Genomic DNA, 63,539 nt, shown 5'->3' with positions numbered 1-63,539 from the left:
ACTATGCTTCACTGTAAGGATTGGTATTAGCCAGGTGATGAGCGGTGCCTAGTTTCCTCCAGACGTGATGCTTCATTAGACCAGAGAATCTTGTTTCTCGTAGTCAGACTCCTTTAGGTGCCTTTTGGCAAACTCCAAGCGGACTGTCATGCCTTTTACTGAGGAGTGTCTTCTGTCTGGCCACTCTAGTTTGATTGGTGGAGTGCTGCAGAAATGGTTGTCCTTCTGGAAGTGGTTGTCCTTCCTCTCCACAGAGGAACTCTGGAGCTCTATCAGAGTCACCATCGGGTTCTTGGTCACCTCCCTGAACAAGGCCCTTCTCCCCTGATTGCTCAGTTTGGTCTGGCGGCTGGCTCTAGAAAGAGTCTTGGTGGTTCCAAACTTCTTCCATTTAAGAATGATAGATGCCACTGTGTTCTTGGGGGACCTTCAGTGCTGCAGAAATCTTTTGGTACCCTTCCCCAGATCTGTGTATCGACACAATCTTGTCTCGGAAACTCTAGGGACAATTCCTTCAACCTCATGGCTTGGTGTTTGCTCTGACATATTTATTTTTTATTTTTTTAACCTTTATTTAACTAGGCAAGTCAGTGAAGAACAAATTCTTATTTTCAATGACTGCCTAGGAACAGTGGGTTATAACTGCCTGTTCAGGGGCAGAACGACAGATTTGTACCTTGTCAGCTCAGGGATTTGAACTTGCAATCTTTCAGTTACTAGTCCAACTCTCTAACCACTAGGCATGCCGACATGCACTGTCATCTGTGGGACATTTATATAGACAGGTGTGTGTGTGTGTGTGTGTGCCTTTCCAAATCATGTCCAATTAATTGAATTTACAGTACCACAGGTGGACTCCAAGTTGTAGAAACATCTAAAGGATGATTAATGGAAATAGGATGCACCTGAGCTCAATGTTGAGTCTCATAGCAAAGGGTCTAAATACTTGTGTAATTAAGGTATTTGTTTTTTATTTTTATTACATTTGCAAAAATGTCTACAAAACTGTTATCGCTTTGTCATTATGGATTAAAAAATGTAATCAATTTTAGAATAAGTCTAACAAAATGTGGAAAAAATTAAGGGATCTGAATGCACTGTAACTTATAAATGCCTCAGAAAAATAAGAGGTCAAATCATGACGTCCGTGATCTTCAGATCGGGAAGTTGGTGCTCTAGAAAGAGGCCCTATTTCCCGAGTTGGAATTCCGAGTTGGATGACCTTTCAAATCGATATTTCCCCGTTGGAGCCCATTTTTCCCCCCCGGAGTTCCCTGTTGTTTTGAATGTTGCATTCATCATTTTATTATTTTAAATGTTTTACTTTTAAATATATCCATTGAGTCTTGAAGAATATAACTTATAAATACTTTGAGCTTAGTTAACCTGACGTTCCCCATCCAAACCCAAAAGCTTATTTTATTCCTTAGTAAACAATTTAAATGTAACCATGTTATAGCCTCAAAACATGGTAAAACTATTATTTTGATGTCATGGGTGGTCAGTACTGGTATCATTGCTCTCTCCATTTGAGTGGTAACATTTATCCAGCCCCACCCCCTCAGTGGCAGGTGTCCGCTTTGTTATTGTTGGAGCTGCAGATTGCCACTTTAAAAGGAAGCAGCAGTCGGTGTTGAGTCCCTCTTCTAGTGACTACATCTGGTTCCCCTTATCAATACTAAATAGGCTTCTCTGCACAAACTCAGATTTAAGTGTTCAGATATTTCAGATGACTATTCAGTTTGGTTTGTGCTTCTATGGAAATCGTGTGCGCAATGATTTGAAAGCTCATTTACTATTCAAAGTTATTGTTTTTGGTACACAGTACACACACGTTTGGTGTTGATGATAAGAAACCCTTTAAAATAAAGCCCAATCACCCCCACCCCCTATATTATAAACTGGTTGGTTTGAGCCCTGAATGCTGATTTGTCTGAAAGCCATGGTATACCACAGGTATGACACCACTTTTATTTTTACATCTAATTACGTTGGTCGCCAGTTAATAATAGCAATAAGGCACCTCGGGGTTTTGTGGTACATAGCCGTGGTATATTGGATAAGGGCCGTATCCAGGCACTCTGCGTGGCCATGTAGCGTTTATATTAGGGGTCGACTGATTATGATTTTTCAACGCCATACCGATTTATTGGAGGACCAAAAAAAGCCGATGCCGATTTTTATATATATTTTTGTAATAATGACAATTACAACAATACTGTATTAACACTTATTTTAACTTAATATAATACGTAAATAAAATCTATTTAGTCTCAAATAATAAAACATGCTCAATTTGGTTTAAATATTCAATATTCCCAGTAAAGACGTTTTAGGTTGTAGTTAATATAGGAATTATGACGCGTCGACTTTCTCTCTATACCATTTGTATTTCCTATCTTTGATTATTAGATGTTCTAATAGGCACTTGAGTATTACCAGCCTAATCTCAGGAGTTGATAGGCTTGAAGTCATACACCGCGCTGTCAAGCATTGCAAAGAGCTGCTGACAAACGCAGTGAGTTTGAACGTTTACGAGCCTGCTGCTGCCTACCACCGCTCAGTCAGACCGCTCTATCAAATCATAGACTTAATTATAATACAATAAACACAGAAATACGAGCTTTTGGGCATTAATATGGTCAAATCCGGAAACTATCATTTAGTGAAATACGGAACCGTTCCGTATTTTATCGAACGGGTTTGCAACCCTAAGTCTAAATATTGCTGTTACATTACACAACCTTCAATGTTATGTCATAATTATGTCGAATTATGGCAAATTAGTTCGCAACGAGCCAGGCGGCCCAAACTGTTCCGTATACCCTGACTCTGCATGCAATAAACGCAAGAGAAGTGACACAATTTCCCTAGTTAATATTGCCTGCTAACATTCATTTATTTTAACTAAATATGCAGGTTTAAAAATATATACTTCTGTGTATTGATTTTAAAGGCATTGATGTTTATGGTTAAGTACATTCCTGCAATGATTGTGCTTTTTTTGCGAATGCGCTTTTGTTAAAACATCACCTGTTTGGCAAAGTAGGCTGTGATTCGATGATAAATTAACAGGCGTCGTATTGATTATATGCAACGCAGGACAAACTAGTTAATCTAGTAATATCATCAACCATGTGTAGTTAACTAGTGATTGTGAAGATTGATTGTTTTTTTTATAAGGTAAGTTTAATGCTTGCTAGCAATTTACCTTGGCTCCTTGCTGCACTCGCGTAACAGGTGCTCAGCCTGCCACGCAGTTTCCTCGTGGAATGCAATGTAATTCCATAATCGGCATCCAAAAATGCAGATTAATCGGTTAACCTCTTTCATATTACAACCAGTGGCCATGTACCACACCCCCCTCGGGCCTTATTGCTTTAATATACTTCAACCTGGTAGACTAGAGGCCAAAAAGACAGTTGTGCCATGCAGGATGCAGACAATGTTTTACAAACATTTTAAAGAACTGGGATCGACTCCTTTTCATTCTCAGTCATTTAAAATCATTTAAAACTGAATTTCAACATTACTTTCAAAAATATACAATTCAACATCAGAGTGCTGACATGTAGTAATGGCAACAAGCTATTAAATGGAATTGGATGTGTCATAGTGCAGGTGCTATGACCATTTACTTAACCTTTTCCTTTATCACCTTTCACCCTCGCATCCCAGTCTTCCAGGCCTCTGTCTGCTTCTATGCAAAGAGTTGTCAAATGTCAAGAGTTTGACTGTCAAATGTGTCAGTGTTTCCAAGGAGGAAAAAGCAAGACAGAGTCTAACTAGAGTCAGTTAACTGAGGGAAGGTGAAGAGAGTGTATCTGCCCCAAGGTAAGAGGATACGGACTGTCTTTAAGCTTCTACAAATGTAGCATATCAATGTTTGATAGTTTTTTTAAATAACTTACTTGTTAAATAATTATTCTGTATAAATCTGTAATAATGCTTAAATAAAAACAAACAATTAAAGGTAATACATGGAAAGTAATGAACAAGAGTGGTGTTTATGAAAAATGTATTTCTGAAGAGATCCCCAGGGCCGGCTCTAGGCATAAGCAACATAAGCGGGTGCTTAGGGGCCCTGAATTCAGTCGGGGTCTCAACTTACTGTTGAGAGTTAGAATCGTAGAATACACAAGGTGCAAACTTGAAATTTGGTTGTGCATCAGTAGTTTATCACTTGTTTTGTCATTCACTGACAGTCACTCAATTAGCCATGTCAGGTAACAATTTTAGATTGGAAAGTTGGTCTAGCCAGTTATCTAAACTTGTAGTAATCATGGCCGAATACCAACCGGGCACACAGGGCAAATTCTCAGGGGTCCTGACCACCAGGGGGCCCCATTGATTTTGTTAGTCACTCTCACTCAGATATCATTAACATGGCATAAGTCATGGGAAAATGTGTAGAATTGCATGAAATTAGCTTTAAAACTGAAAACAATTTTATCTCCACCCTAAGGTAAAATGGAAAGAATTGCAGGAAATGTGCTTTAAAACTACAAAATGTTTCTCATCCCCATGGCAAAATGTGTAGAATTGCAGGAAATGTACTTTCAAGCGTACATGTTTCTCTCCGCCATCAAAAGGGGGGCCACAAACTATTTAGCTCAATTGGAGATACCCAAATATACACAGTGTACAAGTATTAGGACATGCAGCCAAATTGACATCATTGTGGGAAGTGTTGTAATCAACATAGTCCAGCATCCCTGTGGAATGCTTTTGACATCTTGTAGAGTCCATGCCCGTCGACGTGAGGCTGTTCTGAGGGCAAAGGGGGTGCAACTCAATATAAGGAAGGTGTTCCTAATGTTTTGTACACTCAGTGTATTTACTGTATTAACTTTAGTAAAAATCTGTATAATCGTCTGAGGAGTAAGGCTGGAATTCACAGATTTAGGCTCAATTGTTTTCACTCAAAGTATTTATGCTATTGCCTATTTATGTTGAAACTAGCCTTATCCATCAACTTTGGCTACACACCTTTCTCAAATGACAGGACCTGTCAGAGATGCAAATGACTTCCTGTCCTCAAAGACCTGCCATGGCAACAACAGGAGTTGGCCTGTAGGCCTCCTGTTTCCAATGTTATCTTTGCCAAATGGTCAAATTTGGGCAAAGGGAAATTGGTTGATATGTAAACAACCCACAGTGCCTAACCAAAGCTGCTACCTAAACAACCACAACCAACGGCCACATAAATATTAGATGACAGGACTGTTTTGCTATGTTTCTGAAATTGTAACAAATTAAACTAATATTTTCCTTTAAAGCCCAGTTACCTGCCAACCTCGACGACCCATCTGACACCACCCCTGCTCCCTTCTGGCTTTAGTGGCCATGGCCCTCGTCACAACCATGGGAGTGGTGCCAGTCGTTCTCCTGGTCCTGGCAGCCTTTGACTCAGGTGAACCAATCCCATACACTATCTCTCTACATGACTGTGACCTGTTTTATGACCTTTTACAAAGTTACTCTGTCATTAGAGATGCTGTAAATGCTGAAGAAGATACAAACTGGGTTCATCTCAATAAATACATCTCATCATCTCCTTTGAAAAACTGACTGAACAGGGTGGAAGCAAATTCATCCACCATATAGCTTTCAGCTATCCTGTCAATATACAGTACCAGTCCAAAGTTTAGACATACCTGCTCATTCAAGGGTTTTTCTTCATTTTTACTATTTTCTACATTGTAGAATAATAGTGAAGACATTAAACTATTAAATAACACATGGCATTATGTAGTAACCAAAAATGTGTTAAACAAATCAAAATATATTTTATATTTGAGATTCTTCAAAGTAGCCATCCTTTGCCTTGATGACAGCTTTGCACACTCTTGGCATTCTCTCAATCAGCTTCACTTGGAATGCTTTTCCCACATATGCTGAGCACTTGTTGGCTGCTTTTCCTTCACTCTGTGGTCCAACTCATCCCAAACCATCTCAATTGGGTTGAGGTTGGGTGATTGTGGAGGCCAGGTCATCTGATGCAGCACTCCATCATTCTGCTTCTTGGTCAAATAGCCCTTACACAGCCTGGAGGTGTGTTGGGTCATTGTTCTGTTGAAAAACAAATGATAGTCCCTCTAAGCGCAAACCAGATGGGATGGTATATCCTTGCAGAATGATGTGGTAGCCATGCTCGTTAAGTGTGCCTTGAATTCTAAATGAATCACTGACCGTGTCAGCAGCAAAGCACCCCAACACCATGTCGTGGAAATTTCCTCTATTTCCCAAATCATGGGAGCAAACCACACACAAGTCAGAGTTAGTTATCAAAGTCCATCTTTAATTATATCAGCTCTATCGCAATCCTGTGACTCTCAGACAATTCAGTGTGTCTAACAATGAATTCTCTGAGAGCCCCCCTTCATTGCAGCTGAGTTCCTTTAATAGCAAAAAACACACATAGTCAGACAGCATAGACATAATAAATCGTTCAGCTTTGTCTCCTTACTCAAACCCCAGAACCATAAACCAATCCTCCATATCAACAGGCATATATCAAATTGTCATTTAGATTACAACCAACTCTAAATACAACCAATCCTATCTTGACAAGATCACAGAGACACACTGACTGGCACACAGACATTGTGGAGCCAAGAGATATGCATACAACTTCCAAGATGGCGTAGCAGTAAGTCGTCCTGTCGCGTCGTATCCCTTGTATATATCGTTTCTTTTTCGTTTTTTTACATATTTTTCTTCGCATATCTCTTTAAAAACATTTTGCTAAACCTAAGCTTCCAAATACTCTCCTGCAACCCGCCTCACCCAATGTAGCCATTTTTCCTAAAGTATTTATATTTACTTCGGAACCGGAACCCCTCAACTGAAGCTAGCCAGCTAACCACCAGCTATGCTAGCGGTCTTCAGCTAACCTGTCATCAGCTAAGCTAACCTTTAGCTCGGAAAGCTCTCGCCAGTTCGAACAACGCGGCTCTAACCAGAGCATAACAGACCTATTTATTTTTCATCCCCGGATTCATCCCCGGATTCCCACCGCAAACTGAACATTTTTCAGCTGGATCTTCACAACTAGCTATCTAGCTAAACCGCAACCCCGGATGATTACTCCTGGCTAGCGTTTCCACCCACTTAGCGTGAAGCTAGCCCGGCCAGCGCACCTGTACTACCACCGTAGCATACTCCTGGGCTACAATACCCGGGCCCACGACCGGTCTATCGATGTCACCGCATGAAGAGGAATAAACAGACTCACCCCATCGCGACGTCCCCCAAAGGCTAACTCTCTAGCCCTCGCTATCTCCCTGCTTGCTAAACTCGGTCCGCTAACTGCTACCTTGTTTAGCCCGGGCCTACGAACTGTTAGCTTGTTAGCACAGGCCTGCTAACTGTCTGAATCGCCGCGTCCCAAACACTCACCGGACCCATATTTACTTTCTATCTCTTCTTGATTTTTAATCTGTTTATACCTTTCCGGAAACCTGCCTCACCCAATGTGATACGGAATCGCTATTATTTTTTATTTTTAGAACACACTCAAGAACCTCCAGAAGCTAACTAGCTACAAGCTATTTAGTCATTGTTAACTTTTTTCAACCTGGATAACACTCGCCAGTCCAGCTTCCCTGCCCCATCCACCGCTGCCCCTGGACACTGATCTCTTGGCTACATAGCTGATGCACTCTGGACTGTCCATTAATCACGGTACTCCATTCTGCTTGTTTATGTTTTATCTGTCAGCCCCGTTGCCTAGTCAACGCCATTTTACCTGCTGTTGTTGTGCTAGCTGATTAGCTGTTGTCTCACCTACTGTTTTAGCTAGCTTTCCCAATTCAACACCTGTGATTACTGTATGCCTCGCTGTATGTCTCTCTCAAATGTCAATATGCCTTGTATACTGTTGCTCAGGTTAGTTATCATTGTTCTAGTTCACAATGGAGCCCCTAGTTCTACTCTTCATACCCCTGATAACTCCTTTGTCCCACCTCCCACACATGCGGTGACCTCACCCATTACAACCAGCATGTCCAGAGATACAACCTCTCTCATCATCACCCAGTGCCTGGGCTTACCTCTGCTGTACCCGCACCCCACCATACCCCTGTCTGCGCATTATGCCCTGAATATATTCTACCATGCCCAGAAACCTGCTCCTCTTATTCTCTGTCCCCAACGCTCTAGGCGACCAGTTTTGATAGCCTTTAGCCGCACCCTCATACTACTCCTTCTCTGTTCCGCGGGTGATGTGGAGGTAAACCCAGGCCCTGCATGTCCCCAGGCACCCTCATTTGTTGACTTCTGTGATCGAAAAGCCTTGGTTTCATGCATGTCAACATCAGAAGCCTCCTCCCTAAGTTTGTTTTACTCACTGCTCTAGCACACTCTGCTAACCCTGATGTCCTTGCTGTGTCTGAATCCTGGCTCAGGAAGGCCACCAAAAATTCAGAGATTTCCATACCCAACTATAACATCTTCCGTCAAGATAGAACTGCTAAAGGGGGAGGAGTTGCAGTCTACTGCAGAGATAGCCTGCAAAGTAATGTCATACTTTCCAGGTCCATACCCAAACAGTTCGAACTACTAATTTTGAAAATTACTCTCTCCAGAAATAAGTCTCTCACTGTTGCCGCCTGCTACCGACCCCCCTCAGCTCCCAGCTGTGCCCTGGACACCATTTGTGAATTGATCGCCCCCCATCTTACCTCAGAGTTTGTTCTGTTAGGTGACCTAAACTGGGATATGCCAGTCCTACAATCTAAGCTAGATGCCCTCAATCTCACACAAATCATCAAGGAACCCACCAGGTACAACCCTAACTCTGTAAACAAGGGCACCCTCATAGACGTCATCCTGACCAACTGGCCCTCCAAATACACCTCCGCTGTCTTCAACCAGGATCTCAGCGATCACTGCCTCATTGCCTGTATCCGCTACGGAGCCGCAGTCAAACGACCACCCTCATCACTGTCAAACGCTCCCTAAAACACTTCTGTGAGCAGGCCTTTCTAATCGACCTGGCCCGGGTTTCCTGGAAGGACATTGACCTCATCCCGTCAGTTGAGGATGCCTGGTCATTCTTTAAAAGTAACTTCCTCACCATTTTAGATAAGCATGCTCCGTTCAAAAATGCAGAACTAAGAACAGATACAGTCCTTGGTTCACCCCAGACCTGACTGCCCTCGACCAGCACAAAAACATCCTGTGGCGGACTGCAATAGCATCGAATAGTCCCCGTGATATGCAACTGTTCAGGGAAGTCCGGAACCAATACACGCAGTCAGTCAGGAAAGCTAAGGCCAGCTTCTTCAGGCAGAAGTTTGCATCCTGTAGCTCCAACTCCAAAAAGTTCTGGGACACTGTGAAGTCCATGGAGAACAAGAGCATCTCCTTCCAGCTGCCCACTGCACTGAGGCTAGGTAACACAGTCACCACCGATAAATCCATGATTATCGAAAACTTTAATAAGCATTTCTCAACAGCTGGCCATGCCTTCCGCCTGGCTACTCCAACCTCGGCCAACAGCTCCGCCCCCCCCCGGCAGCTCCTCGCCCAAGCCTCTCCAGGTTCTCCTTTACCCAAATCCAGATAGCAGATGTTCTGAAAGAGCTGCAAAACCTGGACCCGTACAAATCAGCTGGGCTTGACAATCTGGACCCCCTATTTCTGAAACTATCCGCCGCCATTGTCGCAACCCCTATTACCAGCCTGTTCAACCTCTCTTTCATATCGTCTGAGATCTCCAAGGATTGGAAAGCTGCCGCAGTCATCCCCCTCTTCAAAGGGGGAGACACCCTGGACCCAAACTGTTACAGACCTATATCCATCCTGCCCTGCCTATCTAAAGTCTTCGAAAGCCAAGTCAACAAACAGGTCACTGACCATCTCGAATCCCACCGTACCTTCTCCGCTGTGCAATCTGGTTTCCGAGCCGGTCACGGGTGCACCTCAGCCACACTCAAGGTACTAAACGATATCATAACCGCCATCGATAATAGACAGTACTGTGCAGCCGTCTTCATTGACATTGCCAAGGCTTTCGACTCTGTCAATCACCATATTCTTATCGGCAGACTCAGTAGCCTCGGTTTTTCGGATGACTGCCTTGCCTGGTTCACCAATTACTTTGCAGACAGAGTTCAGTGTGTCAAATCGGAGGGCATGCTGTCCGGTCCTCTGGCAGTCTCTATGGGGGTGCCACAGGGTTCAATTCTCGGGCCGACTCTTTTCTCTGTGTATATCAATGATGTTGCTCTTGCTGCGGGCGATTCCCTGATCCACCTCTACGCAGACGACACCATTCTATATACTTTCGGCCCGTCATTGGACACTGTGCTATCTAACCTCCAAACAAGCTTCAATGCCATACAACACTCCTTCCGTGGCCTCCAATTGCTCTTAAACGCTAGTAAAACCAAATGCATGCTTTTCAACCGATCGCTGCCTGCACCCGCATGCCCGACTAGCATCACCACCCTGGATGGTTCCGACCTTGAATATGTGGACATCTATAAGTACCTAGGTGTCTGGCTAGACTGCAAACTCTCCTTCCAGACTCATATCAAACATCTCCAATCGAAAATCAAATCAAGAGTCGGCTTTCTATTCCGCAACAAAGCCTCCTTCACTCACGCCGCCAAGCTTACCCTAGTAAAACTGACTATCCTACCGATCCTCGACTTCGGCGATGTCATCTACAAAATGGCTTCCAACACTCTACTCAGCAAACTGGATGCAGTCTATCACAGTGCCATCCGTTTTGTCACTAAAGCACCTTATACCTTATATGATCATCCCTAAAGCCAACACCTCATTTGGCCGCCTTTCGTTCCAGTACTCTGCTGCCTGTGACTGGAACGAATTGCAAAAATCGCTGAAGTTGGAGACTTATCTCCCTCACCAACTTCAAACATCAGCTATCTGAGCAGCTAACCGATCGCTGCAGCTGTACATAGTCTATTGGTAAATAGCCCACCCATTTTCACCTACCTCATCCCCATACTGTTTTTATTTATTTACTTTTCTGCTCTTTTGCACACCAATATCTCTACCTGTACATGACCATCTGATCATTTATCACTCCAGTGTTAATCTGCAAAATTGTAATTATTCGCCTACCTCCTCATGCCTTTTGCACACATTGTATATAGACTCCCCCCTTTGTTTTCTACTGTGTTATTGACTTGTTAATTGTTTATTCCATGTGTAACTCTGTGTTGTCTGCTCACACTGCTATGCTTTATCTTGGCCAGGTCGCAGTTGCAAATGAGAACTTGTTCTCAACTATCCTCCCTGGTTAAATAAAGGTGAAATTTAAAAATTAAAAAAAATACACATGATGATACTTTGACCTCTCCCCTCTCTGCGGCCCATGCAACTTAGTCTTGACATAGAACAGATAACTGCAACCCTGCCACAGTATTCTACAAAAATAACATTCTTGATGAGAAGTAACTTACAAACATATGATGAATATAAAACATCTTACCTATGTTACCAACAAATTCTGATTATTTCCACAACAACCATCACACCTCCTCAATGCTTCATGGTGGGAACTACACATGCAGAGATCATCTGTTCACCTACTCTGCATCTCACAAAGACATGGCAGTTGGAACCAAAAATCTCACATTTGGACTCATCAGACCAAAGGACCCTGGGACTAAACACCTCCCTATGCAACTGGATCCTGGACGTCCTGATGGGCTGCCCCCAGATGGTAAGGGTAAGCAACAACACGTCTGCCACACTGATCCTCAACACTGGAGCCCCTCAGGGGTGCGCGCTTAGTCCCCTCCTGTACTCCCTGTTCACCCACAACTGCATGGCCAAACACGACTCCAACACCATCATTACGTTTGCTGACGACACAACAGTGGTAGGCCTGATTACCAACAGAATGAGACTGCCTATAGGGAGGAGGTCAGAGACGTGGCAGTGTGGTACCAGGACAACAACCTCTCCCTCAATGTGAGCAAGACAAAGGAGCTGGTCGTGGACTACAGGAAACGAGGGCCGAACAGGCTCCTATTAACATTGATGGGGCTGAAGTGGAGCGGGTCGAGAGTTAAGTTACTTGGTGTCCACATCACCAACAAACTATCAAGGTCCAAACACACCAAGACAGTTGTGAAGAGGTCATGACAACACCTTTTCCGCCTCAGGAGACTGAAAATATTTGCCATGGGTCCCCAGATCCTCAAACCGTTCTACAGCTGCACCATCGAGAGCATCCTGACCAGTTGCATCACCGCCTGGTATGGCTACTGCTCGGCATTTGACCATAAGGCGCTACAGAGGGTATTGCGTACGGCCCAGTACATCACTGGGGCCAAGCTTCCTTCCATCCAGGACCTATATACTAGGCGGTGTCAGAGGAAAGCCCCCCAAAAATGTCAGACTCCAGTCACCCAAGTCATAGACTGTTCGCACGGCAAGTGGTACCGGAGCGCCAAGTCTAGGACCAAAAGGCTCATTAACAGCTTCTACCCCTCAAGCCATAAGACTGCTGAACAATTAATCAAATGGCCACCCGGACTATTTACATTGACACTCCCCTTGGTACCGGTACCCCCTGTAAATAGCCTCATTATTGTTATTTTTTACTTTAGTTTATTTGGTAAATATTTTCTTAACTATTTCTTGAACTGCATTGTTGGTTAAGGGCTTGTAAGTAAGTATTTCACAGTTCCTGTTGTATTCGGCACATATGACAAAATAAAGTTTATTTTCCACCGGTCTAATGTCCATTGTTCATGTTTCTTTCCCCAAGCAAGTCTCTTCTTATTATTGGTGTCCTTTAGTAGTGGTTTCTTTGCAGCAATTCGACCATGAAGGCCTGATTCACGCAGTCTCTTCTGAACAGTTGATGTTGAGATGTGTCTGTTACTTGAACTCTGATGTGTTTATTTGGGCTGCAATTTCTGAGGCTGGTAAATCTAATAAACGTATCCTCTGCAGCAGAGGTAACTCTGGGTCTTACTTTCCTGTGCCGGTCCTCACGAGAGCCAGTTTCATCATAGCGGTTGATGGTTTTTACGACTGCTCTTGAAGAAACTCTCAAAGTTATTGACATTTTCCGTATTGACTGACCCTCATGTCTTAAAGTAATGATGGACTGTCGTTTCTCTTTGATTATTTGAGCTGTTCTTGCCATAATATGGACTTGGTCTTTTACCAAATAGGGCAATCTTCTGTATACCAACCCTACCTTCGCACAACACAACTGATTGGCTAAAACGCATTAAGAAGGAAAGAAATTTCATGAAGCACACCTGTTAATTGAAATGTATTCCAGGTGACTGCCTCATGAAGCTGGTTGAGAGAATGCCAAGAGTGTGCAAAGCTGTCATCAAGGCAAATGGTTGCTACTTTGAAGAATCTCAAATAATATGAAATATATTTTGATTTGTTTAACACTTTTTTTTGGTTATTACATTATTCCATATGTTATTTCATAGTTTTGATGTCTTCACTATTAGAAAATAAACCCTTGAATGAGTACAGTATGTGTGTCAACTTTTGACTGGTGCTGTAGCTTTCACCCATCCTGTCCTTTCAGATTACTGGAGAAGTAGGAAAGGAGAATAGGAAAGGAAGCCACTTTACACTATTGAGATGAGCCTGTTGTGTTGAATGAAAGGAAAACAGGCTGATCAGGCCTGTATGTCCCCCTCTGCTGGTCTGACACTAGTAGTATTGGAGCGTTCTCCACCTCTATCATCAACAGCACATAGTCACCGAAAATACAAGTTCCTTTATTAGTTCAACAATATGGAACACAGACTCTTAAGTCTGTCGACATGTTTGGGGATTTTTGTTGATTAAATCATCTTATCCTGGAGCAGAATTGTTTTGTTTGCATATGAAAATGGATGTTTTAGCAGTTTCTACCCCTCTTTAGTGTCCACAGCACACTCTTTTCCTAATAGTTTTGGCAAAGAGTTCATCACTGCATTCCCGGAGAACATCGCCTTTTACCATCCCACTCAGCCTTACAACAGAATTGTAATCACAGCACTACACAGTGACACCACGGTAATTATGAAAATGAGGGAACTGGGTTCCACAGATACCAGGAACCTGAATGCAGCACAGGAAGTTGTGATTCAGACAAGTTGGATAAGTGCAGAACTCAAGAGGTCAAAGTTCTCTAACAACACAATCCATGTGACCAGCAACAAAGACATCAGTGTCCTTGCCATCAGCCAAAGAGGTGAAAGCATCCAGGCCACGGTAGTCCCACCGGTGGAGAGCTTGGGTACAGAGTACCATGTCCCCCCTATACCTGAGATGAAGCATCCTCAGCCTCAAATAGACCCAGGGAACCATTTGTTTAGGCTCATCATCATAAACAATAAAGAAACTAACAAGGTCACCATCTCAGGGCCAGCAGGTGAGAACGAGACTGTCTCACTCCAGCCGTTCCAACTGGTTCAACTCGGGCTCAATAGATCACTGCCAGAGCCACACGTATTGGCCGACCACCCCGTGGCGGTCCTGTACAGCCACCCATGTGCTGCCACAACTAACTGCACCTGTAGTTTTCTGTTCAGCCCTCTGTACCCCGTCACAGCTTGGGGGTCAGAATACCTTGTGCACCCCTCTTTGGAGAATGGAGCTTTGAATGAAACTACCTTCCTGCTGACGACCAACCAAAGTGTGAGTTTACTCAGCGAACCCCCCACAGAGCCCCTCCAACTGCAGTCTTCCAACGAGCTTCCCTTCCTCCCTGGTGGCTCCTCCCTGGTCAAGACCTCCAGTCTTGTCTCCCTGACCCTCCACAGGCCAGGCCTACTCCTCAGCCTCATCCCAACGCATAGCTTCTCCACCTGCTACCTCCTCCACTCCCTCAACGCCATGAGGAACCAGGCCCTGTTAGTAGCCCCCACAGCCCAGACAGAGGGGGTGCATCAGGGGAACACAGCCCTGGATGTCACATGGACTCCCATGATGGGGACCGAGTACTCCTGGGCACTCATTGACTTTGGGACAGAATACAGGAGGCATGTCATCTGGCATAGTTCCTCCAAAATGGCTGCTTACTACTTGGGAGAGACAAACGGCATGGTTTTTGGGAATCCGGCTGCCAGCATCAGCACAGATCCAGGTATGGTGTTGTAGAGGTTTCATAGTGTTGTATTGCTGTGAATTATGCATATTATGCATATCATTCATGTCTGTTTTTTATAGGAATATATTGATTGCTCTCTCTCGTGTGTGTGTGTGTGTGTGTGTGTGTGTGTGTGTGCTCGTTTGTATGCACAGATTCTAAGGGCTGTTTGCTGAGGCCAGAGGTTGTGACACTTGGGGACAAGCAGGGTGGCTGGCCCGAGTCTCTGAAGTACTGCCAAGATCAGGGCTACAGTCTGGTCAGCCTGAACACAGAAGAGTTTCTACTTCAAGTGACCAATAAACTGAGGGAGATGCAGGGTCAGGTGTGGATAGGCCTCCGTCGGAGCTCACTGACAGGGCAGTGGTACTGGCTGAGCAAGGCTGCTGTGTCCTTCAGTCACTGGGCCCAGGGTGAGCCAGGGAACCCCATACAGGGCCAGTGTGCCATGATGACACTGGACCCCCAGGGAAACTATACCTGGAGCGACCAGAGCTGCTGTGAAGCTCTCCCAGCCGTCTGCTACAGAGAGCCACTACACTTCCCCCTTCAGTAGAGCTCTATACATGACCATGTCCCTTTCTGTAGTAACCTTCATACATTATAAGCACTAGATTCAAGCCCCTTTGTGAAGGGCATTTCATAAGATATATTCTCTAAACAGCTGTACTGTATGTCTCAATCCAGAATGATTGAAACCGACTGGTGTCTCTGATCTAGGTCTTCTTGACAAATAAGACTGTTTTTACTTGTTATTCATATTACAGGTCCAAACCTGATTGTATCAAATCAATGAAATATTATCTACTGTAGTCTTGTGTAAAGTCTTAGATAAGGTGTAACATATGAATTGAAATACTGAGGAGTTAACTAGATAAATGTTTTCCTTTTGCAAATGATATAGACTGGTTGGTTGATTAGCTGCAAAACCGACACTTGCGCAATAATGGGGCGAAACACCTGGTTGGCTTAGACTATTGACAACATGTAAACTATATTTAATCTCAATGTTTATTTTTTTTTAAATAGATTTGCACAATGAGCACTTGTGTCTCAAATACATTGTTACAGTTATTGGTTAGCTAGATAGCTAATTTTAGCCATATTAGCATAGATGTGAAATCAGTCAAAATGCCTCAACAAGACAAGGTATCAAGAACAAGATAAAAACCTGCTGAAACGAGACACCTGGAGTACTATTCCCCACATGGCAGCGTCTTGTTAAATTACCTTAAATTACATTAAATGTGGCATATTTGTAGAACAAGCTATGCTTGTGCTGTATTCTTTAAACCACCACAATAAATATACCATCTTCACCTTTTAAATGTACAGAGGTTTTGTGTGTAGCCCCCATTTTGAGGCTTGACAAATAGTTAGATGATCACAACATTTCAACCAATGAGTTAGATTCATAAACAATAAACTAAGGATTTACACTCTATTCATTACATATAAACCCTTGGTAGGGAATGAGGTGGGATCGAATTATATACAAATAGGTCCATAATGTATTATTTATTGAAGACAAATGGAAAAATGTATGAAAAGTTAAAACATTTGGATTAGTGTGTATGCGTATGCAAACAGTGTATCATTTGAACCAGCATCTGAGCCATGCTGGGCCTCCTCCCTGCGGCAGCCAGACTACCACCCCGAGCAGCAGGAGCACCTTGAACCCCAGGGAGAGGGAGAGCAGGAGCAGCAGCGGAGGGGCCTCCCCAGAGACCTGCACCTGCCTGGGGGGCAGCATGTACAGGGTGGCCTGGTCCTTCCCCAGGGGGTTGGAGGCACTACATGTGTACTGCTGCCCAGGGAGGACATCCCGGAGCTGACTGGTGGTGTAATGTTGCTCGAGGGACTCCTGGGAGAGGGGAGAGATGTCGGAGCCTTCCATGAGCTGGTCAGGCCCCAGCCACTGGACGTCAGGTAGGGGAGAGCCCTGGACACGACACTGAGCCCTGTAGCCAGCTTCCTCACTGCCTTCCACTGACAGTCCCAGGATTCGTGGGGCAGCTAACCATGAAAGGCAAACACAGACACCCCAAATCATTACAATCATGTCCATGAAATATGCATAAATCCATCTACAATTAGACAAAGAGACAAACCCATACAGAGTTGACATTAGATCGCTTTCAAGGTCTAAAACAAACTGTAGTACTACATTCTACAGTGTACTCATCATATACAGAATCCCCCTACCCTCCACTCTAAGCCGTGTGCCCATCTTATCCTCGTAGCTGGCGTGTGCGTGTCCGGGGACCTCCACACGGCAGTAGTAGCGTCCGTTGTCCTGCAGGGCGGCGCTGTTGATGCGCAAGGAGAGGTCGTGCTCTCGGGGATTCCCCTCCAGGCGATAACGCTGGTCCTGCTGAGGGCCTGGCTGGCAGGTCCTGGCCCCAGTGGAAGAGGAGCAGTGGTAGAGCACCGTAGAGCCCTGGCCGTGGCCCAGCCGCCACACCACCTGCAGGGAGGAGTGCAGCGTGTGGTGGGGGTGGGTGAAGGAGCAAGGCAGCACCACTGGGTAGCCCTCCATGGCACGCACCTCCGCCTGAACCTTCATAGACCAGCCGTCATCGTTCGAAGCAGCGCCCAGGACTGGATGTGTCATAATATATGCTATTAATGCTCAGGACAGATGGAGAACTGGAGCTGATTTATGATACTTTAAATTGCACAGTGATACAAACTTTATCACTGTGCAATTTTAAAGTATGTTTAATCAAACTTCAACTATGGTATAAAAACACATTTTGAAAACAGGAATCGTTCTGTAATCCTGTAAGCAAAATGTCAATCTGATAGTGGTGTCCAAATCGGTCATGCTTTGAAAATGAGGAAGGATTAACAGACTTTAGAAAAAGTTCACTTTGATCTAACTTTCCTTTCTGTTTTCCATTTGCTTCTGAAAAAAGCAGTGCAAAATGATATCTCTGAATAGTGTGACCCCACTGTTTGGCTGACAAATATTTGATCCACATATGGTGTAGTCGTGAGTCCATCTGTAGCTTACTTACCTTCCATGAAGCACAATAGGAGATTCACCATTCTGCAGAGTGACCGGGTGTCCATGCTGAGACTGCTGTGTTAAGGATAGAGTATGGAGGGAGGATTCTATGTTTGTCTCCTCACCTGACTCACTGTTTCTCAGACACTGTCCCGTGACTGCCAGTCATTCCAGTACAGATCATATGAGATTCTATAGCGTATTTCCCTCATCTAACACACTGTCCTACACACAAAGTATTCACAACACTTGACTTTTTCACCATTTTGTTGTGTTACAAAGTGGGATTTAATTGTTGGTCAACGATCGACACAAAATACTTGTCATAACGTTGGCTTGGGGGTAGGTTTATGACAGTCATAAATACCTCTTCCCCCCACCCCCCTTTTTCCTCTCTCTACCCTGCTGATGTTACATTTGCAAACACCTTGGTTAACATAGAGGGAACATCAGAAGTTGGGAGGAAATTAACTATATTCTGGTAATCCGACCAATTGAACATATGCGGTGGTACTTTAATGAATATGATGTCAGTTCGGTTGTCATCTGAGACATTCTCATCAATGATAAGATGACATAAACTCTACAGTGGAAAGTCTACACATCAGAGTTATCGGATTCACATGGAATTGTTGTTAAATTTAAATGTTTGAATATGAAATTATTCATGATGGGATGAAATGTGGTTGTAGCTTCTAAAATGTGAGATTTGGGTTTTCATAAGGTAGGGCTCTGCTCAATCAGTGGCCCGCCCCTGTGAAGGGACATGGGCTATAAAACTTTTCAAACACGCCCTCCCCATATAAAAACTTGACGACAATGTAACCTGTTCCGAGGATGACGATCCGATGTCAGAATGGTTCAGATAATAACTACAGAACGAAGCCAACATCGGTGTGAGCTTTGGTTGAGAATGGTATGAACTTTGAACTCTTATTCACTACAGCCTTTTTTTAAATCTTTATTTAACTAGGCAAGTCAGTTAAGAACAAATTCTTATTTTCAATGACTGCCTATGAACAGTGGGTTAACTGCCTGTTCAGGGGCAGAATGACAGAGTCTTACCTTGTCAGCTCCGGGGTTTGAACTTGCAACATTCCGGTTACTAGTCCAACGCTGTAACCACTAGGCTACCCTGCCGCCTTCCATCTACCACCAACCTACCGAAGCTCAGCTCAGAGTAAATATTTATTGCATTTTCCTTTTCCAAATGGGTGGTAATTTAGAATGCATAAGATACTGTATTTACGATAGCACAGCTTCTCCCTGTGTCCCTCAGTCTTCCCGCTCTTTCACTCAAACCCAGACCCTTTTCTTTTGTGTAACCAGCTGTCATATCTGTTCCGCCCGCTAGGGCCTTTTTCCTTTATGACGTAATTTGTAATCAAGTTATGATTAATTATGTGTATATGTAATTTTGTGTGGTTAGTTAGGTATTTAGTAAATAAATAATTAAACCCAATTTTGTATTGCTGATTCAACTTGTTAGCCAGGGTTCGTGCAGATAACCAAGAATTTACAACTTTCAGATGAGACTGAATTAAGGTGATGCTTAATATTGACTGCTATTGATATAAAATATTACTAGGTCTTTAAGAGTTTATTCGGAAGATAACAGTTCTATAAATATTATTTTGTGGTGATTTACATGATTAGCTCAATCAGGTAATATTAATTACGGAGAAATTATTTCATAGAATAGCATGTCATATCACTTAATCCGGCATAGCCAAAGACACGACATAATCTATGTCAAAGTGGAAGAATAATGTATGAAAAAAAATGTATTCATAAAAATAAATAAACACTAATATATCTTGATCTGATAAGTATTCAAGCTATTACAGCTGTGAGTTTTTCTGGGTTTGAGTCTTTCTAAGAGCTTTGCACCCCTGGATTGAACAATATGTGCACATTTTTGTATTTAAAAAAAAATCTTTAAGTTATGTCAAGTTGGTTGTTGATCATTGCTAGACAGCCATTTTCAAGTCGCCATACATTTTCAAGACGAATTCAGTCCAAACTTTAACTAGGCCACTCAGTAACATTCAATGTCGTCTTGGTAAGCAACTCCAGTGTATATTTTGTCTTGTTTGAGTTTATTGTCCTGCTGAAAGGTGACTTTGTCTCCCAGTGTCTGGTGGAAAGGAGTTTAGAAAGGATTTTGCCTGTGTTTAACTCTCTTCATTTTTTTTTATCATAAAAACTTCCTTGTCCTCATAACGTGATGCAGCCACCACCATGATTGAAAATATGAGGAGTGGTACTCCGTAATGTGTTGTGTTGGATTTTCCCCAAACATAATAATTTGTATTCAGGACAAAGTCAATTTCTTTGGCACATTTTTTTGCTGTTTTACTTTAGTGCCTTACTGCAAACCGGATGCAGGTTTTTGAAATAGTTTTAATGTGTACAGGCTTCACTCTGTCAATTAGGTTAGTATTGAGGAGTAACTACAATGTTGTTGATCCATCCTCAGTGTTCTCCTATTTTATTATTATCTATTTGTTTACCTTTATTTAACTAGGCAAGTCCGTTAAGAACAAATTCTTATTTACAATGACGGCCTACACCGGCCAAACCTGGACGACGCTGGGACAATTGTGTGCCGCCCTATGGGACTCCCAATTATGGGCCACTTTAATAATGGAACACTAGTCACTTTAATAATGTATACATACTTCTTTACTAATTTCACGTGTATATACTGTATTCTATTCTACTCTATTTTAGTCTATGCCACTCTGACATTGCTCGTCTTAATATTTATATATTTCTTAATTCCATTATTTTACTTTTAGATTTGTAGTTGTAAATGAGAACTTGTTCTAAACTGGTCTACCTGGTGAAATAAAAATAAAACAATTTGTGTGTATTGTTGTGAATTCTTAGATACTACTGCATTGTTGGAGCACAAGCATTTCACTACACCCACAATAACATCGGCTAAATATGTGCATGTGACCAATACAATTTTATTTTATTTGATGTAAAATCCCCATTGGCCTCATGGTGAAATCCATGAGCGGTTTCCTTCCTCTCTGGCGACTGAGTTAGGAAGGACATCTGTATCTTTTGTAGTACCTGGGTGTATTGGTATACCATCCAAAGTGTAATTAATAACTTCACCATGCTTTTTATTTATACCCATCTACCAATAGGTGCCCTTCTTTGCAAGGCATTGGAAAACCTCCCTGGTCATTGTGGTTGAATCTGTTTGAAATTCACTGCTCAACTGAGTGAACTTAGAGTATGTGTGGGGTACAGAGATCAGGTAGTCATTCAGAAATCACATTTTTACTCCTGAATTTATTTAGGCTTGTCATAACAAAGGAATTGAACACTTATTGACTCAAGATATTTCAGCTTTTCATTCAAAAAAATACTGAACAAAAATTTAAACGCAACATGCTGCAATTTCAAAGATTTTACAGAATTCCAGTTCATATAAGGGAATTGGTCAATTGAAATAAATTCTTTAAACACTAATCTATGGATTTCACATGACTGGGAATACAGATACTGTATGCATCTGTTGGTCACAGATACCTTAAATAAAAACTAGGGGCGTGGATCACAAAACCAGTCAGTATCTGGTGTGACCACCACTTGCCTCATGCAGCACGACACATCTCCTTCACGTAGAGTTGTTCAGGTTGTTGATTGTGGCCTGTGGAATGATGTCCCACTCCTCTTCCATGGCTGTGCGAAGTTACTGGATATTGGCGGGAACTGGAACATGCTGTCTAACATGTCGATCCAGAGCATCCCAAACATGGTCCATGGATGACATGTCAGGTGAGTATGGAAGAACTGGGAAATGTTCAGCTTTCAGGAATTGTGTACAGATCCTTGCAACATGGGGCAGTGCATTATCATGCTGGAACATGAGACGATGGCAGATTATGAATGGCACAACAATGAGCCTCAGGATCTCATCACGGTATCGCTGTGCATTCAAATTGTCATCAATAAAATACAATTGTATTCTCCGTCCATAGCTTATACCTGCCCATACCATAACCCCCACCACCACCACGGGGCACTCTGTTCACTAACAGGGATGTAAACAAATTTGTGCGTATGGAACATTTCTGTGATCTTTGATTGCGTCTCATGAAACATGGGAACAACACATTATATATTACATTTTATATTGTTGTTCAGTGTAATTTGTTAAAATCTAAAAACAACACTTTGACATCATGGAGTATTGTGTATTCAATTTAATCCATTTTAAATTCAGGCTGTAACACAAAATGTGGAACAAGTAAAATGGTGTGAATACTGTCTGAAGGTGCTGTAGGACTGTTATCTCACTAGACTAAACGGAGGTCCTCTATTGTTCCAGTCTTAATGCTTTCTATAATAGATACCAAGTAAAGAGGCTCAGGAAACACATCTTAAATTCACATGATAGGCCTAAAGAAATAATACACTTCCATTGTTAATGCACTTATGCTCAGACAAGCCCTCACTTGTTTCACAGTAAGCACTAAACGGGAAATGGCTATTCTCATGTGGTACATTTCACAACTGTTTCCTGATTTGAGGCATTGTGTTGGTAGAACTTCCTCTCCGTGACTTGACTTTCTTTCTCCTCAGTGCTAAAGGGATACGTATATATTTGATTACATTTAGGATGGTGCAGACTCAACTCTTCTCTCTCTTCTCTGTCATTACAGGTAGGCCAAATTCCAGTTTTAGCTATTTCTATTCAGATTCAGTTTTGGTGAAACATTCCTATTTAAGCTTTAGCGTTCTTGAATAATTTGGGAATAAAGGAATTATCCCTCTTTTTAGTGTTGTAATATTCATGAGTATGTGTTTATACAGTATCATAAGAGATGATTTGTTGATCCTTTTTAAAATGTTTTTTAACCTTTATTTAACTAGTTAAGAACAAATTCTTATTTTCAATGACAGCCTGGGAACAGTGGGTTAACTGCCTAGGAACAGTGGGTTAACTGCCTGTTCAGGGGCAGAACGACAGATTTGTACCTTGTCAGCTCAGGGATATGAACTTGCATCCTTGCGGTTACTAGTCCAATGCTTTAACCACTAGGCTACCCTGCCACCCCATCCTTTAGGTAGTGACGTGTGTGTTTAAATAAAGTACAATAGAGTACAATAGATAAAGTACAATAGATTGCCAGTTGAACCAATTAGAATACAAGTTTTAAAAAATTGTTGAGACCATCAGAAAAAACAAACATGAAATATCCTTAATATGATTGATTTCTCCAATTTCTCCTATTGTGAACTAATATTCCTCCCACTAGGCACCTTCTCACAACCATGGTCCATGACAGTTCCCCCTGTAGTGAACAGCACCATAGGAGGAGATGTGGTCCTACCCTGCTCCTTCACCCACCCCAAGCAACAAGACTACTCCAAAGGCATCACAGTTCAGTGGATCACCAGACAATTCCATGATACGCCCTTCTTCCAATGCAAGGTGAAAAATGTTACTACGGGTGGAATGAATGAATGCTCCGTTCCAGAGTCATACCAACGCTTCTCAGTCAAAGGAGACCCTAAGCAGAGGGATCTCTCTCTCCTCATCAGAGATCTGACGGTCACAGACAATGGAGTTTACTTCTGCAGAGTAGAGCTGGACTATTACTGGGGTGATGGGAAGTGGCAGACTGCCAGCGGCACACAGCTCAATATCATTGGTAAAGGTCTCACTATGTTGTCAGAAATAAGGGTCTGGTGGTCTAGGAATATGAAACTCTTTACCATAATGATACTCATGCAAGGTTTGTGCTTTGTCCCTTAGCTAAGGCCCAGATTCTCAGCCTGTCTTGGGTAGAGGCGTCCCTCGGACCAGGCAACGGGAGCCTCAGGTGTGTAGTTGAGGGGAACCCCCCATCCACCATCACCTGGTTCTCCTCCTCTAAGGGCAACATAGACCCAGGTGTCAGCACCATAGGAACCCACCCATTTCAGTGGACCAGTTCAATCCCCTACTTCACCCAGGAAGTGTACACCTGCAGGGCAGAGAACAGCCTGGGGAGGGCAGAGAGACGGTTCCCCCCTGGACCCACTGCGCTGACCGTAGCCCTCTCTGTGTGTGGGGTCCTGCTTCTGCTGCTGCTCCTTGGCGTGGCTTTATTTTACCTGAGAAAAAGAGGTAGGTGATCTCTGTAAGAAAATAAATACTAGTTAAGTTATTATATTTTTGTCGTATTTACAGATTCATATACTATCTCTGGTCTTTTCCAAAAGGATACCGGAGATTCTGCAATTCAGAAAAGATTAAGCAGCAATCTGAGTTGTGCACAGATCCTGCTATAGGTAAGGGGTCTTACTCTTTTCTAGACAATCTGAGTTGTGCACAGATCCTGCTATAGGTAAGGGGTCTTACTCTTTTCTAGACAATCTGAGTTGTGCACAGATCCTGCTATAGGTAAGGGGTCTTACTCTTTTCTAGACAATCTGAGTCTTTGAATAGTATTTCTGATCAGTAATAATTTTTACTCAGATGAAAGGGCAGAGTGTGAGTTGAAAGCCAGTTTAAGTGGAAGGCTATTCAGTACATTTTTGTCATTTAGCAGACGCTCTATCCAGAGCGACTTACAGGAGCAATTAGGGTTAAGTGCCTTGCTCAAGGACACATCGGCAGATGTTTCACCTAGTTTGCTCAGGGATTGGAACTGGCCCAACACTCTTAACCCGCTAGACTACCTGCTGCCCTGTTATTCACTGTCTCCACACATATGCTTCCCTATGTACTAGTCCATCAACTTCTCTTGTCTACGGCCCACTCATTGTCTGTGTATTCTACACCCTCTTCTCCCGTATCCTTCAATCCCTGCCTGGTGTCCCAACTACACCTCTGTAGAAGTGGGCAAAAAGATCGGGTCCAGTGTCGAGTCTGAGCATAGCTCTTCATGTCCTCTCATTCAGTCATAAACTTTGTGCGTCACAGCAGTTTACATTTGTACATTTTACTTCCCTGTTTCTAAAGCTATGGTCAGTGAATCCTCTATCTACGCCAATGTCTCAGAAATGGGTGAGTGGACAAGACCGTGAAGGATTTGCTGATGGTTCAGATCTGTAATGTGTCACACAGTTTCTTACTGTCGTTCTCTACACAAACAGAAAGCCCACAGTCATTGTATAAACATAATTCACCAGAAGATGGCGACATGGAGCTAAATCTGGTATACTCAGACGTTCAACTGAACACCACCACTCAATGTAAGTATTCAATTATTGCAATTTTGGGCCATGAATTCCATAGGTTTACCACCAAGTACCAGAACCAGCTCAGATAAGCTTATGAAATTGCCCTCTTTTCTTTTAAGCACCCCAAAGAAGCTCTCGTGTCCCCATACCAGATGAAGGTGAATTATTTTTAGTGTTTTTCTTGAAGTGACACAAGAAAGTCTAAGATTGCATACTACAGCTGAGACAGCACTGTCCTTAACATGACATAACATGACATGACATAACGCCAACCCTTTTCATTGTCATTCTATTATTCTGATTATGCTGTCCATTGTCATTTCAGGTGTCCACTATGCTATTGTGAAGCCAGGGTGAACTGCCGAGGCGCAGCAGAGAGAATGTAACTCTAGAGGTATGTCATAATGAAACTGACCTCCCTCATTCTGACAGACATTTTTCTAAAGTAATCAACGAGAGTTTAGCAGTCAATCTTATTGAAATTGTTCACAACATTGGGGCAACTTGGTAGATTCTGTTTTTATATTGTTATTCTTATGGAGGTGTAATTACATAATTGCCCTACAAGTGTTATTGTAACTGTAGTGTTATTGTAACTGTAGTGTTATTGTAACTGTAGTTTTATTGTAACTGTAGTGTTATTGTAACTGTAGTGTTATTGTAACTGTAATTTTATTGTAACTGTAATTTTATTGTAACTGTAGTGTTATTGTAACTGTAGTGTTATTGTAACTGTAGTTTTATTGTAACTGTAGTGTTATTGTAACTGTAGTGTTATTGTAACTGTAGTTTTATTGTAACTGTAGTGTTATTGTAACTGTAGTGTTATTGTAACTGTAATTTTATTTTAACTGTAGTGTTATTGTATCTGTAGTTTTATTGTAACTGTAGTTTTATTGTAACTGTAGTTTTATTGTAACTGTAGTGTTATTGTAACTGTAGTGTTATTGTAACTGTAGTTTTATTGTAACTGTAGTTTTATTGTAACTGTAGTGTTATTGTAACTGTAATTTTATTTTAACTGTAGTGTTATTGTAACTGTAGTGTTATTGTATCTGTAGTGTTATTGTAACTGTAGTTTTATTGTAACTGTAGTGTTATTGTAACTGTAGTGTTATTGTAACTGTAGTTTTATTGTAACTGTAGTGTTATTGTAACTGTAGTGTTATTGTAACTGTAGTTTTATTGTAACTGTAGTGTTATTGTAACTGTAGTGTTATTGTAACTGTAGTTTTATTGTAACTGTAGTGTTATTGTAACTGTAGTGTTATTGTAACTGTAGTTTTATTGTAACTGTAGTGTTATTGTAACTGTAGTGTTATTGTAACAGTAGTTTTATTGTAACTGTAGTGTTATTGTAACTGTAGTGTTATTGTAACTGTAATTTTATTTTAACTGTAGTGTTATTGTAACTCTAGTGTTATTGTAACTGTAGTGTTATTGTAACTGTAGTTTTATTGTAACTGTAGTGTTATTGTAACTGTAGTGTTACTGTAACTGTAATTTTATTTTAACTGTAGTGTTATTGTAACTGTAGTGTTATTGTAACTGTAGTGTTACTGTAACTGTAATTTTATTTTAACTGTAGTGTTATTGTAACTGTAGTGTTATTGTATCTGTAGTGTTATTGTAACTGTAGTGTTATTGTAACTGTAGTGTTATTGTAACTGTAGTGTTATTGTATCTGTAGTGTTATTGTAACTGTAGTGTTATTGTAACTGTAGTGTTATTGTAATTCACTCAATAACAATTGTTATTGTTCCTGAGCGCCATTACATCATTATACTTCTGGGTTTCCTTTCAAAGAAGTGAAGCGTTCCTTCTAAACACACGTCACATGAACCCACAGAAGAACTCCAGCGCGGTCATTCGCCTCAACCACCACAGAACCAGCTGATGCTATCTGGGCAAAACTTCAGTGTATCTCTGGTTGAGTGTGGTCATCCACCAGCTCTGCAAGGAACTCTGTCATCGAACTACTGAAGGGTTTTCTCATATTTGTGAGGGGTGTGTACTGGCGGCAGAGAAGTCAGACGCAGAAGAGCAAGAACTGTGTTTCCAAACCGCGCAGTTAAAAAAAAAAAAAACGACCGGAAAACAGATCAATCAAATAATGGGTACATAACCCGACTCACACCAGGACAGCCGTGCACAAGCACTTACAATAAACAATCTGACAAGGACATGAGGGGGAACAGAGGGTTAAATACACAACATGTAATTGATGGGATTGAAACCAGGTGTGATGGAAGACGAGACAAAACCAAAGGAAAATGAAAAGAGGATCAGCGATGGCTAGAAGGTCGGTGACTTCGAACGCCGCCCGAACAAGGAGAGGGACCAACTTCAGCTGAAGTCGTGACTATATTGGTGTATAATAATCATAATAATACATAGTATTTATATAGCATTTTTCAAGGACGCAAAGTCGCTTGGGTCCATGTTCTTACCATGTGGTGCATCACTAAACGTCCATGTAGAACCACGAAGCAGAAAGAGTGTGGTGCATCACTAAACGTCCATGTAGAACCACGAAGCAGAAAGAGTGTGGTGCATCACTAAACGTCCATGTAGAACCACGAAGCAGAAAGAGTGTGGTGCATCACTAAACGTCCATGTAGAACCACGAAGCAGAAAGAGTGTGGTGCATCACTAAACGTCCATGTAGAACCACGAAGCAGAAAGAGTGTGGTGCATCACTAAACGTCCATGTAGAACCACGAAGCAGAAAGAGTGTGGTGCATCACTAAACGTCCATGTAGAACCACGAAGCAGAAAGAGTGTGGTGCATCACTAAACGTCCATGTAGAACCACGAAGCAGAAAGAGTGTGGTGCATCACTAAACGTCCATGTAGAACCACGAAGCAGAAAGAGTGTGGTGCATTTGTACATGTAAATGTATTGGTTTCCTTTGGCTGCAGTGTTTCTGGTGTTCTCAAAGTGTCACGGAGGATCTAGTTCCTCTGGACCACATGCAGAGAGTAACTCACTCAGGTTCTTAAGTTTGTACAGCTGATGGATAAGACTGTTTGGCTCGCCATGGTAATGTCCTTTTAGGGTGTGGTTTGGTTCCCATATCTGGCTTCACTTGCTTATATAGAGACTAGGCCTACTGGTATACACAGCCAGAGTGTGTGTGTGTGCGCGCCTTTATGTGGTAAGGTTTTCTAAGCACTCTTTCCCATTCTGCTCTGTAGCAGTCCTGGGAAGTGGTGACAGAGAAGAGCATCCTGCCCTCGTCTCCATGGTAACAGTTGTTTATGGATGGAGGGTGACAGAAACAAAACCCTACTGCTGCAAAGCATCGAAATATGAAAAACTCCTTCCTGATGGGGTTCAGTCTTATTTCATCGCTATCCATTTTGTTATGTAGCTTGATTGACATGGGCCTAATATCTGTACTTAGTTTGTTATTTTTTTTAAGTGTCTGAGGGTCTCTAGGAACAGTGGGTTAACTGCCTTGTTCAGTGGCAGAATGACATAATGATGATGTTTAAAGCATGTAGATGTAAATAATACACTACACTGAAACTATTTTAGCATGGCCTGGGGTAGTCCCATTAGTGCAGTCCCCTTGGGATAGGATGGTGGGCCTATAGTTTAACACCTGTTGACACCACATGGTTACCAATTCAATGCAAAAACCTACATTTAGGTCTGACCTTAAAGTAATGTGAGCTTCTTGCTTGCTTGCAATGTGGGTGGGAAAATGCTTAAATTAACCTGGGACAAATACAATTCAGCTGTCGATATAGTACGGAGGTCGAATAGGTATGGGTCTATGGTGCAGGCTACAAAGATATAGGGCCTAAAGTGTCTTTAACAATAGTAGGAATACGTTTGATGAACTTCAAACATATTCAGATTGATAGCCACATGCTTAATCATCTTCTACAGATCAACTTCAACCATCATGCGAACACTATTTAGGTGGAGACTGTAAATGCTTCATCATTTACATCCATAACACACGCGGTAATGCTGCCAGTAGCATGCGGCTAGAAATGAGACCCAATCGTGCGTGAGTGATTTGCGGACTATACGTGTTTTGATAGCGCTTTCTCTTCCAGCCAGTCATTTTATGTCCATGGGCGAGTTCGTTTTTCTTTACCCAGTGTCTTACACATTTTAGTCCATTCCAATGGTCCTTAAATAAATTCACCACTCACCTATGGCCATGCAAAACGAACTGGCCCATTGAGTAAAAGCACTGTTGAAGTTGAAAATGCTACTGTTTCCTGGAAACCCCACCCCAACTGAATCTCACCCTCAATGAAGTAGGGTTTCCACGAGTTACCACAGCCGCAAAGTCTAACTTGGCTATCGTAAAAAATGTATCGTAAAATAACCTGCAATTGTGCTTTTTGGTCTTATTTTAAGGTTACGGTTAGGCATAAGGTTACGATTAGGTTTAAAATCACATTTTAAGAAGATTTGTAGAAACAGGCGGGGTTTATGACTTTGTGGCGGTGGTAACTAGTAACGACCATGAAGTAGACGAAGCACAGTAGTAGCAGCTGCCTGTGTTTCTTGGGCCACGATACACTGTAGTCTAGACTATTTACACTGTATTTTATTTATACATACATATCAAAATGTCTCATACTGTTGTTACTACCACCACCACGACGAGATCGTCTTCGGGCGAAGGATTCTTGAATTTGGGCTATACTCGCTCTGTACAAGGATTACTGAAAATCGCCCAAGTGGTAAGAGTTTTTGATCAGATATTTATACTGATGTTCTGCACAGAATTATACATATTTTTTTTAAACTTTTTTATTTTTAATGTTGGGGTTGGGTTGTATTTTATATTGCTTACTGTCTGCTGTCTTCGTGATCTTTAATCCAAAATGTGGAGAATGCACTCAAAAATTGAGGATAAAGGGGAGCGAGGTGCGTAACAGAAACTCTGGTTCATTCGTATACTACTAGCAGTAGTGGAAAAAGTACCCAATTGTTGTGAAAGTAAAGATACCTTAATAGAAAATGACTCAAGAAAAAGTGAAATTTACCCAGTAATATATTATTTGAGTAAAAGTCTAAAAGTATTTGGTTTAAACTATACTTAAGTATCAAAACTAAATGTAACTGCTAAAATATACTTAAGAATCAAACGTAAAAGTCTAAATCATTTCAAATTCCTTATATTAAGCAATCCACACGGCATCATTTTCATGTTTTCTTTATTTGCTCTAACACTCAGACATAATGTATAAACGAGGCATGTGTTGAGTCAAGTCCGCCAGATCAGAGGCCATGGGGATGACCAGGGATGTTCTCTTGATAAGTGTGTGAATTAGACCATTTTCCTGCCGTGCTAAGCATTCAAAATGTAACGAGTACTTTTGGGTGTCAGGGAAAATGTATGGAGTGAAAAGTACATTATTTTCTTTAGGAATGTAGTGAAGTAAAAGTAAAAGCTGTCAAAAATATAAATAGTAAAGTACAGATACCCCAAAAAACTACTTAGGTAGTACTTTAAAGTATTTTTACTTAAGTACTTTACACCACTGTCTACTAGGTGGCTTTCTCTGACTGTTAGGCTACGACTAGGCTACTTTACAAAACATTAACATGCAAACATGAATTAGGCCTATACCAGTGGGAACCAATAGCCTTTATAACAGGAATTAGGCCTATACCAGTGGGAACCAATAGCCTTTATAACAGGAATTAGGCCTATACTAGTGGGAACCAATAGCCTTTATAACAGGAATTAGGCCTATACCAGTGGAGACAATAGCCTCTATAACCTGAATTAGGCCTATACCAGTGGAAACAATATCCTTTATAACCTGAATTAGGCCTATACTAGTGGGAACCAATAGCCTTTATAACCCGAATTAGGCCTATACTAGTGTAAACAATAGCCTTTATAACCTGAATTAGGCCTATACTAGTGGAAACAATAGCCTTTATAACCCGAATTAGGCCTATACCAGTGGAGACAATAGCCTCTATAACCTGAATTAGGCCTATACCAGTGGAAACAATATCCTTTATAACCTGAATTAGGCCTATACTAGTGTAAACAATAGCCTTTATAACCTGAATTAGGCCTATACAAGTGGAAACAATAGCCTTTATAACCTGAATTAGACCTATACCAGTGGAAACAATAGCCTTTATAACCGGCCACAGTCAGATCAACATCCAGTTTTGATTGAGATGTCCAGTAATTGTTTAAAATAGTGGAAGTCTTGGCAGATTAGAATTTTGTTGTTGTTGATTTCTGTAATGGAGGAACTTGTCCCATTGTGTGTGGTGATGTCATATTGCTGTCTACCTTCAAATAAATGAATGTTTATCATCATCTCTCGGCATGTCAGAATTTCGTAATTAATTAATGACACTTTATTACACCTTCATAACGAAGGTTGTGAAATCAGGGCTTCAGGAAAATCAGGGAAATCACACCTTCATAACAACGGTTGTGAAATCAGGGGAGAACAAATGTTGTCTGTTCTCCCCTCTTTATATCTGTGTTTGGCACAGTAGAATACAGTGGGGTTGCATCTTAATCTTCACTACATTTCTGTTACATTCTTGCTTATTTATAGTTATCACAGGAATGATGGTGGTGTTTCAGAGCAAAAATGGAGGAAGCTGGTTTTGGGTGTTATTTCCTGTTTACAGAAGTGTTTAGTGGCTAATGGCTTTCAGCCTCTCCCTTGTGGTTTAATAATGTCAATGTTGTTCCATATACCTGCAACTGCCCTACAATATGAAGCAATAAAGCATGTTTAACGGCATGTGAACGGGAAAATTGTGAACCTTGAACATTAGCCATGTGAGACCTGGGTTGTGTTGAAAACTAGATTCTGGATCTGGACCAACCTACTGTTAACAAAATTTATATTTATTTAATTTAAACTCTATTTAACCAGGTAGGCCAGTTGATAACAAGTTCTCATTTACAACTGCGACCTGGCCAAGATAAAGAAAAGCAGTGCGACACAAACAACAACACAGAGTTACACAGAATAAAAAGCGTACAGTCAATAACACAGTAGATAAAAGAAAGTCTATATACAGTGTGAGGAGGTAGGCAATAAATAGGCCATGGTAGCAAAGTAATTACAATTTAGCAGATTAACACTGGAGTGATAAATGAGCAGATGATGATGTGCAAGTAGAGATACTGGTGTGCAAAACAGCAGAAAAAGAAATAAAAACAATATGGGGATGAGGTAGGTAGATTGGGTGGGCTACTTACAGATGGACTATGTACAGCTGCAGCGATCGGATAGCTACTCAGATAGCTGATGCTTAAAGTTAGTGAGGGAAATATAAGTCTCCAGCTTCACTTATAGATGACCTGGAGCCAGTGGGTCTGGCGACGAATATGTAGCGAGGGCCAACTAAAGCATACAGGTCGTAGTGGTGGGAGGTATAAGGGGCTTTGGTAATTAAAAGGATGGCACTGTGATAGACTACATCCAGTTTGCTGAGTAGATTATTGGAAGCTATTTTGTAGATGATATCGCCGAAGTTGAGGATCGGTAGGGTAGTCAGTTTTATTAGGGTACGTTTGGCGGTTAGTGAAGGAGGCTTTGTTGCGAAATAGAAAGCCGATTTTGGATTGGAGAAGTTTAGTATGAGTCTGGAATGAGAGTTTACAGTCTAGCCAGACACCTAGGTATTTGTAGTTGTCCACATATTCTAGGTCAGAACCGTCCAGGGTAGTGATGCTAGTCGGGCGGGTGGGTGTGGGCAGCGAACGGTTGAAAAGCATGCATTTGGTTTTACTAGCGTTTAAGAGCAGTTGGAGGCCATGGAAGGAGTGTTGTATGGCATTGAAGCTTGTTTAGAGGTTAGTTAACACAGTGTCCAAAGAAGGGCCAAAAGTATACAGAATGGCAGCGTCTGCGTACAGGTGGATCAGGGAATCACCCGCAGCAAGAGCGACATCATTGATATATATACAGAGAAAAGAGTCAGCCCGAGAATTGAACCCTGTGGAACCCCCATAGAGACTGCCAGAGGTCCGGACAACAGGCCTTCCGATTTGACACACTGAACTCTGTCTGCGAAGTAGTTGGTGAACCAGGCAAGGCAGTCATTTGAGAAACCAAGGCTATTGAGTCTGCTGATAAGAATACAGTGAATGACAGAGTCGAAAGCCTTGGCCAGGTCGATGAAGACAGCTGCACAGTACTGTCTTTTATCGATGGCGGTTATGATATCGTTTAGTACCTTGAGCGTGGCTGAAGTGCACCCGTGACCGGCTCGGAAACCAGATTGCACAGCGGAGAAGGTACAGTGGGATTCAAAATGGTCAGTGATCTGTTTATTAACTTGGCTTTTGAAGACTTTAGAGAGGCAGGGCAGGATGGATATAGGTCTATAACAGTTTGGGTCTAGAGTGTCACCCTCTTTGAAGAGGGGGGTGACCGCGGCAGCTTTCCAATCTTTAGGAATCACGGACGATACGGAAGAGAGGTTGAACAGACTGGTAATATGGGTTGCAACAATGGCGGCGGTCAATTTTAGAAAGAGAGGGTCCAGATTGTCTAGCCCAGCTGATTTGTATGGGTCCCGGTTTTGCAGCTCTTTCAGAACATCTGCGATCTAGATTTGGGTGAAGGAGAAGCTGGGGAGGCTTGAGCAAGTAGCTGCAGGGGTGCGGAGCTGTTGGCCGGGGTTGGGGTAGGTAGCCAGGAGGAAAGCATGTATAGAAATAGTATAGAAATGCTTATTGAAATTTTAGATTATCATGGATTTATCGGTGTTGACCGTGTTACCTAGCCTGGAGTGGGCAACTGGGGGGAGGTGCTCTTATTCTCCATGGACTTTACAATGTCCCAAAACCTTTTGGAGTTAGAGCTACAGGATGCAAATTTCTGTTTGAAAAAGCTGGCCTTTGCTTTCCTGACTGACTGTGTGTATTGGTTCCTGACTTCCCTGAACAGTTGCATATCACGGGGACTATTCAATGCTATTGCAGTCCGCTATTGCAGACTAAGATACATTTTTAACATAGGAGTTGATATGGTGCCAATATGCTCCACGATTGGAATCATACTGGGACATGGAAACACATTGTTATTTGTCTGTGTGTTTGCAGGTAGCACTCCTGATTGCGTTCCTGTGTGTACACTGTGCACGAGGTTGGACTGATTACTCAGCCTTTCGGTACTTTGAGGTGGTGACGCTATGGTTCCTCATAGCCTTCCTCATCTTCTACCTCATGTATGTGTTCAGACTGCAGAGTAAGATCCCCTGTATCAACTGGACAATGACGGTGAGTGGCGCTGCAAATGACACACGCCTATACACACACACACACATTTACATTGTTTACATGTTAGTTATTTAGCAGACTTTCTTATCCAGAGAGACTTACAGTAGTGTGCATAATCTTTTAAACTTTCTCTGTACTTTTTCCACAGACACGCGTTCCAGCACTTATCTATACCATTCATTGTTTCAGGAGTTACTGCATTATGGCGTTGGGACCATCCTGGTCTTCATTGCCTCTATTGTTGCAGCTGTTAAGAGTGGAGGTGTGTCTGAACTAGAAGCTGGTTCGGTGAGTAACATAGCACATGTTTTCCTGTTTTCTGGTGCTCCATTCCAAAGCTGAAGAATGTTAATTATTTTTTATCTATCCTAGTATCTCAGCATTTAGCTGAAGATAATTGAGAGGCCCTGTTTGCAAAAATGAAACCTTATATCTAAGCTCTCCATAGTTTATTTCAAATCAAATCAAATCAAATTTATTTATATAGCCCTTCGTACATCAGCTGATATCTCAAAGTGCTGTACAGAAACCCAGCCTAAAACCCCAAACAGCAAGCAATGCAGGTGTAGAAGCACAGTGGCTAGGAAAAACTCCCTAGAAAGGCCAAAACCTAGGAAGAAACCTAGAGAGGAACCAGGCTATGTGGGGTGGCCAGTCCTCTTCTGGCTGTGCCGGGTGGAGATTATAACAGAACATGGCCAAGATGTTCAAATGTTCATAAATGACCAGCATGGTCGAATAATAATAAGGCAGAACAGTTGAAACTGGAGCAGCAGCACAGTCAGGTGGAAGTTGAAACTGGAGCAGCAGCATGGCCAGGTGGACTGGGGACAGCAAGGAGTCATCATGTCAGGTAGTCCTGGGGCTCAGGTCCTAGGGTCAGGTCCTCCGAGAGAGAGAAAGAAAGAGAGAAGGAGAGAATTAGAGAACGCACACTTAGATTCACACGACACCGAATAGGACAGGAGAAGTACTCCAGATATAACAAACTGACCCCAGCCCCCCGACACATAAACTACTGCAGCATAAATACTGTTTGTTATGTGGTGAGTGTGTGGGATTTCACTTTAAAGCAGGCCAAATGGCTATTAAAGGGGAGTGGAAACACTAGGCTTTAGAACAGCAGCTAACTGGAACTGTAAATCACCATATTGGCATTGTTGCATCACTGGTAGGATTTCCCAAAAAGGCCGAATTTGAAAACTGTCTGGTTTGCTGGTTTCAAACCATATCCAAAAGTTTAATACATATTTTGAAAGCTGAGAAACAGCCCTTAAATTATATTACATACAATAGCACCACATCAATCAAATGGTAATCAGTTAAGAACAATGTGATACGGAAATCAGTTTTTTCCCCCATACAACTGCTAATCAGAATAGTAATATGTTCTACTATGATGGAGTTCCAGACGTTTTAGTGAACGGTGGTATTTTTCTAGAATTCTCTGGAATGTTCTGTTATCAGACCCTTTCTTATATGGATTGTATATTAAACACAAATGTGAACCAAAACATATTACAAATGGCATTTAGTCTTACATATGATAAGGAAAGACATAAGTAATATACAAGTAATATAATATGAATAAATCAATAACTTTATTGAAAACACTGAGGGGAATACATCGTCTCAGTCAAGCCTGAAAACAAAGTGCAAGTCCACATCGAAAATTGGAATTACAAAATATGATAAGAATAAGTAATATAATAACAATAATTGGCTTTGACAACTTCAATTTGTTCTGCACATACATTCCACTGGGCTTATAGCCTTATACAGGAAGAGTCAGAATGGGAACAAATTAAAAGCATGCAAGAGAGGTGAAATGACCAGCCAGTAGTTCAGATTGTCACTGAAGACTAGGAGTCCCTTTACTAGTTAGTGCCTATATCTGCAATGAGTCACACTCACTGGAGTACCACAACCTAAAATAATGGATCCCCCTACAATGCATAACTACTTGCCCTTGCGTTCTGGTGCAACACAAACAAACCACGTCATAATCTCCTTTCTATCTTTCCTGTAAAAAAAATCCAACAATTTCTAGAGTTGTCCTCCAGTACAATGAAGTTCACCTAGGCTGTGAGAGTGAGGGTGTGGTTGTCCCTTGGCCCTGTCTGTAGCCTAAGCAGCATGTTGTCCAGTCTCTACAGCCCCTATTTCTCTTGGCCCTGTCTGCAGCATGTTGTCCAGTCTCTACAGCCCCTATCTCCCTTGGCCCTGTCTGCAGCATGTTGTCCAGTCTCTACAGCCCCTATCTCCCTTGGCCCTGTCTGCAGCGTGTTGTCCAGTCTCTACAGCCCCTATCTCCCTTGGCCCTGTCTGCAGCCTAAGCAGCATGTTGTCCAGTCTCTACAGCCTCTATCTTACTTGACACTGTCTAGCTAGCTAGCTGCAAATTCAGTCAGACACTAGCCAGTTGATTTGAGCTCTTAGCTAATGCCAATGACAATGCTCTTCAAATTGCCAATATGAGCATTTAATTTTTTACAGTTAGTGAACACAACATTAACATGGAAAAGGACAAGAGAAGAGCTAGCTAAATCAAGAAAATAGCTTGCTAGTTGCCTCAGCTTGGCTGACTGTCTAGTCGGCTTGTTATCAAATAAATGTAATTTCACAGCCTCATCTTATCAATCAAAGAAAATACTCTAAAATGTAAATGTTATAAATACCAACATAAAAATGCATTCTATACAGTTTCTTGCCTTAATATTTTTGTCCTCTCAATGACAAAGCTATCAAAGTTTTAAGAAACTTTTCAGGTCCAGTGGAGACAAGGCGTTTCCTGGTGTCAGCATTGGCGTCAGTCGTTACTATAGCAATTCAAGATGGTGCTACTCGAATAAACATTGTTCAATATCAAAATCCCAATTGAATGTTAAATGCACATGTTTAGTATTAGTTGATGGAATACATCTCTTAACTTTACTTCCTAGTGTTTCCATTCACCTTTAAGGAGTTCATCCCATCCTGTCAAGTACAGTTTTGAGATCTAAAAAGTCAGTTAATAATCATTCTCCTAAAATGGTCTTTTCCTCTTACACTTGTACCCAGTAACCAGCTTGGGGACTTACAGCTGTCCCCTCAATGCTTGACAGATGACCAACGTGTAGGGTTTTTATAATGAGGCATCTTTCTTGTTGACCTTTACAGGCATTTGGCTTCATCGCCACATTCCTACTGGCTGTCAGCATATGGACATCCTATAAGGTCACATGTGGTTCCCAGCCAACCAGTAAGTCTGAAATTCTTTGAAATCATTATGGGGTTTTCCATCAATTGCCTAGCGACATGTACCGAGCCTCTGAAAGACAGACGCTCAACTGAAAAGGAATTAAATTATAACCTGTAATCATATCATGAAATAGATGCATATTTGCTACAGTGGAGCTTTCTTTTGCAACGCAGATCAGGAGTTAATTCCGTTCCATTTCCTGTGCTGCCGGCTATTACGTAGTGCTGTTACAAGGGCTAGGAAGTGCTTTTTGTTCTTAGTTGACTAAACTTTGGTTAACTAGTGTTTCCTCTTTCCTCATCACTCTTCCTCTATCTCGAACTGTAGGTGCTTCTGTGTAAACCGGATCTATCATTTCTTCCCCTGAAGTACCAAGATGACTTCATTGTCAGTGTGCTGTGCGACAGTAACTTCTTACCCCAACAACTGGCCCGGGGCCCATTAAACAATCAGAACTTCAGCTTAGCCAGAGACTGGTTTCACTTCAGGATAGTTACAAGTTAGCCAGTTAACTTTGTTAAACACTCTATTTTGTACAGTTTACAAAGAATGCTTAAAGTAATTTCTCCTTCTTTGAAATATACCATCCTGATGACCGGTCAGTTGTTAGGGATAAGAAGACACCTGTGTGTGCTTTGAAGAGCAGGCAGCTGTTGTTTCATATAAGTGCCTCCAGAGTGTTTAAACTAAGGGCTAGGCTGAGAGCCAGACCAAACCACCCCTCCATCTTGAATGGTCGCTATTTGAATGCTTTGAAATCAAGAGGACATAAGCTGTTTTTCAGTGTTGCCCTGAAGCTTTTTAGAGTTAGGTATGTCAATGCCACCCCTGTTTACATTATTTATTCGAGAGCAAATTTTTATGATGATAGTTTTGTGCTTTTATGTTCACGTATGTCTGTCACAGTATTATAGGCTGCTTATGAGAAGAATATAATCATAAAAAGGTCAACCTTTATACAGCCTCACACTATCACGTGTATTTAAACATCTCTTCTTTATCTGATGTGTTTGAGTTTGTATATGGGTTTATATTTCAAACATGCTTTTGGTTGACTGAAGTAAAAGGGAAACCCAACAGCATCCATGTCTCTGAATCCTTGTTTGATGAAAAGAAGATATTGAGACCAGTGGAGGCTCCTTAGAGGAGGAAGGGGAGGACCATCCTCAGTGAATTTTATAAAAATTGTGAAACATCAAGTTATCCTTTTTAGATAAAAACTATAAATATATTCACATCATCCCAAAAATGGATTAAAACACACTGTTTTGCAATGAAGGTCTCCAGTAGCCTCAACAGCACTCTGTAGGGTAGCACCATGATATAGCCGGAGGACAGCTAGTTTCCATCCTCCTCTGGGTACATTGACTTTAATACAAAACATAGGAGGCTCGTGGTTCTCACCCCCTTCCATAGAATTACATATTAATTATTTCAATTTCTGGAGGAAGACCTCCAATCTATCAGAGCTCTTGCAGCATGAACTGACATGTTGACCACCCAATCAAAGGATAAGAGTATGAATCTAGTACTGCAAGCATAAACTACAGCGATCTAGCACTGCTGTGAGTAGTTGACTCAAAGAGAAAGACAATGGTTGAGCAGTTTTGAAAAATGCAATTCTTAAATAAAGGAGACGCAAGAGCGAGTTAGCTATATTTCATCTTTTTTTTCACTTACTTAGCTAGCGAATGCAGCTAGCTAGTTTAGCCTACTCAAACACCCGGCTCAAACAGAGAGAAGTGCTGTGTTACCTAGCTGGCTATCCAACACTGGAACTCTTCCAAGTCAAGGTAAGCTTTTGGTTTTATTAATTTATTGCCACTGTGGCCCGCAGGTGTAACTGCTAAACTGCTTGCTAACTGTACACTGTTCTGCATGATTGTAGCAGGTTTACTAATGTGTTAAGTACTTTACAGAACTGCTAGAACTAAGTAAAAATACTAATAAGTGTTTTTTGGGGGTATCTGTGCTTTAATATTTATATTTTTGACAACTTTTACTTCACTACATACCTAAAGACAATTTTGTACTTTTTACTCTATACATTTTCCCTGACACCCAAAAGTACTTGTTACATTTTGAATGCTTAGCAGGACAGGAAAACTGCCCAATTCACACACTTATCAAGAGAACATCCCTGGTCATCCCTACTGCCTCTGATCTGGCGAACTTGACTCAACACATGCCTCATTTATACATGATGTCTGAGTGTTAGAGCATGCCCCTGGTTATCAGTACATTTTAAAAAACATGAAAAATGATGCCGTCTGGTTTGCTTTATAAGGTATTTGAAATTATTTATACTTTTACTTTTGATACTTAATCTTAGGGATCAAATCCCGTTAATGGGATCGATTTGACAACAGCCAGTTAAAGTGCAGGGCACAAAATTCAAACAACAGAAATCTCATAATTAAAATTCCTCAAACATACAGGTATTATACACTATTTTTTTAAGATAAAGATAAACTTCTTGTTAATCCCACCACAGTGTCCGATTTCAAAAAGGCTTTACGGTGAAAGCATACCATGCGATTATGTTAGGTCAGCGCCTAGTCACAAAAAAACATACAGCCATTTTCCAGCCAAAGAGAGGAGTCACAAAAAGCAGAAATAGAGATTAAATTAATCACTAACCTTTGATGATCTTCATCAGATGTCACTCATATGACTTCATGTTACACAATACATGTATGTTTTGTTCGATAAAGTTCATATTTATATCCAAAAATCTCAGTTTACATTGGCGCGTTATGTTCAGTAATGTTTTGCTTACAAAACATCCAGTGATTTTGCAGAGTGCCACATCAATTTACAGAAATACTCATCGTAAACGTTGATGAAAGATACAAGTGTTATACATAGAATTAAAGATACTTCTCCTTAATGCAACCGCTGTCAGATTTCCAAAAAGCTTTACAGCAAAAGCACACCATGCAATAATCTGAGTACAGCGCTCAGTATATTTTAGCAACTACATTTACTTTTGATAATTAAGTATATTTAAAACCAAATCTTCTTTTACTTAAGTAGTATCTTTACTTTTACTCAAGTATGAAAATTGGGTACTTTCTCCACCACTGAGTTCTAGTAGCTATGTTGACTTGACATTAGCTAATATGGTGACAACGATGTAGGCTGTGTGTAGTGGTTATGATATGAAGGTTTGGCCAGGAAAGGTTTTTTTCGCCTGGTCACAGACAGCTGATATGTTGTGCACAGAAGTAAAAAGAAAGTGAAGGAAAAAGGTGAGAGGTGAGCGCGTAGATGCTAGAAGGAATTATCCAACGATCACAGGGATCATGGGGTTTATATGTGGCTGCTATGAAAGTGACTGGGTTTGTGTGTTAACGGGTGTATTTATTCATGTGGTGTATTTATCATGTAGTAGCCCAAACCTATCAATGTTACATTGAGCAGGGTGAATGGAAAATGAATGACAGTCATCCAATATGCTGTAATAGAAAAAAGGCCATGCTCATAAAAAACAATTGCGTCCTCCCTCATCTTAAACGGCACCGACCGCCACTGGTTGAGAAGTTGTTGAACATAAAGCGTTTTCTCTCCGAGTGGTAGATACGAATAGTATAACCGGATCCTTGACTTACATGCGCATTACTGTTTCTTATTGTATACTGTGTGTGTATATCCACTACAATTCAAAAGTTTTCAAAGAAAAAGCCATATCTCAGACTGGCCAATAAAAGATTAAGATGGGGAAAAGAACACGGAAACTGGACAGAGATATGGCTTTTTCTTTGCAACTCTGCCTAGAAGGCCAGCATCCCGGAGTCGCCTCTTCACTGTTGACGTTGAGACTGGTGTTTTGCGGGTACTATTTAATGAAGCTTGCAGTTGAGGACTTGTGAGGCGTCTTTCTCAAACTAGAAAATCTAATGTACTTGTCCTCTTGCTCAGTTATGCACCGGGGCCTACCACTCCTCTTTCTATTCTGGTTAGAGCTTTTCTGTGAAGGGAGTAGTAGAGATGGCGCTGTTCTGTGAAGGGAGTAGTAGAGATGGCGCTGTTCTGTGAAGGGAGTAATAGACAGTGTTGTACGAGATCTTCAGTTTCTTGGCAATATCTCACATGGAATAGCCTTCATTTCTCAGAACAAGAATAGACTGACGAGTCTCAGAAGAAAGGTCTTTGTTTCTGTAATCGAACCCACAAATGCTGATTCTCCAGATACTCAAATATTCTAAAGGCCAGTTTTATTGCTTCTTTAATCAGAACAACAGTTTTCAGCTCTGCTAACATAATCGCAAAAGGGTTTTCTAATGATCAATTAGCCTTTTAAAATGATAACCTTGGATTAGCTAACACAATTTTCAATGGAACATAAAGTGATGGTTGCTGATAATGGGTCACTGTACGCCTATACTCCATTAAAAATCAGCCGTTTCCAGCTACAATAATCAGTTACAACATTAACAATGTCTGCACTGTATTTCTGATCAATGTGATGTGATTTTAATGGACAATAAAATGGGCTTTTCTTTCAAAAACAAGGGCATTTCTAAGTGACCACAAACTTTTGAACAGTAGTGTATCTATAACCAATGCCCCTTCCCCTATTCAAGTGTACAAAATCCCCAGCTGAAAATGTCCATACACTTCCATTAATGACCTGGGAAAGGTCCAAGACATTCCTGTGTTGCCGGGTGGGACATGGCCTAAACACAGGGAAATACTGATTAGTACCTCCTCCTCACTATTCCTGGTGGAGGCAAGGGAATTCACTTTAAAGTACACACTCTTAGAAAAGGGGTTCTGCAGCTGTCCCCATAGGAGGACCCCTTTTGGTTCCAGGTAGAACTCTTTTGGGTTACATGTAGAACCCTCTGTGAAAAGGGTTGTACACTTCTTAAAAAGAGGCTGGATGGTATTATTACAGTTGTTGTTGACAAAATCATGTTGTCTTCCCGTGTTTCAGGCTTATGTATGTGTTCATGTAAATGGAGGAGATATTCTTGATATTTTAAAAAAACTGCTGCCCAAACTTTTTTGGTCTCGTGACGATCTGATATCAAACTACTCTACTGGCGCAGAGAGGCCTGTTAGAGAGACCTGCCAGGAATATGGCAGCAGAGACATTATGTATGAGAATCAGAGATATCAGTACCACTACCCCCATGCAATATGGTGTCCATTGTTGGCCTGTTGATCAAACCCTCCATGAAAGCTCTGTTTGGTTTCAGCTACATACACGTCAGGAGAAGGCAGCCTAGTCCAGTCTGAGAAGGGAGAAGGAAAGGCGGATGGGAGGGAGGGAGCAGTGGAAGAAGTGAGATGTCTGTGGAAACGTTGTTTGGGTTTGAGATGGGAGGCTAGTAGGGAGAACATTACTCACACTGTGCTGGCTCCAGCAGCCCTGCTCTCCCTGGGGCCCCATTTGTTTACTTTCAGCAGCCCAAAGTAGCAGCTTCATGTTCACCAACTGCATTTATTCTGACATGCTGTTCTATAGCTCCATCTGCCTCACAATATAAGCTGAGGAAATAAAGTCATGTTATTCACAGTTTCATTAGTGGAGGTGATTTACATAAGCATGAGCTGGGGATAAAATTCATGGCATGAGTTTGGTCTCAACCCACCCATATAATACAGAATCTCTGAGCTGACTAAGTGAAAAATCTGTCAATGTGCCCTTGAGCAAGGCACTTAATCCTAATTGCTCCTGTAAGTCGTTCTGGGTAAGAGCGTCTGCTAAATTGCTAAAATGAAAAAATTAAGTAAAAGGACAGTATATTGACTTTTTTTAATACAAAAATTAAAACTGCATTAAAATGATAAGCTTTGGATTTAGAATAGCAAAAATGACCTCAGGGATGAACATTTTATTAATATCTTTAAAGAGGTTAAAAAAAAGGTTTATATTATGGTTCGCATTACCTAAAGCAATTCCTGTTGAACTACTGATGGTTTTGTCGTGAATAACATGTGTCCCCTTGTGGACTAACTGAATTCACACGTAGGTTGAGGGGTTGGACCAGCACAACACTACTATCTCTGATACAGTAGAATTATTACAAGGGCTAAATAACAGATTATATATATATATATATGAGCTAGATAGATATAGTGAGATCTAATATATATATATATATATATATACAGTGGGGCAAAAAAGTATTTAGTCAGCCACCAATTGTGCAAGTTCTCCCACTTAAAAAGATGAGAGGCCTGTAATTTTGATCATAGGTACACTTCAACTATGACAGACAAAATGAGGGAAAAAAATCCAGAAAATCACATTAAGATTTTTTATGAATTTAATTTGCAAATTATGGTGGAAAATAAGTATTTGGTCAATAACAAAAGTTTATCTCAATACTTTGTTATATACCCTTTGTTGGCAATGACAGAGGTCAAACATTTTCTGTAAATCTTCACAAGATTTTCACACACTGTTGCTGGTATTTTGGCCCATTCCTCCATGCAGATCTCCTCTAGAACAGTGATGTTTTGGGGCTGTTGCTGGGCAACATGGACTTTCAACTCCCTCCAAAGATTTTCTATGGGGTTGAGATCTGGAGACTGGCTGGGCCACTCCAGGACCTTGAAATGCTTCTTACGAAGCCACTCCTTCGTTGCCCGGGCGGTGTATTTGGGATCATTGTCATGCTGAAAGACCCAGCCACGCTTCATCTTTAATACATACATATATATAGAGATATATATACATATATATAGAGATATATATATAGATATATAGAGATATATATATAGAGATATATATATATATACATATAGAGATATATATATATATACATATAGAGATATATATATATACATATAGAGATATATAGATATACATATAGAGATATATAGAGATATATAGAGATATATATAGAGATAGATATATATGTACAGATATAAGCTCTTAACCAGTAATCCCATGAAACTAAATACTTCAGAAAAGTGATGGCATTTATTGCATGACGAATTATTGACACAGTATAGACGTTTTTTAAATTACAAAAATGAAGGCATAAAACATTGGCGCAAAACATTGAGTAGATATTGCTATCTATGAATATTACTAGTCAGTATAAAGGCAATGTACATGCCCAATTCCAAGTCAAACCTTCAACCCTTACACCAAGTTATTTAATGTACTGTGTATCTGATAGGATTAGGAATAGGGCACTAGTATCACATTGCTTTCATCGACAACACCACATGAACCACATTAACCTTTTACAGTATTTGTCCTGAGAAAACACTTATTGTACTGTACTTGGATGGGAATGTCTTGCTTATAAGGGAATTGTCAGTCAGGGGTCACTAATTATAACAGCAGTCGCTTCAATACTTATGTCTTATTCCAACACTAGAAAAAGGCGTATTATAGATGTCTACCCTATTACTTTCTACTATCACCTAAGACATTTCAGATCAGCTGTTGGATGAATCCAGCATATCATTTATTTCACTGTTGATTGACTCCGATTACATTTTTTAAAGAAATGTTTTAAGAAATCTGGATTTCTGACCCTAACCATGCTACTTATCAAGTAAGTAATTCATTGGCCAATCAAATGTGTATGAACTTTTTTGGGGAAAAGAGGTGTCCATCAGTACAATCCCAGGATATTCTCTGAAACGAACATTTCAAAACTATTAATCTACAACCTGGGAGTTAAAGGTAGAGTCAGCGAAATGACGTTGCACAAGCAACACTGCAAGACTTCACTCTCACACAGTCACACAATATCTGCACAGGTTCACTTAAACCTCTTACAATGTGGTAGCCACGGGAACAAAACAGAGGACAAGTTTAGACTCGCACGCCAACGCTCCTAGTTGTGGAAATTGACCCACTATGCTGTTCACTTTGTGCATCTACGTCATATCGCTGACCTTTAAGTTAGCTGTTGACTAAAATATGAACATTAAGGTCTCATTCTAACCTGAAAGTAACTAAATTCATTACACACAAGGTCACCTGACTGAACACAAGAAAAACTGAAAGAAAATCCATCCAGGACAATAAATAATTCAATCTTCCAAAACCCTGACCCCTCCCTCCCTGACCCCTCCCTCCCTCCCTGACCCCTCCCTCCCCCCTCCCTCCCTGACCCCTCCCTCCCCCTGACCCCTCCCTCCCCTCCCTCCCTCCCCCTCCCTCCCTCCCTCCCTGACCCCCCTCCCTCCCTCTCCCCTCCCTGACCCCTCCCTCCCTCCCTGACCCCTCCCTCCCTCCCTCCCCTCCCTCCCTCCCTGACCCCTCCCTCCCCCCTCCCCTCCCTCCCTCCCTGACCCCTCCCTCCCTCCCTCCCTGACCCCCCTCCCTCCCTCCCTGACCCCTCCCTCCCTCCCTGACCCCTCCCTCCCTGACCCCCCCTCCCTCCCCCTCCCTCCCTGACCCCTCCCTCCCTCCCTCCCTGACCCCTCCCTCCCTCCCTCCCTGACCCCTCCCTCCCCCTCCCTCCCTCCCCCCTCCCTCCCTCCCTGACCCCTCCCTCCCTCCCTCCCTGACCCCTCCCTCCCTCCCTGACCCCTCCCTCCCTCCCCCCTCCCTCCCTGACCCCCTCCCTCCCTCCCTACCTCCCTGACCCCTCCTCCCTGACCCCTCCCTCCCTGACCCCTCCCTCCCTCCCTCCCTCCCTCCCTGACCCCTCCCTCCCTCCCTGACCCCTCCCTCCCTCCCTGACCCCTCCCTCCCTCCCCTCCCTCCCTCCCTGACCCCCCCTCCCTCCCTCCCTCCCTCCCTGACCCCTCCCTCCCTGACCCCTCCCTCCCTGACCCCTCCAAGTTACTTCTGAAATAAAGAAAAACACATATAATTAAAATACATAAACTGCGATTGAAAAAGCATTTAAAAACATTACAGATATAGTCAGTTAGTTTCATTGATTGCTATATTTAAAATGAATCTATATGGTATGAACACCAATAAGGAACGTGGAGTTGGCCTCGTATAGAAATACTGGGGAGCTTGCTTGCATGGACTGAAATTTTAAAACCATAGAAATCAATGACTTGGGGATACTTGTGAGAAATAGGTCTAAATAAAAAGATATATCATATTTCTGTAAAAACGATTCTGGCATTACTGTTTCCTTTCCTTACTAAAGAGTTTGAATTTAATCACATTGTCATTCCTTAAAACTGGCTAATAAATGATGTTGACTTTTAAAACCATTTCTTCCAGTTAAATAATGTAACTGTACTTGGGTTTGACTGTAAATAACTGGATAAATATTGTTCTTCAACTCCCAAACCATTTTTTAGAGAGAGATTAGATACAGCATTTTGCATAGCTGGAGCCATCTTGATAAGATGCAAGTACAGATAGGTGCTCATCCCAGTAACACTGAGAAATGCAGTAATGACAGTCAGTGGTAAGGCAATACAGTGATCTTAAAATCTCATGATAGTCTATTCCAGGACTCTCCAACCCTGTTCCTGGAGAGCTACAGTCCTGTAGGTTTTCACTCCAACCCCGTTCCTGGAGAGATACCCTCCTGTACTGTAGGTTCACACTCCAACCCTAATCTAACACACCTGATTCTAATAATTACATGGTTATAAACTGAACCAGATTAGTTACAACTGGGGTTGGAGTGAAAACCTACAGGAGGATAGATCTCCAGGACCAGGGTTGGAGTGAAAAAGTGAAAAGCTACAGGAGGATAGCTCTCCAGGAACAGGGTTGGAGTGAAAACCTACAGGAGGATAGATCTCCAGGACCAGGGTTGGAGTGAAAAGCTACAGGAGGATAGCTCTCCAGGAACAGGGTTGGAGTGAAAACCTACAGGAGGATAGATCTCCAGGAACAGGGTTGGGGTGAAGAGTTACAGGAGGATACATCTCCAGGAACAGGGTTGGAGTGAAAAGCTACAGGAGGATAAATCTCCAGGAACAGGGTTGGAGAGCCTTGGTCTATTTTTATCAATGAGTTGTCCCATTCCAAGCAGGTCCATGGTCCAAGGAAACAGAATGTATACAACACAGACCATGTCTCCTACAAAAATGGTCCCACTGCTGAGAATAAAAGCTCTGAATAAGATGTTAAAACTACTGGAGATGCCTTTCCTTCCTTTAAGCAGATATAAGGTGGCCCTCTGATAGTCTTAGTGTGTTGCCTGTTTGTGTGTGTAAATGTGGGAGAAAGAGATACCAGTGTTACACTCGTTAGGTATCCCTGGGCCTAGTCTGCTTCGTTCTGTTCCCTGTTGAGTTTCTCGGCCTCTGCCACAGGAGCCCCGCCGTTGCTTGCAGCTTGCTGGTTAGTCTTTTTAAAAGGAAAACCCCTGGTCTTCACAAACCAGCCAGCATCCACCAGGAATGCCACAGTGGCCAGGAAGCCAAATGCCTGAAAATAAATAGTAATAAGTTATTACTAAGTATTAACATTAGTAAAACATCTTGTAACAAACAAACAAAAAGATTCTCCTTTCAATCTAAACCCAGCTTGGTTTGGGCTCATATTTTGTCTTCATTTGAAAAAACAGTAACCAGGACCCTGAGGTATGAGGACAGTCTGAGTAAAGATGTTCATTTACCACAGCAGCATTCTCCAGGTCAGTTCCACCATTATCTGAGGCAAACACAATGGAGGCGATGAGGAAGAATGCAGCCATCAAAGCTGTGTAAACAAAGTCCTGCAAGAGATAAGTCAGCATGGTTATATATACCAGCATACATTTAAATGGGAAAACAATTATCCTCACACACACACAAAGTCTTATAAATGATAAACATACAAATGTTAGGCAGGTCAGTGGGCCTCATTTATCAACATATGTGTATATTCATACACACACACACACAGAGTACTCACCAGGGAGGGCCAGCAGCTGATGCCCACTCTCTTGTGCAGGGTGGTAGCGAGGAGGATGAGGAGGAGAGCTGTGAAGAGGAAGGCTGTGCAGCTGACAAACTCAAAGAAGTACAGCGGAGAGCAGCTCATACAGTTCGTCACTACCTCTTCAAGAATGAAGGCCACAAACGACAGGAGCTGAGGACACACAAGTCAAAACTAACTGATCATGTACTACCCCAGTCTCAACAACAGATGGCACTGTAGTACTACCAGAGCTAAAAAAATATATATATATATATATATTTTTATATTATTTTTTTTAACCTTTATTTAACTAGGCAAGTCAGTTAAGAACAAATTCTTATTTTCAATGACAGCCTAGGAACAGTGGGTTAACTGCCTGTTCAGGGGCAGAACCACAGATTTGTAACTTTGTAACTCGGGGATGCAACCTTCCGGTTACTAGTCCAATGCTCTAACCACTAGGCTACCCTGCCGCTTACCCTAAATGGGAAGTTGTGTTTTTTTGTCTCAGATATAAAACAGGTTAGAGGTCATTTAGTGTCGTCAAACATGCTTGAGTACTGATGAACTCAGGATTTTGTCTTCTGATGCTATATTTATATGTTGTGCCAATATAGTGACATCAGTAGAGTTGACTGAAGAATTGAGTGACTATCATAGCCCTATGTAAATGAGGGTATATGTAAATGTCTAAATATTTCATGCGTTGTTCAGAGTTGGGCTTGGAGGAAGGGACAACTCTTTAATGTAATCTTCACAATGAGAGGATTCTTCTGGTGTGACCATCACAGTGTTCTTAAAAGCTCATCACAGCGTGATGGAAGCACCACATACTGGCTCTATTCATACCGCACCACACACAAAATAGCTTTTTCATGTTGCCATTAGAACGGTGACCAACTAAAGGATCCACCCCTTTACAACACCCACAGACCCCATTTTGATTTCTCAATAGCCACTACTAACAAATATTCCTAAGAAAGACCACAAGGCCAGCAAAAACACACTTTAACTGACTCATGCGGTTCCTGCTTTTTGTTTTCGTTTCCTTATCGATTGTTTGGAAGGAACAGGCCAGACAGCATACTGCTCTGAGGATCTGTCCCCATGCCAGACAGCATACTGGTCTGAGGATCTGTCCCCACGCCAGACAGCATACTGGTCTGAGGATCTGTCCCCACGCCAGACAGCATACTGGTCTGAGGATCTGTCCCCATGCCAGACAGCATACTGCTCTGAGGATCTGTCCCCATGCCAGACAGCATACTGCTCTGAGGATCTGTCCCCACACCAGACAGCATACTGCTCTGAGGATCTGTCCCCAGCCAGACAGCATACTGCTCTGAGGATCTGTCCCCAGACAGCATACTGTCTGAGGATCTGTCCCACGCCAGACAGCATACTGGTCTGAGGATCTGTCCCCATGCCAGACAGCATACTGGTCTGAGGATCTGTCCCCACTGGTCTGAGGATCTGTCCCCACTCGAGACAGCATACTGCTCTGAGGATCTGTCCCCATGCCAGACAGCATACTGGTCTGAGGATCTGTCCCCATGCCAGACAGCATACTGCTCTGAGGATCTGTCCCCACGCCAGACAGCATACTGCTCTGAGGATCTGTCCCCACGCTACTGCTCTGAGGATCTGTCCCCACGCCGGACAGCATACTGCTCTGAGGATCTGTCCCCACGCCAGACAGCATACTGCTCTGAGGATCTGTCCCCACGCCAGACAGCATACTGCTCTGAGATCTGTCCCCACGCCAGACAGCATACTGCTACTGCTCTGAGGATCTGTCCCCACGCCAGACAGCATACTGCTCTGAGGATCTGTCCCCACGCCAGACAGCATACTGCTCTGAGGATCTGTCCCCACGCCAGACAGCATACTGCTCTGAGGATCTGTCCCCACGCCAGACAGCATACTGCTCTGAGGATCTGTCCCCACGCCAGACAGCATACTGCTCTGAGGATCTGTCCCCACGCCAGACAGCATACTGCTCTGAGGATCTGTCCCCACGCCAGACAGCATACTGCTCTGAGGATCTGTCCCCACGCCAGACAGCATACTGCTCTGAGGATCTGTCCTCACACTATTCAGCTAGACAGAGCTAAATGGCTACCGAAAACTAAACGATAGACAGCAAACATGTTCTCACTGTAATACGGTGCTGAGCATAATGTGCCATATGTGTGTGTGTCTATAAACACAGTGGCTAAACTGTACCGTATGTAGGCCTTTGTTCCATATTACAAGGTAAAATGCACCATGGTCTGTTTCCCCCGGCCATAGTGTTAATGAAGCCACAGCTCTATACTTTATTACATGACCAGACAGTCTGACGTCAACACTGTGATAAAGACTGGGCCTCCTACTCAAGAGGACATCTTCTGCAGCACCTTTAACACTTTCTTTACAGTCTGTTGTGTGTGTGCGTTTAACTATTCTTGTGGGGACCAGTTAAATAAAGGTTAAACCAAATTAAAATTTTAAGTACCCACAAGAAGAGTAAATAAACAACCATTTGGACCAATTGGGGACATTGTTTGTCCCCACAAGGTCAAATGCTATTTCTAGGGGGTTTAGGGTTAAGGTTAGAAATAGTGTTCAGGTTAGAATACGTTAAGCGTTAGGAGCTAGGGTTAGGTTTTTGGGATAAGGTTAGGGTATGAGTACAGGTTAGGGAAAAAGGTTAGCTGTGCAAGACTGTGTGTGCTCTCCACAATGTTCTATGAACACACAACTCTAGCAAAGTGTTGTGTTGCAAGAGAAAGAGCAGAGAGCTAAAAAGCATTCGATTTGAGGGTTCTTTGTGGCTTTAAGCGGGAAATGCTTTAAATTACTTTAAATTCCAGATATTTATGTCCAATGAGCTTGCCAAGCATTCTTGCAATGTTGATCATATTTGGATGAATCCATCGTTTCTCTCACACACAGTAAGAAGGTCAAACAGCAAAGCTTAAAATAACCCTGGTAATGACATTTTGCATCTGGCTGCTAATTTAATTTGCAGTGCACCGCTAGATGGTATTGCTAACACCTGACTCTGATTAGCTTGACTAAGGACCCAGTGATCTGAGGAAGACAGAGCCGTGTCATCACTGTCTGTCTCCAGACTGCAGTTCCACAAATGACAAACTCTGAACCAACTCAGAGTTCCTGCTTCAGAAGGAGATGAAATGCATTTTTTTTAAATTGCCTGGACTAAGAGCTCAATCCCAAACTATGGCAACTAGTAAACCTCGACCTCTAACCTGCTTACTCACAGGCCAACCTAATAGTACTCTATTACCCTCACCCAAACAAGCCCTCCTTCTGCAGGGAAATAGTTTGTTTCAAGATCTTGTTAACTGGGGAGAAATACAAGATAGCAGCCATAAACCATGTGATTTGAATTCAAATGAAGATCACATTTCACTGCAGTTAGGAAGGCAGTCAAATAGTTGAAGCCTTGACATTGGGGTCTAGGAATAAGAGTAAGCCATTCATGATATCCAGTTCAAATGTAGACATGTCACAGCTCTGCCACTTGTGATGACCAGCGGGACACAGAAAGGGGTCAAACATGAGTCAACAGCAGTCTGCTGTAGTAGCCTCATCCAATTCAACAGCAGTCTGCTGTAGTATCCTCATCCAATTCAACAGCAGTCTGCTGTAGTATCCTCACCCAATTCAACAGCAGTCTGCTGTAGTATCCTCACCCAATTCAACAGCAGTCTGCTGTAGTATCCTCACCCAATTCAACAGCAGTCTGCTGTAGTATCCTCACCCAATTCAACAGCAGTCTGCTGTAGTATCCTCACCCAATTCAACAGCAGTCTGCTGTAGTATCCTCACCCAATTCAACAGCAGTCTGCTGTAGTATCCTCACCCAATTCAACAGCAGTCTGCTGCAGTATCCTCACCTAATTCAACAGCAGTCTGCTGTAGTATCCTCACCCAATTCAACAGAATTCCAAGCTGTAGTAGCCTCACCCAATTCAACAGAATTCCAAGCTGTAGTAGCCTCACCCAATTCAACAGAATTGCTTTTAAAGACACCCCCACCCCGAACATATGCGCACCACACACACGCTGACTCTGAAATCTGAAAAACAACTTAGCTGTCTTAGGCCTGACGATCAGTTAAAGGTTCCTGAGGGTCATCTATATGCTGACAAATACCCCAGGCCATCATGAAGGGGATGTGGGAGGACTGGGTGTGGTCTGATGAGTGTGTTCTGATGGGTGCATCATCGCTGTAGCAACTGTTCTATAGAATGGTCTGACTTTCACATTTCAAGGAATAATCAAGAAAAACAGCTGACAATGGTCACACCCTAAGAAAGACAAAGGTTATGATTTACAAACTGGCCTGTTAATTGTGGGATAGACAACCCCCAGTTTCTGGGAGCCGGATCCAGTTACATACAAAACAATGGTAGCATTTGAAGATCTGCATATTCTATTTATTACACACAGATCATCCACTTACAAGGAATGTGGTATCATAACTGGCAAGGGAGATAGTATGTAAAATGTCCAAGTATAAACACCTAACTTGTTCATCTGGTCTTATATCTGGAGCACAAAGTAAACATGTGATGACACCACTAGATAAAAGTCATATTGTCACCAGAGTTGATCTAATCCTGTTTTACTACTTGGTGCCATCAGAACAGACAGACAGGTAGGAAGACAACCTTCTGGTCTCTCCTCTGAAATACACAGAGCAAAAATATCAAATGCAACCATTTCAAAGATGTTACTGAGTTACAGTTTATATAAGGGAATCAGTCAATTTAAATACATGCATTAGGGCCTAATCTATGGATTTCACTTGACTGGGAATACAGATATGCAGCTGTTGGTCACAGACACTTTTTTTTTAAAGGTAAGGGCGTGGATCAGAAAACCAGTCAGTATCTGGTGTGACCACCATTTGCCTCATGCAGTGCGACATCTCCTTCACATAGAGTTGGCCAGGCTGTTGTGCAAAGTTGCTGGATATTGGCGGTAACATGAACACAGTGTCGTACATGTCGATCCAGAGCATCCCAAACGTGCTCAATGGGTCTGGCCATGGAATAACTGGGACATTTGCAGCTTGCAGGAATTATGTACAGATCCTTGCGACATGGGGCCGTGCATTATCATGCTGAAACATGAGGTGATGGAGGATTAATGGCACAACAATGGGCCTCCAGGTCTCGTCCCGGTGTCTCTCTGCACTCAAATTGCCTTAGATAAAGTGCAATTGTGTTCATGGCCCACAGCTTATGCCTGCCCATACCATAACCCCCCCACCACGGGGCACTCTGTTCACAACGTTGACATCAGCAAACCGCTCGCCCACACAACGCCATACAGGGTCTGTGGTTGAGGCCGGTTGGACGTACTGCCAAATTCTCTAAAACGATGTTGAACATTCAATTCTCTAGCTACATTCCTGCAGTCAGGAATGTCCACCAGAGTCAGTCAGCATGCCAATTGCACACTCCCTCAGAACTTGAGACATCTGTGCGATTGTTGTGTTACAAAACTGCACATTTTAGAGTGGCCTTTTGTCCCCAGCACAAGGTACACCTGTGTAATGGCCGTGCTGTTTAACCAGCTTCTTGATATGCCACACCTGTCAGGTGGATCAATTATCTTGGCAAAGAAATGCTCACTAACAGGGAGGTAAACAAATTTGTGCCAAACATGTTAGAGAAATAAGCTTTTTGTGCATAAGGAAAATGTCTGGGATCTTTTATTTCAGCTCATGAAACATGGGACCAACACTTTACATTTGTTTGTTCAATGTTATGCTTGGATTAAGACTTGCCCAACACAGTGGAACATTAACAATAACAGTATCATAACAAGAACTATGACAAGAATATGACTTACCACTTCCACCACCTTTATCAAACATCTGACTTTATCCAAATTATCTGTTGGTACAATTAACCATTTTTTGGATTTGGTCTCTGAAACTGTTGTTGGACTGTAGACTGGTTCCGCGGCAGCCATGGTGTGACTGAAATGAATAGATTCGAAGAAAAAAAGTACAACTTCAATAAGACTGCAACTATGTACTTCATGTTACAGTGTAGGCCTATAATGTATTAACAGTATCAGACCCGCGGCAAACTACAGAGCGAAAGCGAAAGCGTGGCATTTTGTTAACTTCAAAAGTCACGATGGAAGAAATAACTTGCTGTTAAATTTAGGGTAGCCTGTCACTGGACATTTTACAAGTATAGACTGATACTGACTCAATGTAGTCGAAAATTAATCGCCTCCGTACTCAACTCCATCGGGTATCTTGGCTAGGGTAGACTGCATCAAACACTCACATAAGTGAGAACATACAGCTAATAAAGATTACAACAAATTGAAAGGGGAAACTAATAAAGGCTAAAAAAGTATAAACGATGGACTCACGCGTCAAGTTTGGAGCAACCAACTGAATAGGTATGCTTTGGCGATAGATATCGTATTTCCACGACTTTCTAATGCAATGCCCTTTGTTGTTGCGTTCTTGTTTAAAACCTAGATCCACACTTCCGCAAATGAACGGCTTGTCTACACCCCCGTCGTTAACAGAAGAGTATGGGGGGTGACAAGTGCCAGAATTAATCTTAGGCAACTGTACCACCGTGTGGCTGTTGCCTACCATTGAACGTCTGACTGACATTACATGATACCAACGCCTTACTAACGTCTGCGTGACGCCTACATGTAACTAACATGTGGTCAGGATATATAGTTTTTCACATTGTAATACATTACCCCTACATGACATTGTATTATAGGATATATACATATTTTACATTGTAATAAACTACCCCTACATGCCATTCTGTGCTGGAGCTATGGGTTTATTTTTCCACTGACACTAGGCCTACACATTCACACTCAAACTGAATTGAATGGGGGATGCATAAGTACTTTTCATTGAAGAAGGGAAACGAAGTACAACATACAACTTTGATCAAAGACCTAAAATCATGCCTGACAAGGCCAATGAAATAACGGTATCCTATATAGTCTGGATACAGGAGTAGCCTATTCTACAATAATGTAACTGTATATACTAGTATTATTTATCAAATTGATCAATGAAATTGTAAATGTGGGTGAGTACGCTACTTCAATCAGCCTCACTGCAGCTGTTTTACCCACCACCCACACTGTTCTCTCTCCACAAGCAACCACATCCTCTTCTCCTGTCCAACTAATTTGCCGCCACACTGGAAAGGACTGTACATACAGTACCAGTCAAAGGTTTGGACACATACTCATTCAAGGGTTTTTCTTTGTATTAATATTTTCTACATTGTATAATAATAGTGAAGACATCAAAACTATGAAACAACACACATGGAATCATATATTAACCCAAAGAAGTGTTAAACAAATCAAAATATATTTTATATTTGAGATTCATCAAAGTAGCCACCCTTTGCCTTGATGAAAGCTTTGCACACTCTTGGCATTTTCTCAACCAGCTTCATAAGGTAGTCACATGGAATGCAATTCAATTAACAGGTGTGCCTTGTAAAAAGTAATTTTGGGAATTTCTTTCCTTCTTAATGTGTTTGAGCCACTTAGTTGTGTTTTTTTTATGGCAAGAACAGCTCAAATAAGCAAAGAGAAATGGCAGCCCATCATTACTTTAAGACATGAAGGTCAGTCAATACGGAACATTTCAAGACTTCTTAAAGTTTCTTCAAGTGCAGTCGCAAAAACCATCAAGCGCTATGATGAAACTGACTCTCCTGAGGACCGCCACAGAAAAGGAAGACCCAGAGTTAGCTCTGCTGCAGAGGATAAGGTCATTAGCGTTGCCAGCCTCAGAAATTGCAGCCCAAATAAATGCTTCACAAAGTTCAAGTAACAGACACATCTCAACATCAACTGTTCAGAGGAGACTGCAGGAATCAGGCCTTCATGGTTGAATTTCTGCAAAGAAAATACTACTAAAGGACACCAATAAGAAGAAGAGACTTCATTCCATGTGTTATTTCATAGTTTTGATGACTTCACTATTAATCTACAATGTAGAAAATTGTTTTAAAAAATTAAAACCCTTGAATAAGTAGGTGTGTCCAAACTTTGGACTTGTACTGTACATACCCCTGTGCCCATCTCCTTGCAACATGATCCATCCAAGGCCTCAACTGGACACCTAAAATGTGAAAATTGTAAACAAGATGCTACAGTTGTGTGTGTGTGTGTGTGTGTGTGTGTGTGTGTGTGTGTGTGTGTGTGTGTGTGTGTGTGTGTGTGTGTGTGTGTGTGTGTGTGTGTGTGTGTGTGTGTGTGTGTGTGTGTGTGTGTGTGTGTGTGTGTGTGTGTGTGTGTGTGTGGATGGAGTTCCAAGAAAAGACATGAGAAGATGGCAAAGGAGATAGTGATGAGAGTGAGAGCATACAGTATGAAAATAAAGACCCCTTGGGATCTAAAATGAGGGGTGCCTCTTGTGTCTCCTTTTTGTCCATTTGAGGATACTACAGTCACCCCTAGTGGAAGATCTTGGAACACTGCTATTTAAGTCTGAGCAGAGGTTTGCCCGAAAACGTTCAAAGTTGCATGTTATCTTGAATACCAGGCAGATGTTTGAGTACAGAATTAAATTGTGTAAATTTAGGCTAAACTTGTTGAGTACACTCTTTTAGAAAGGGGTTCCAACTGGGATCTCTCGCAGTCACCAAAAGAGAACCCTTTTTGGTTATAGGTAGAAGTATTTTTGGTTCCAGTATTTTTGGTATTTTTTGGTTCTAGGCACAGAAGGGTTTCTACCTGGAACCAAAAAGGGTTATCCTATGGGGACAGTGGAAGAATCCTTTTAGGTTGTAGATATCACCTTTTTGAGTGCAGGCCTATATTGCAGTAGTGGTTCTGTTTTTTTGTAAAAATAAATGCAACAGGCCCTGTGCGTCTCTGGAGGATCTAGCAAGATAGCGAATGAATGCATCACCTACTCAGTATGACTATAATGAACATGCCTAATCTGCACCATTATGCAATTATTAAGAGACTAGATACACATAGCTAATCCTGGCGACCAATGCTCTAGCATTAATGAATTGAGGCAAGCAGATCAGAGATGTCAAGGTGGTACCCAATAATATGCTACAGTATGTGTATAGTGTAAATAACAACTACCAATAGACCTTCTAAATTAGAATAATTTAGTCAATCAAATAATGACTCTGTAAACAAGGAATGAAGTTACTCTATTTAACTAATAGCATGAAATAATTGACACAAAAAATGAGTGTACATGAAATACATTATACATGACATAATAACACAAAGTATATGACTATCACCAATAGGCTAAAACAACGTGGTAACACGTGTCTTCAGTTCAGAATAGGCTCGAAGAGAAAACACAATGTGTGTCTGATACACACAGGAGCTTGGTAGCAAGTTCTCAAATTATGAACAAATTCACTGTCCTTTAAACCAAATTCAAGCAGAAACTGATACCCAACCTGAATTAACATTTCTTTGCACTTTTGACTGCTTAAAACAAAAGACAGGAAAACAGCCAGATTCAAATCTAATCAACTCAATGTAAATGATAGGAGTGCATCCTTGTGTCGCTCCCTCTTTGAACTATACGCTGCCTGACGAACAAAACAACACTCCCTGTAACAATACATCCCATAGCACTTACACTACAATAAAATATATACACGTGTAGCTCTTTGTGAACTCTTAAAAAATTCAAACATGGCAATTCAATTGACATAGTAACATTAATTTAGTTGATTGACGTTTTCATCTGTCTTCACACCTCTCCTGGCGTCAGTGACCCCAGGACTTCCATGAGAACGTCTCTTCTTAGAGATTGCCATAGATACGGTATATTTGAACCTTGTGATAGCCATCTGCCATGTAATAAATGGTGCTTGAGTCATTATGCTGGGCCTCGCACGCCAGCTCGTAACCAGTCGCGAGTATATCATCTTCTCATTATTCTACTGCAGTCGTCATTCATGGGAAACAAATAAAAAATCAAAGGGCCGAAACGTTTTGTTGTTTTTACCGATGCCTGTTTATTCATAAAAAGTAGACGATAGTAAATACCATTAATCACAATGGTTAACCTATGCAAATTAATAGCAAAACATTTCAAGCTTATTAATAGGATTACATTTAGCCTAATTGGGCACACATATGGCATGGGGAAAAGTCAAAGCAAGGAAAACACAACCAGATTCTAATCTAATCAACTATATTTAAATGATAGGAGCGCACCCTTGTGTCACACAGCCTGAACTATCCACAGTTTCCCTGTAACTATAAATCCATAGCACTTGCCGTACAATAAAATATATAAAAATTCATACCTCTTTATGAACTCTTGAACAATCCAAACATGACAATTTAATTCACACGGTTACATTCATTTAGTTGATTCACCTTTTCATCTGTCTTCACACCTCTCCTGGCGTCAGTGACCCCAGGACTTCCATGGGAACGCCAGCCAGTCAGGAGTATTATCACCATCTCATCTTTCCACTGCAGTAGTCATTTATGGAAAACAAATAAAAAATGAAAGGGCCTGTCATGCCAAATAGTGTTCCCCTGCAAAAAAAGGTCTTTGGGTTTCAAGGACTTCACTGCCAAAACATTGCAGAGAATACTGGCTGAAGATGCTTTACTTTCTCAGGCCCCAGAGCCTGCAGGGATGGGTGTTGGCAGTTGAATCTGACTAAAGGATTATGTTGGTTTTTGTTTACTTTGTTAAGTATTTGGGCCGATATACAGCCAGGGCAGTGGATGGCAGCATGTGCCTGTGACATTTGTTTGCAAACCGCCATACTATCAAAGAAGAAGACTCCGTATGTAGTTTGACAAATGTTTTCTTTACCATATATAACAAAATATTGTTAAATAGGAGAAAAGAAATGAAGCTGCTTTTGGATTGAAATTGCTAGCTACTGTAACGTTACTTATTTACTCACATCAGCTTCCCTAGTCAGCTAGCCAGAGAGTTTTGTTTAGCTAACATAACTAGCTAGCTAACTGTTTTTGTATCTTTCTGTTTGTATGTAGCTTGCACTTTAATGGCATCCCTCAAGGAGATGTTATTTTATCTTTCCAACCAGGTGAAGTACTATGAAGGCACCACTGATCTCGACAAGAGGTGCAACATTCGTAGGGGGCAGAAATTCACTATTCAGGGTAACGTAAAGCGGTTAACTTCTATTACATAACTGGAAGGATTTAGCTATGATCAACCATTTTTCAACAACCATTTTCCATCTAGAAGTTGCTAGTTATACATTTAGTTAAATGTCTGTCATATTGAGGTATCTAGCTACAAGTTAACCCTGATTAATCAAATGGATAGGTCTTACCAATTATGGTCATTCCAACTGCCCTTAACTAGGTGTCTTTGCTAGACAGACACACAGACAGAGATGGGGGAGAGGGATAAAGAAAGCATGAAAGTGAGAGTGAAAGAGAGAGGTGGGAAGAGAGTGAAAGACAGAGAGAGATGGGAGAGAGAGAGAAACAAAGAAAGACAGTTGTGCAAATTACTTGGACTTGAGTATTTCAACAACTCTTGTATTCAAACTTGTTAGGCAATCAGATGTACCTATGGGGGAAGGGTGGCCAGCCACACAGGAGGAGGATTTTCACTGAGGAGAAGGAGGCCATGCTGACCGAGATGCATGGTGGCCATTTCAGTTTGAAGCGTATGATTGCCAAAATCAACATCCGCTTCTTTTTTTTCTGAATTTTTACCCCTTTTTCGTGGTATCCAATTGTTTAGTATGTTACGACAGAGCCTGGGTGTGAACCCAGAGTCTCTGGTGGCACAGCTGGAGCTGCAATACAGCGCCCTTAACCACCCGAGAGGCAACATACGCTGCTTTTGGCATGGGATTGTCAAGGATGTGGACAGCAGGGCAAGTAAAATAACCTTTTGTTTATCGATCACATTCTATTATATCTGAAATGATTATGATTTCAATGAATGTCATACCAGAGACAACACAATGTTTCAATTTGTCACCTTGTGCTTAAAGGTCTAGCTTGACAGAAGTTTGAGAGGGTGAAGACTAGCGTAAGAGTTGAAGCCCATCAGTTGTTTTACCATGGCACATGATCGGTAAGTGTCACAGTATAAATTTTGCCCTGATAAGTTGTTTTGTAATGGTTGCTTTATTTGACTAAAGCAGAGTTCAATATTATAGATGGTGTGTCATACCCTTACAAATATGAAAATCTGCATACTGAACGACAGATATGGGTAAGAATGAAGTAATCTTCTCTCTACGACTTTCTATGTTTGAGGTGGACCTCATTGGACCCTTGATGAAATCCAGGAATGGCAACAGCTGGTGTCTGACGGTGACCGATTATTTTACCATATGGGGGGAGGCAATACCCATTAAGGTCTGTAAAGGAAGAGAATGTGCTTAACTCTAAATTCCCTTCTATAACCCATTTAAAAAGGGTGCTTGGAACCAAACATTTAGTTTATTTTGTAAGATACCCATCAAGGACAAGACTGGCGAGGCCACCTCCAAGGTGATGATGGACATCTTCAACACCTACGGTTCTCCTGATGTCATCTTTATTGACCAAGGTCGTGAACTCTGAAACAAGGTACTATTAGTATTTGTTTTTCCATGGTACATAATCAGACATCTCAATATCTTCCATTGTCAGTAGATATCCCTTTCCTAGCCTTTCCATTTTCTCTAGGTTTTGATGAACAGACCAACCACACCCTCAAGACTGCCATGGGCAAGTCCCTTGACGGGTTCCAGGAATGGTGGGAGGACAACCTGAAAGTCATTCTCTTTGCAATTCGAGCCCTACTTTTAACCATAAGACATCTCCACAGAAACGTATAGCCTAACGATTACATGGCGACAGTGATTGTGTCTGTTAAACCGGTAAACAGGAAACTCAGGGGGAAAAAACTAGTTCACGTCATGATATCAGGGATTTTCAGGTCAGAGAAAGATGCCAGAGTTTCTGAATTGGAATTCCGAGTTGGATGACCATTCAAAAAAAAATCCCAGTCTGAGCTTGCTTTTTTCCGAGTTCCCAGTTGTCTTGAACACACTGAAGATTGCAGAGTTCTGAGTTTTTTTGAATGGCCACTAGAGAACTAGGCTACCTCTTATTTCTGAATAGGGCTACCTCCAACAAAGAAGCACTTGTGTCTGTATTGATGTGAGAAATAGGCATATCTTCACAGTCATGGTGGCTGGCTGCGATATCAACTAGCCTAATCATTTTTGTATTGAGGGGATATTCAATTGACACATTTCAATTGAAATGGATTAGATTACTCTGGCAATGAAAAATAATGAGATGTAAGGCGTTCATGGTGAGATCTTTAATAATAAAGTAAACAGACACTTAAACTAACACGACGCGTAACACATGTAGACTTTTAAGGCGCTCATGGTAAAATCGTTCATAATAAACTTACAAGCAAACTGACACATGACGTATCAGTGCCACATTAATACATCTGTCTACATGACATATAAGTGTCATGTGACATGAACGTGAAGTGAACACGTCAGCAGTTTGACTTCTTAGAAAAAAACTGTCTCCATTGACAGTCCATGTTAATTCATGGTGGTATTTTATGGCGCTAGGAAGACATTAAGTGACTTCGTGAAAGTTATCAGCAGCTTCACAAGGCTTAATTCTGGCACTTATCACCCCCCATAGTAGAGTAGTCGAGCCTAGATAGACTACAGTCTAGTCTTCATACAGGATACTGTGACGCAACAATATTGTGAAACAAGTCAAAAGGCTTCTTCTTCTTCTTCTTCTATGCTATAATGGCATTCGCAACAATTAGATGTGCATTCCACCACCTACTGTGAATGAGGATAATAAGGATCCCAAAAAGGAAAACATTTGGGTAAAAATAAAAAAAATATTATACAAACTATCAAAAAAGAAACGAACTAAACAAAATCAACATGCTTTTCTGTAAAAAACTCATTCTAATCAGGTCCCAACACAGCCTCAGAAGCCTCCGGTGAGGGCAGGACATTTCCTAGCGACAAAAGTCCTTGTAGTGCTTCTGCTGTGAAGTCTTGGAGCCCCAACAACTTATCAGCGATCCGCTGGCAGCCCTGATCCTTGACACCTCGACCTCCTTCACCCTAACAGCGCACTCAAGTAAGTCCGGAGTATGATCCCCACCACAGTTGCAACATTTTCCATTCACAGATTCTTCAATATCATACTTCATGTGACCGATGTGAAATGGCTAGCTAGTTAGCAGTGGTGCGCGCTAATAGCGTTTCGTTTGGTGACGTCACTCGCTCTGAGACCTTGAAGTAGTGGTTCCCCGTGGCTTTTGTGGAGCGATGGGTAACGATGCTTCGTGAGTGACTGTGGTTGATGTGTGCAGTGGGTCCCTGGTTCGAGCCCAGGTTGGGGTGAGGAGAGGGACGGAAGCGATACTGTTACACCCATATCCTTTACAATTTCCACACTGTAATGGTTTGGACACAAATGTTCTCACCACATACCTCACATATTCAGGTAGAGTCTCCTCAAACAACAATAATATCGACAGGCTTTTCTCCTTCCTTCCATTTACCATACGGGTCAGGCGACGTGCACAGGCCACTCCTTGGATTTTCTGACTAAGGTACTCATTATCTACATCCAATGAGACTCCAGCTATAACTCCTTTGGCAGGTGCCCTGCTCCGAAGATCAATACATCTAGGCAGATCCAGTGCAAGATTCTTCTGTTCTTCATCAACACAATTAACCAAAACAAGGCCGATTCTAGTCACCTTTATTGAAACCACCTTTCCCACTGCTTTCTTCACAGTACTCGATATTAACAAATGGATTTCCAAAATGAATCTCCTTGTCCAAAAAAAGGCAGTCTAATAAGAAATGCCTTATTGGACTGGTTCTTGTCTTCTACTACAACTTTTGCTTGTTTTGTTCCATTCTTTGATGTCACTA

At 41.8% G+C, this 63,539-nt stretch overlaps 4 protein-coding genes across 6 annotated transcripts; 2 read left to right on the top strand and 2 right to left on the bottom strand.

Moving 5' to 3' along the window:
* The first annotated feature begins 3,283 nt into the window (after positions 1-3,283).
* LOC121845890 (IgGFc-binding protein) lies at positions 3,284-15,942 on the top strand. Its single transcript, XM_042318097.1, has 4 exons — positions 3,284-3,834; positions 5,280-5,413; positions 13,886-15,091; positions 15,250-15,942. The coding sequence occupies exons 2-4, from the start codon at positions 5,347-5,349 to the stop codon at positions 15,648-15,650; spliced, it is 1,674 nt and encodes a 557-aa protein (XP_042174031.1). The 5' UTR covers positions 3,284-3,834; positions 5,280-5,346; the 3' UTR covers positions 15,651-15,942.
* A 465-nt stretch (positions 15,943-16,407) lies between these two features.
* si:dkey-11p23.7 (V-set and Ig domain-containing protein) lies at positions 16,408-18,336 on the bottom strand. Its single transcript, XM_024385333.2, has 3 exons — positions 18,115-18,336; positions 17,300-17,695; positions 16,408-17,110 (listed from the first exon to the last, which is right to left on the bottom strand). The coding sequence occupies exons 1-3, from the start codon at positions 18,167-18,169 to the stop codon at positions 16,689-16,691; spliced, it is 873 nt and encodes a 290-aa protein (XP_024241101.2). The 5' UTR covers positions 18,170-18,336; the 3' UTR covers positions 16,408-16,688.
* A 4,305-nt stretch (positions 18,337-22,641) lies between these two features.
* siglec15l (sialic acid binding Ig-like lectin 15, like) lies at positions 22,642-34,520 on the top strand. Of its 3 annotated transcripts, none has more exons than XM_042318093.1 (9): positions 22,642-22,789; positions 23,387-23,782; positions 23,887-24,240; positions 24,336-24,404; positions 25,078-25,122; positions 25,212-25,310; positions 25,418-25,456; positions 25,624-25,692; positions 34,370-34,520. In XM_042318093.1, exons 1-8 carry the CDS (start codon positions 22,747-22,749, stop codon positions 25,653-25,655), a joined length of 1,077 nt encoding a protein of 358 aa, XP_042174027.1. In that variant the 5' UTR covers positions 22,642-22,746; the 3' UTR covers positions 25,656-25,692; positions 34,370-34,520. The 3 variants fall into 3 exon arrangements, with proteins under 3 accessions (XP_042174027.1, XP_042174028.1, XP_042174029.1); XM_042318094.1 differs by lacking the exon at positions 34,370-34,520 and adding an exon at positions 28,497-29,871; XM_042318095.1 differs by lacking the exon at positions 25,078-25,122.
* A 12,948-nt stretch (positions 34,521-47,468) lies between these two features.
* cmtm6 (CKLF-like MARVEL transmembrane domain containing 6) lies at positions 47,469-55,152 on the bottom strand. The gene is made up of 5 exons (XM_042318092.1): positions 54,997-55,152; positions 54,460-54,589; positions 48,583-48,759; positions 48,305-48,403; positions 47,469-48,114 (listed from the first exon to the last, which is right to left on the bottom strand). The coding sequence occupies exons 2-5, from the start codon at positions 54,580-54,582 to the stop codon at positions 47,950-47,952; spliced, it is 564 nt and encodes a 187-aa protein (XP_042174026.1). The 5' UTR covers positions 54,583-54,589; positions 54,997-55,152; the 3' UTR covers positions 47,469-47,949.
* Positions 55,153-63,539: the final 8,387 nt, after the last annotated feature.

This window comes from Oncorhynchus tshawytscha, unplaced genomic scaffold (genome assembly GCF_018296145.1).
Source record: "Oncorhynchus tshawytscha isolate Ot180627B unplaced genomic scaffold, Otsh_v2.0 Un_scaffold_3409_pilon_pilon, whole genome shotgun sequence".
NCBI lineage: Eukaryota > Metazoa > Chordata > Actinopteri > Salmoniformes > Salmonidae > Oncorhynchus > Oncorhynchus tshawytscha.
This window is presented reverse-complemented; position numbering and strand designations above follow the sequence as displayed.

What these genes read in the sequence shown, in the direction of transcription:
- si:dkey-11p23.7 (XM_024385333.2), bottom strand. Translation starts at nt 18,169, where the DNA reads ATGGACACCCGGTCACTCTGCAGAATGGTGAATCTCCTATTGTGCTTC. An exon ending in CCTATTGTGCTTCATGGAAG is followed by an intron (nt 17,696 to 18,114) that starts GTAAGTAAGCTA and finishes TGACACATCCAG; the next exon opens with TCCTGGGCGCTGCTTCGAAC. An exon ending in CACACGGCTTAGAGTGGAGG is followed by an intron (nt 17,111 to 17,299) that starts GTAGGGGGATTC and finishes TTTCATGGTTAG; the next exon opens with CTGCCCCACGAATCCTGGGA.
- LOC121845890 (XM_042318097.1), top strand. Translation starts at nt 5,347, where the DNA reads ATGGCCCTCGTCACAACCATGGGAGTGGTGCCAGTCGTTCTCCTGGTC. An exon ending in CCTGGCAGCCTTTGACTCAG is followed by an intron (nt 5,414 to 13,885) that starts GTGAACCAATCC and finishes ACCCCTCTTTAG; the next exon opens with TGTCCACAGCACACTCTTTT. An exon ending in CAGCATCAGCACAGATCCAG is followed by an intron (nt 15,092 to 15,249) that starts GTATGGTGTTGT and finishes TTGTATGCACAG; the next exon opens with ATTCTAAGGGCTGTTTGCTG.
- cmtm6 (XM_042318092.1), bottom strand. Translation starts at nt 54,582, where the DNA reads ATGGCTGCCGCGGAACCAGTCTACAGTCCAACAACAGTTTCAGAGACC. An exon ending in TGATAAAGGTGGTGGAAGTG is followed by an intron (nt 48,760 to 54,459) that starts GTAAGTCATATT and finishes GTGTGTCCTCAG; the next exon opens with CTCCTGTCGTTTGTGGCCTT. An exon ending in TCAGCTGCTGGCCCTCCCTG is followed by an intron (nt 48,404 to 48,582) that starts GTGAGTACTCTG and finishes TATCTCTTGCAG; the next exon opens with GACTTTGTTTACACAGCTTT.
- siglec15l (XM_042318093.1), top strand. Translation starts at nt 22,747, where the DNA reads ATGGTGCAGACTCAACTCTTCTCTCTCTTCTCTGTCATTACAG. An exon ending in TCTCTTCTCTGTCATTACAG is followed by an intron (nt 22,790 to 23,386) that starts GTAGGCCAAATT and finishes TCCTCCCACTAG; the next exon opens with GCACCTTCTCACAACCATGG. An exon ending in TGTCCCCATACCAGATGAAG is followed by an intron (nt 25,457 to 25,623) that starts GTGAATTATTTT and finishes TTGTCATTTCAG; the next exon opens with GTGTCCACTATGCTATTGTG.